This window comes from Dermochelys coriacea, chromosome 7 (genome assembly GCF_009764565.3).
Source record: "Dermochelys coriacea isolate rDerCor1 chromosome 7, rDerCor1.pri.v4, whole genome shotgun sequence".
NCBI classification, from domain to species: Eukaryota; Metazoa; Chordata; order Testudines; family Dermochelyidae; genus Dermochelys; species Dermochelys coriacea.
In genome coordinates, this window is record NC_050074.1 from 60,304,110 (window position 1) to 60,375,427 (window position 71,318).

A 71,318-nucleotide genomic window follows, 5' to 3' on the forward strand; every position below is an offset into this window, starting at 1 on the left:
AGTAGTCATACTGCAGTCTTCTGCCAAGCACCCAGGAGGTGACGATGGCTAGTGGTCGTACTGCACTGTCTGCTGCCAGCATGATGTATAAAGATAGATGAAGTGGCTCAAAACAAGAAATAGACCAGATTTGTTTTGTATTCATTTTCTCCTCCCTCCCTCCCTCTGTGAAATCAATGGTCTGCTAAACCCAGTTTTGAGTTCTATCCTTGAGGTTTTGAGTTCTATCCTTGAGGCGGCCATTCAGTTTCTCGCAAAGCCACTCCCTTTGTTGATTTTAATTCCCTGTAAGCCAACCCTGTAAGCCATGTTGTCAGTCGCCCCTCCCTCCATCAGAGCAACAGCAGACAATCGTTCCTCACCTTTTTTCTGTGCAGACACCATACCAAGGCAAGCATGGAGCCCGCTCAGATCACTTTGGCAATTAGGAGCACATTAAACACCACACGCATTATCCAGCAGCATATGCAGCACCAGAACCTGGCAAAGCGAAACTGGGCGAGTAGGCGACGTCAGCGCGGTGACGAGAGTGATGAGAACATGGACACAGACTTCTCTCAAAGCACAGGCCCTGCCAATGTGGGCATCATGGTGCTAATGGGGCAGGTTCATTCTGGGCTCAGGAAACAAGCACAGACTGGTGGGACCGCATAGTGTTGCAGGTCTGGGACGATTCCCAGTGGCTGCGAAACTTTCGCCTGGGTAAGGGCACTTTCATGGAACTTTGTGACTTGCTTTCCCCTGCCCTGAGGTGCAAGAATGCCAAGATGAGAGCAGCCCTCACAGTTGAGAAGCGAGTGGCAATAGCCCTGTGGAAGCTTGCAATGCCAGACAGCTACCAGTCAGTCGGGAATCAATTTGGAGTGGGCAAATCTACTGTGGGGGCTGCTGTGATGCAAGTAGCCAACACAATCAAAGATCTGCTGATATCAAAGGTAGTGACCCTGGGAAATGTGCAGGTCATAGTGGATGGCTTTGCTGCAATGGGATTCCCTAACTGCGGTGGGGCCATAGACGGAACCCATATCCCTATCTTGGCACCGGAGCACCAAGCCAGCGAGTACATAAACCGCAAGGTTTTGAATAGTGCTGCAAGCACTGGTGGATCACAAGGGACGTTTCACCAACATCAATGTGGGATGGCCGGGAAAGGTACATGACGCTCGCATCTTCAGGAACTCTGGTCTGCTTCAAAAACTGCAGGAAGGGACTGTCTTCCCAGACCAGAAAATAACCATTGGGGATGTTGAAATGCCTATAGTTATCCTTGGGGATCCAGCCTATCCCTTAATAGCCATGGCTCATGAAGCCATACATAGGCAGCCTGGAGAGTAGTCAGGAACTGTTCAACTACAGGCTGAGCAAGTGCAGAATGGTGCTAGAATGTGCATTTGGACGTTTAAAAGCACGCTGGCGCAGTTTACTGACTCAGACCTCAGCGAAACCAATATTCCCACTGTTATTACTGCTTGCTGTGTGCTACACAATATCTGTGAGAGTAAGTGGGAGACGTTTATGGCAGGGTGGGAGGTTGAGGCAAATCGCCAGGCTGCTGCTTATGCACAGCCATACACCAGGGCGGTTAGAAGAGCACAGGAGGGTGCGGTGCGCATCAGAGAAGCTTTGAAAACCAGTTTCATGACTGGCCAGGCTATGGTGTGAAAGTTCTGTTTGTTTCTCCTTGATGAAACCCCCCGCCCCTTGATTCACTCTACTTCCCTGTCAGCTAACCACCCTCCCCACCTTCCTTCGATCACTGCTTGCAGAGGCAATAAAGTCATTGTTGCTTCACATTCATGCATTCTTTATTAATTCATAAATAGGGGGATAATTACCAAGGTAGCCCAGGAGGGGTGGTGGAGGAGGGAAGGACAAGGCCACACAGCACTTGAAAAGTTTAAAACTTATTGAATGCCAGCCTTATATTACTTGGGCAATCCTCTGGGGTGGAGTGGCTGGGTGGCCGGAGGCCCCTCCATCACGTTCTTGGGCGTCTGGGTGAGGAGGCTATGGAACTTGGGGAGGAGGGTGGTTGATTACACAGGGGCTGTAGCGGCGGTCAGTTCTCCTGCTGCCTTTCCTGCAGCTCAACCATATGCCAGAGCATATTAGTTTGATTCTCCAGCAGCCTCAGTATTGAATCCTGCCTCCTCTCATCACACTGCCACCACCTTTCAGCTTCAGCCCTCTCTTCAGCCCACCACCTCTCCTCCCGGTCATTTTGTGCTTTCCTGCACTTTGACATTGTCTGCCTCCATGCATTTGTCTGTGTTCTGTCAGTGTGGGAGGACAGTATGAGCTCAGAGAACATTTCATCGTGAGTGCATTTTTTTCACCTTCTAATCTTTGCTAGCCTCTGGGAAGGAGAAGATCCTGTGATCCTTGAAACACATGCAGCTGGTGGAGAAAAAAAAGGGACAGTGATATTTGAAAAGACACATTTTATAGAACAATGGGTACACTCTTTCACAGTAAACCTTGCCGTTAACATTACATACACAGCACATGTGCTTTCGTTACAAGATCGCATTTTGCCTCCCCCCACTGCGTGGCTAACAGCGGGGAACATTTCTGTTCAGCCATAGGCAAACAGCCCAGCAGGAACGGGCACCTCTGAATGTCCCCTTAAGAAAAGCACCCTATTTCAATCAGGTGACCATGAATGATATCACTCTCCTGAGGATAATACAGAGAGATAAAGAACGGATGTTGTTTGAACGCCAGCAAACATACACTGCAATGCTTTGTTCTACAATGATTCCCGAGTACGTGCTACTGGCCTGGAGTGGTAAAGTGTCCTACCATGGTGGATGGAATAAGGCTGCCCTCCCCAGAAACCTTTTGCAAAGGCTTTGGGAGTATATCCAGGAGAGCCACGAATGCCAGGGCAAATTAATCATTAAACATGCTGGCTTTTAAACCTTGTATAGAATTTTAAAAGGTACACTCACCAGAGGTCCCTTCTCCGCCTGGTGGGTCCGGGAGGCAGCCTTGGGTGGGTTCGGGGGGTACTGGCTCCAGGTCCAGGGTGAGAAACAGTTCCTGGCTGTTGGGAAAACCGGTTTCTCCACTTGTTTGCTGTGAGCTATCACAACCTCGTCATCATCGTCTTCTTCGTCCCCAAAACCTGCTTCCATGTTGCCTCCATCTCTATTGAAGGAGTCAAACAACATGGCTGAGGTAGTGGTGGCTGAACCCCTAAAATGGCATGCAGCTCATCACAGAAGCGGCATGTTTGGGGCTCTGACCCGGAGCGGCCATTTGCCTCTCCGGTTTTCTGGTAGGCTTGCCGCAGCTCCTTAAGTTTCATGCAGCACTGCTTCGGGTCCCTGTTATGGCCTCTGTCCTTCATGCCCTGGGAGATTTTCACAAATGTTTTGGCATTTCAAAAATTGGAACATAGTTCTGATAGCACGGATTCCTCTCCCCATACAGCGATCAGATCCCGTACCTCCCATTCGGTCCATGCTGGAGCTCTTTTGCAATTCTGGGACTCCATCATGGTCACCTCTGCTGATGAGCTCTGCATGGTCACCTCTGCTGATGAGCTCTGCATGGTCACCTGCAGCTTGCCACACTGGCCAAACAGGAAACTGAAATTCAAAAGTTCACGGGCCTTTTCCTGTCTACCTGATCAGTGCATCTGAGTTGAGAGTGCTGTCCAGAGCGGTCACAATGGAGCACTCTGGGATACCTCCCGGAGGCCAATACCATCTAATTGCATCCACAGTACCCCAAATTCGACCCAGCAAAACCGATTTCAGCGCTAATCCCCTTGTCGGGGGTGGAGTAAGGAAATCGATTTTAAGAGCCCTTTAAGTCGAAAAAAAGGGCTTCGTCATGTGGACGGGTGCAGGGTTACATCGATTTAACGCTGCTAAATTCGACCTCAACGCTAGTGTAGATCAGGGCTAAGTGAGATTCTTCCCACTAGGCCACATAAACAGGATTTTAGCTCCACTCTCACTCCATTCCAATCTCTTCCTTTTGTACCAGAAGAAAAAGGAAGTTTATATTTTTTCTAATATAAAATCTGTATGTGGAGACCAATAAAGGAAAGATACAGCAGCTTGATTATAATAATTAACACGCCTAAAGCAGGCTCTAAAGATACAATGAGTTCTACCTTTCAATTGACTCTGCAAGGACAACTTTCTACCTGACTCCCATAATATTCATGGGGAATTTAAAGCACATTTTCAAAAGCAATGTTATAATGATTTTGTAACCTGGACTAATCATTTAGTAGCGATGAGATCTCTGTATATTTCACCTGCAATCCTGGTGAGAATTTTCACTCGTAAAATTGCAACTAGACAAAACAGGGAGAAATTAATAGTCAAATCCTGCAAAAGCATGTTCTACCTGTAGTAAAAAAGTGTGATAGGAACCTCCCTACACTGAGATTTCCAATGGGATGAAAGCAAACCATCAGAAACATGAACTCCCTATTCCACCGAACTATTATTGAGAGTTAATAATGTTACAAAAAAGTGACAATGTTATTAAAGGCCAAGTGTATATTCGAAATATGAGGGATATTTACTTGTTGTGTATCCAGTGAACAGTGCTCTGCTGATTGTGCCAGACAGACCTGTCTTCTTCTTTCGTATAGCATGTACGACTGGCATGATAATTGAATCTTGAGATTCAAACCATTCTAATGCTAGGTGCCATTCTAATGCTAGGTGGATCCCCCTTGTGAAAGCGTGAATGGAGCAGTGGTCGGCGATGTGTTGCATCATTTGTACTCATCACAGTCAAAATGTGGAGATTCTTTGATTTTTCATTTGTGGAGGAGATAGACACACCTTCTGTGCATTGTCCAAATACGGTTGAGTGCAGTCAACTGCCTACAGGGAAGGCAAAATCCAGGAACTTCTTTTGCTGGATCTTCAATTAGCTCTTTGTTGGGATGTCACAAGCGGCCCATGACTCAAGTCAGCGAGGATTGCATCCTTTCTGTTGGCCTGTTGCATTGACGCATGTATCCGTCAATGCAGAAAAACTTCCTGGATTAGAGTGGGGACAGGGGCAGTGAATTGAGGTCTTGGAGTATTGGCAAGTCTGGAGCGGCCAGGATCTTCTTGTGTTCCTGAACCACAGCAGCATATTGCCTGATGTTGGCTGGCATGATGCCAACCAAAACTGGAAGCCACAATGTTGGTGCTGATTTGAGAGAGCCACTAGCAATCTTGAGTGTGGCATTAATTTCTGTGTTAATGAGATTGCTGTGGAAGCTGTTGCTCCAAAGTTGTGCACAATACTCCACTATTTGCAAGACCAGGCCTTGTCCAGACATTTGAAGTGTATGTGTATCACACCCCCAGGATGTGCCAGCAAGCTTCTGGATGATGTTAACTTTTGTCTTTATCTTCGTTTTGGTGTTGTCAAGGTGTTGGCGATAACTCAGCATCCAATCCAAGGTAAATCGCATGACCACAATCCATTGTGCCTTGGAAAGAGGCAAACCACCAAGTCCAATTTCAGGGGCACTTTGGCCTCATGTATATTCAAGGAGAAGGCAGAGACAAATGTTTTCCAAGTGTTGGGTTTCAGTTGCCAAGCTTTGAAATTCATCTCAAGTGTCCAGAAGTCGTTGTTCATGACCTTTTCTGTGGCCTTCAGAGAGGACGCTTGCATTGTTAGTGCAATGCCATCTGCATAGATGAATTTACAAGATGATGAGACCGGAATGTCACTAGTATAGAGTTTGAACAATGCAAAAGCTAAAATGGATCCCTGTGGGATGCCGCTGTTTAATCTCCATGATTTACTGGCAGATTCACCAAGGTGTACGGTGAATCTTCTGTCATCCTATCATCCATGTAAGTGATTTTAATAGTCATCATATCCTCTGGGACTATAACAAGAACAACCGTGCTGGAGAACAGCTGGATCCTGGGCTTTCACCAAAGACCAGCACCTCCTCTACGTTGCCAAAGATCGTGGCATGTTCAGGTCAGCATGATGAAGGAACTGCTATATTCCTAACCTTTGTTTTGTGTGCGTGACATCAGCGGCCACCCAATACCATCCACAATGTCAGTTCTCGATGACTTTCCCAACAGCCAACATGACTCAGTCATGATTTGCATAGGCCTACAAGTTCCACTCATTCGATCCCTCCCCAAACCATGCTGGAAACTACACTCTGCTGACTGATCCTGTTACATGGTGATCATAGAGGGCTTGATAACCCAGATTTTACCATATCCGGCACATGATCACGCTTTGCAGGCCTATTAGTATTGGCCATCAAATTGAGCATTGCAAGGTGCTTCAGAAAAGCATTCACTCCTTGCAGGACAGAAGAGAGCAAAGCACTCTTCCAGCAATATCAAGCTGACGGGAGCCCTGAGACTGCAATGGCCTTGCTTGAGTCTCTGAACTCAGCAAGAAGGAAAAGGTGGTGCAAAACCATGATGGCACTTGACCTATCAAAGTCTGGAAGCTCCTCCATTTTTAAGTGGTAGGGCTCCAACAGCCTACAGATCACCTCAAGTAAATGCAGATGCCATCTCCTCACGGTTAATTGACAGTTCCCGTGTGCCAGTGGGTTAAAAACATTAGGCGGCAAGTTCACAAACAAATGTACTGCACACCAAACCAGTGCCTGTTGTCTTCACCCCTTTCTGCCCCTACACAGTAGATGAAGTAGACACTGGTCTCTCCAACACTAAGTCCAGGAATGCAGCAGGAATTGACAGAATATATCCAAATTTCCCAAAGAGTCTTGATCTAAAGGCAAGAAGATGGCTGGCGGACTTCTTCAGCAACATCCACTCTTCTGGCATAATCCCAAAAGAGTGGAAGATAGCCAAGATCATAGACATTTTGAAGCCTGGAAAAGGGGTCACTGACCCAAAAAGCTACTGGTTCATCTCCCTCTTTAGCAGTTGCTATAAACTGTTGGAGTAGCTCTTACTTCAAAGGTTACAGGTGACATTGGAGCAACTGGTCCCTAAAGAGCAGGCTGGATTTAGAACCGTTGCAACTACTACAACCAGTTGCTGGCCTTAACCAGCTATAGAGAATCCAGCTACCAGCAAAAATTGACCTTTCTTCTGGTCTCCGGCTGAAGTTATTGTTAGCTTTCCCATGCCAATCAACATACCCCATAAAAACCAATCAGGAGCCTCATTAGCATTCGGGGAGTTTGCTAAGATTGATGCCACCGTCATGTCATGGTGAGTCTTTCTGAGACTTGGCTCCAGATGCAAAGAAGAGTTCTCAGTTCTGTGCCATATATTGTCTGAGCAGCCAAAGAGCTAATTGATAAAGGGCCTACTGCTGCAGGCAGCTGAGTGCCCTCATCTCCTGTGAATGTCAGCGGGGATTATGATCTCTTAGCACTTTGTAGGATCAAGCACCAAGCTCCAGCCCTGCTGCTTCACACCGAATATTTTATAAATCTCGGAATGTGCAAAGTGCTGTATTAATTAGCAGGCTTTATGACAGCAAAGTGTACGGGAGGAATGTGGTGCCAAGTGCCCCCCCGCACGATTTCTGAGTGGCTTGCTGGAGGAGTAGGAGTCAGGCTCCCTTCTCCCGCTGTGCCTGTCTCCAGCACGCTCAGCCCTGTCCATGGCCGCTGGGCCTGGGTGGAGAGCAAGGGGTGGGACCAATCGCTTTTCACACTGGGTGCTTTGAGTTCCTGCTCTGTGGAGCACAGTGGCTGCCTGAGAGAGAACCTGGCTGGGATGGTGGCCCACCCCACAGCCTCTGCTCCCTGCCAGGGCCTGGCTGCCTGGGACAGGGGCCGAGCAAGCAGGAAACATGCCGGGGGAGTGGGGGCTCCTGTTTCCTCGGCCCCTGTCCCCAGCAGCCAGACCTGGGTGGGGAGCAGAGGGGGCAGGCAGTCGCCACGCTGCACAGAGTCAGCAACCCGGAGTAGCCATCTTCAGCCAGCTTGAAAAGCAGCTCCCTCCTGCTCCCTGCCCAGGCCCAGCCACCAGGGAGAGCAGCTAAACATGCCAGGAAGGATGTGCAGCAGGAGAAGGACAGGGCACCGCTACCCCAACAGGTAACTGGTGGGCAGGGAGAGTATGCTGGACTTGGACTGGGTGCAGGGTGGGGGAGCCACTGGGCAGAGGAGACATATGGGGTGGCCACATGGCCTCCTCTTTAGATTGTACCACCTCGCCTCACCCAGTATCAAGAGGCACAAGTCATCTGTGTAACCAGCAAAGCACATGCATAACTGTAAGCCTGTGTGCAGTCCCACTGAAGTCAATGGGGCTGCTCAAATGCTCTAAGTTATCTAGGGACAGGGGCCCGTAAGCGCTGTGCTGGATCAGAGTGGTAAGTAGCACTGGAGTAGCTGACAGCCTAAGGCAAAGTGGTGGGTTCAGCAAGTCATTCACTGCTGGGAAACGTTTCACCATTGCCAGTGCAAATCATGAAAATAAAGCCACAAATATTAAGTGATTTTTTTTTATGTTGCAGTGAAGTTGAAATCTGAATGTGCATTGCCATGAATACAAAGTTCTGTTCACAACACTGGTCATTTCCCAGCAGTTAGTGGCCAGGGTAAAAATCCCATATCTAACTCCTGTAGAGTATAAACTAGAAAGAACGTTTAAAATCCAATGTCCTTTTCCACAATGGGTGCTGCTGGTTTCTTTTCTTTTCTTTTCTCAGTGGGCAATGAAAACAACCTAGTTTCACTTTTGTCCGTTTCAGATTCTCATACAGCCCTTTGGGTTGCAAATATCACAGCAGAGTGTTTATTTGTTATAAATATTCTCCTGAAAAGATTTCAATACAAGCATCTTCTTCCAAAGCCAAAAGCTTGGGCCAAATTTGACCTGAAAATGTCCTAGTATGGCTAACTCCCATGATTTTATTGCGAGTCTTGCAATATTTGGTGTTTTTCTCAGATCCCAAGCACCTGGAGTCAGGGGAATATATTAGAATCTCAACTTTCATTTGAAAAAAAAAAAAAGTAAATTTCCAGGCCTCTTGGTTACAGAGAAAAGCTGGAGAATGTAACTGACCCCTCAAAGGCTCAGAAAACAGATGGCAAGTAAAAGAATTCAACATGGATTATTTTTAAAACTCATGATTTGTACGCCACGATCCTGGTTTGGGGGCTTGATTCATTGACTGCTTAGGGTTGGCAATACCGGTTTCCCTTTAAAAATGCCCACAGTAGCCAGCAGCAAACAGGGTTTCATTCTCCAAGTTCCTTCAAGGTTTACAATGCACACTAGATGCCGGCTTTGAAGCTTAATACATTTCTGTCCACTGTGCATAAGAGCTGGATTCAGTAAATCTGTCTGTAATGTGAAACGCCTGCAACACTTCAGACCAGGGGGAAAATGGCTGGCTCCACACGCAGCCAGATGATAAAGCAAACGCTGAAAAATGTGCTCGGCTCCCTCGGCCGTGTAGCCTTCTAACGCTACTCAGCTGTGATTCATATGCCTCTGGATATTCAGGCCTGGGTTCTAGCACGCAGCTCAGGGCTTTTCCTTCATGACTGTCCTTGGTGGTCTCTCTGCCCCTCTGGGGTAAGGATGAGAAGGGGTTATTCCCTTGTCTGTCAAACGTATTACAATGCAGTTATTAAGGCGCTGCAGTAGCCCCTGTAAGTTTAAAGTTTTAATCAGCTTCCCAGCAGAAGCCCAGTATTGACACACACAACTCCTTCAAAGTGAAGCCTTTCTGCCTGTGTGGTCTCCACAGAAGAATCATATGGTGGGGGAAAGCTGGTGGTTCATCGGACAAGGTGTTCGGAGTGCTCTTGTGTTTCAAAGAGCCTTCTCCATGTCTTTGGGAAGTCATAGCGCAGGAAGGACTTGGCCTAGAAATTTATTCACTTGCCTTGTCTTTTATTCACTTGCCATCCTTGAGAACTACTGGGCAAAGACCCACCAAGGTCTGGAAGGTTGATTTTGCAGTAATTTGCTATGGGTTTTGAAACTCAGAAAAGTCTGTGAGCGCCTAGTGGACTTAATAGAGCCCTGTGGAGCACAGAGAGCCACTGGCCCAGGAGCTCAGCTGTCCAGATTGAAAAGATTTAGTCTAGGCGTTTCCAAATTACCTAAGGGAGTTAGGCACCCCAATCTCATCCAGGCTGGGTGCCTAATTCCCCAGTCCCCTTTGAAAATGCCAGACCTAAAACATCCACCAAAGTAACTTTGCAAAGCATTAGTGGGTGTTGCTGGAGAGCAGTAACAAGCAGATGGGAGAGGCCCAGGGCTGGCTCCTGGGAGGGGTGCAGTTCTGGAGGCCTCACTGTGTGGATGGGCAGGGTCGGAAAGCAAGAAGAGTCTAAGTTTAAAAAGAAAGTCTGAAAGTCAAGCTTGTCCCAGGCGAGATGGACAGAGTGCTGGCAGGAAGAGGAACTTGTCAAGATGGGGACCTCCCCCTCGAGGGCGAGCATCTCCCTATCAGTCAGGAAGCTGGTGCCCAGCCGCACGGTAATGTGAACTCAATGCCAGCCCAGACGCAGCAAATGCCTTCTCCACATTGAGCCAGTCGGGGGCCTCCGTCCAGTCCTCTCCGATGACATTCTAACCACTATGACCCAGGCTTCAGCCATTTCCTGTGGCATGACAACAACTCGCGGGAGCTTGATCATCACCAAGAGTCATTTCGGCAACTTATTTTCATCAATTATCCAAAGAACCGTTCGCAGATCACTCGGCCAGCTCTGCACATGGCCAGACAATATTTGTCACCTCAATGACTGGCAACTCTCTGCGTGTGCCGGCCAATAATTCCTTGATGTGTACCTCGTCCCACGGTTCAGCCAGCTCTGATTCAGCTTGTGCAACTCCAGCAAGAGTTCCGCGAGCACGAGCTGCAGCAGCTAACTTTCCAGGGAGGCATATCTCTGGCATTCTCCCACCAAGCCCAGCACAGGACTGTCCCAATCCATTCCCGAGCAGTTCTGAGTGGGGAAAGGCAGAGCATCAGTTACAGCTTCTCCTCCAGCGGAGGGACATTCACACACAGCACGTACTGTTGCTGTTTCACCAGCTTCCCAGCCTGGTTCTCAGCACACCTCCACTCCTGGGACCCTCAGCTGATCCTTTCCTCAAGCAGGCATCTTCTGCCCCCATCCACTGTCCTTCATCCACACCCCATCCTGTTTTCCTCCTGCAAACTAACTCCTAGGCCGACAGAAGTTCTTTCTCAACTCACGGGTGGATTAGTGCTTACCAACAATCTCAGTCTGAGCTACTTCTACCTACCTCCCAAGGATCATCAGATATTGTCCTCACCAAATATTTTCATAGCTGAATTTTGACACAATGGATGGATAATCAGAAATCTCAGCTTGCTTTTAATTACAGATGGGACCAGTAGCACCCCATTATTAAGAATGCCTGATACTTCCCATCATAAGAGCTGTTTTCATTTGCTTATAACTTGGATGAAGTTTAACCATTTGGGCTGAAATTGCCATGCCAGGTGTCTGGGAAATGTAGTAAAATTTCAGCCAAAACAGTTCAGTCATTTCCAAGAACAAAGCTGGGGAAAATTCATTGTTAGCCCATGTTTAACTCTGGCGAACTTGTCTTCAAAAAGCTCTAATGCCCCCATACTTTGGGGTGGGGACTTGAAATTTGGCAGCGATACTAGAGTGGGGGAATGACGGATTGGGATAGGAACTCTAGAGGGGAGAGACTAGGGCAGCTGGGCAAAGAGACTGGGATTGGGATGAGAAGCCTAAGGAGTAGAGACGGGAACTGGTAAGGTGCAGTGAATGAGGTTGGGATGAGGAACAAGCGATGGAGAAGAGACAGGACGGACAGGGCAGAAGAGGTTAAGTTCACAGGGAAAGGACAGAAGAGTCTGTGCCAACTAGAGCACACACCCCTCCGGAGCCTGGAATGGAACCCTGGATTCCTGAGTCCCATCATTCCTCTACTGACAGCAAGTATCTGTTAGACTGTGGGCCCACACAGGAAGAAGAAGGGTTAAAGTAGCCTTGGGGAGGCTGTGCAGAACCCAGCCAATTAGAATGGAGCTTACTGAGCCAGCCAATAGGGAGAAGGCTTAGTGGAGCAGCCAATGAGGGCCAGGCAGGCCCATATAAGAAGCACTGCTGAGCAGAACAGAGGGAGCTGCTCCCTAGAGGCCAAGGGAGGAGGACTGGCTGCCCTGTAGGAGGGTTGAGAGAGACAGCACCACGGACAAAGCAGTGCTGGGCTGGGCAGGGTCAGGGGAGCAAGAGGGAGCTCCAGCCTGATGTCTTGCAGACTGAGGCCCTTGTACAAGAGCGGTGAAGGTGCTAGGGCTGCAGGGAAGTGGCCCAGGGAAACAAACGGTGGAGGAGGAGGAGGAGGGGCAGTATGTGGCTGCTGGCTATAGGGTCCCTGGGCCAGGACCTGGAGTAGTGAGTGAGCCTGGGTCCACCCCCCTTTGACACACCCTCTCCCTTGCGACTGAGGGGAGTGGCCAGTGCATGGACTGTAGTTTGCCACCGAGGCAAGCGGCTAGACTGAGGCCTCTTGGGTTCCCCAGAAGTGGGGGGAGAACTGAGTGGGGCACAGCCAGAGGGCTGTGTCCAGGAGAGGACATTGCAGTCCAGGGAGCAGTGTGGGTCCTAGAAGTGGAGGCGAGACTGGTGACAGGCAAGACACCACTAGAGAAGGGTGCTCTGATGAAATGAGAGCTAATTTCCAGAATGGACAGCAGGTGGTGCCATGGTAGTGAGTCCCACCCCATTATAGAGACCCACTGGCAAAGTGTGTGTCTGATTCCCCCCTAGTGCTGGCCCACACAAAGGATGATAGCCTACTACTGCTATCAGTTACTCTATTACTCAAGTGGCAGAGGTCTGTGTCGTGCATCTAAAGGTTCTAACCTAACTGGTTTCAAGACTGAGAGCTTGATACATTTATGGGGGGGGGGGAGGTGGCATGATGAGGTTGCCTACAATGGCATGTAGCTGATCTGCAACTGCTAGCAGCAAATTTCTCCACTGGCCAGTGATGGAACACTAGATGGGGAGGGCTCTGAGTTACTACAGAGAATTCTTTCCCAGGTGTCTGGCTGGTGGCTCTTGCCTATATGCTTAGGCTCTAACTGTTTGCCATATTTGGGGTTGGGAAAGAATTTTCCTCCAGTGGAGATTGGCAGAGACCCTGAGGGTTTTTCACCTTCCTCAGCAGCAGGGGGCACAGGCCACTTGTTGAACTAGAGTAAAGGGTAGATTCCTTGTCACTGGAAGTCTTTAAATCATGATTTGAGGACTTCAATAACTCAGCCAGAGGTTATGGGTCCATTACAGGAGTGGGTGGGTGAGGTTCTGTGGCCTGTGATGTGCAGGTCAGATTAGAAGATCATGATGGTCCCTTCTGGCCTTAAAGTTTGAGCCTAACCCTGCTGCTGACCCACATGGGTGTTACTATGATGCCACAGGATGGAATTTCTGTTTTTTCACTTTGCTTTTCTAAAAACCTGGGACATTGCACATGTATGTACACACATAAACAATGTAATAAAAACATTATTCAAGTTCCAAAGTCAAGCACCCAGAAATTCAGATATGCCAGAATGAAGGTTCTGTGCAACCCTTACCCAGCCCCCTTGTGTGTATGTCATGCTATGATCTGTAATGACCTGACAGGGTGGAAGGGGATTGGCGCCAGCAGCCAATCAGCACAGGGGAAGGAATGGCAAAGTAAGCAGGGTAGGGATCAGGGGGATGACATTGTTGGTACCCAAAGGTCCTTGCTGAGCTGCTCCAGTGAGCTGAGTCTCTGGCAGGATGGGGATGAATGAAGGGACTAAGCAGGGGTACCATCCTGGATCCAAGGATGCTGAGGGGCAGGCAGAGCTGAGGGAGCTCACCCTAACCTGTTTCTCCAGAGCGTTTGCACAAAATTCCTCCCCAGGCACTCCCCTAAAATGCTCTCCCTACCTGGGTGCTGATTGTAAAATGCACCCATCCATCAGCTCCCCCTAAAGCACTCTTGCTGCCACCCTGCATTGCTCACCCTAAACCACTACCCCAAGGAGTCATCCCGATATCGCTCCTCACCAAGGTTCTCACTCTAACCTGACTCCCCATGGTGCTCATCCCAAGCTGCTCCCCTCACTCGATTGTTCACCGTACACTGCTTCCCCAACTTGGATGCTCACCCTTGTTCCAGGATGCTCACCAGGGAGCTCATCCTAGCCCACTCATCTCAGTGGTACTTCCTCCCCCCCCAGCTCACCCTAAATCAGGATGCTCACTCTCAACCACCCCCCAGAGCTCCTCCTACTCATTCACCCCACTGTGCTACCTTGCCTCCCCGGGGTAGTCCCCCAAACCAGTACCCCACAATGCTCCCCCCAAATCTCTTCCCCCTCCTAAACTGTTCCCCCCATGGCTACATAAACGTCTCCTCCCACACTCACCTTAGCCCATCTGTCTGTCCAGACCCCATCACCCTAGTACCTGAGTGCATGCACACTCCGTCAACTGGGAGATTGGTTTAGTCTCCCATTAAACCTTTGCACTTAGACACAATGTTCCTGGGATGTAGCCACCCAGACTATGCCAGGACAGCATCTTCCCTGTCACTTTGCAGTGCTCTCCTCTCCAGTCCCTGGTCCCTCCTACCCCCACGTAGCAGATACACATGTGCTCTGTTCAGATACCGCTGACAGCAATTAACCAGCTGGCCAGATGCTGCCGATTACCCCGTTTGCAAGTGAGCCCCACAGACTCCATTCTGCACACTCTGTCTCCATCGGACACTTTCATCAAGATGGATAACCAGGGTCTGGGCTTTGAGGAATTCCTCATAGGCAGGGCAAGCTTTTCCAGAGACTCGCAGGCTAGAGCAGTGCTGATTGTTTGTGCAGCTGCCAAAGCCCCTTGTAAGCCATGGAGAGGCCCTTGTTTATGATAGTGCAAAAGGGCATCAGGTGGGAACCTGAGGATGAATCTGAGCCAAGGTCAAAGAAGGGGGACATCACAAGTAGATGGCTAACAGTGCAGTCTATTAATCTAGAAGGGTGCAGGATGGGACTCCTATTCCTTGGGACAACCAGAGCTAGACTGGGCACTGTCCAGGAGACTAGACTTCACGGGACAATTGCATTGAAGTAGCTTTTTGCACAGGTCATTGAAGTCTATTGCTTCAGCGGTGGATTGGAAAGCCCACTGTGTTCTAAAGCTAGCATTTGTTGTCTGTCTCAGGGTCCTGTGTGTATCATTTCAGAGCAGGCAGAACATGTTTTTCCTTGCATAGTGCCTCTTATTCACTGGTAATGAAGCGTTTCATCTTTCGCACACGGGACGATTGGACTCAGCTATGCCTCTCTCTCAAAACAGTGCAGAAAGAGTCTGCAGTCAGCAGCACTGGGATACCAACACACACCTTTCTGCTGAAGAAAGGCTTCCAGGGCTGGTGTCATGCCAGGGGACACAGCATACTGCAAATGAAACTCACCCTGCATATAAACTGTTATATCTCTCCCAAAACAAAGAGCAGACAGGTTCTTTTCTATTTGAATACGCAGCTCTTCCACAGCACTTTTATCAGCAGATCTCAAAGCATTTTAAAAAGGAGATCAGAATCTCTATCCCCTTTTTACAGAAAGGGAAAATGAGGCAGTGAGTGACTTGGCCAAGCTCATCAGCAAAGTAAGGAGTAGAATCTAGGTCTCTTGAGATCCAGTCTAGCGTCTTATCCATTAGGCCTCACTCAGAGAGCAACACAACAAGAAAGAACCAAAGTAAAATCTCCAATAGAGAGCACAGCGTGTGTCTCTTCTGTGACAGACCCTGCATTTAACACAAAATGGCTGTCTGTCTGGACAGAGACCTAAGCAATTTAAAGATGCAGTACAGCTGTAACAATGGAATAACAGCTCTATAGCTAAATAATCCACATAACTATTGCTTTCAAAGGGTTTCTTTAACTGGACATGATGGTGACCAGCAGCAGACTCATGGTGTTGTGGCTGCTTTGGGCTCTTCTCACTGTTGTCCAGCCAGCAATAGCCCAAGAAGTCTGAGTGGCACTTCAAACATGTTCCCTCAGCACCCTGTAGGAAGGAGTGGCTGCTCAGTTCACCCCTGGAGAGGAGACCTATCCTGTTCACAGGGGCTCACGCCACAAGAAGGCTAACTGGCTGGGCCCTGTTAGAGGTAGTGGTTGTTTGGGAGCTGGGAGCGTTAGGGGAGACTGACATCTCAGCAAAATGCCAAGGCCATTGCCAGTAACTGGAATACCGATTACTTATTGCCAAAAGCCACTACAAGGCCTCTGTAGCAACTTTAGCAGAACTAGGCATGCCGGGGCGGGGGGTGCCCACAAGAACTGAGCATGACCCTGCACCATCCTGTTGGACTTTCTTCTAAACTGCTGAAGCATGCTGTTTTGCAAAACAGGAAGTCTGTCTTTATTTGACTTCTGGTGTGTGTTTGTCAGGGCCCACAAGACTGCAGACTCCACAAAAACATATCTGCACAACTAACAGCTTAAACTTCTTGCTTAACTAATGGCTATTGGCGACTGACAAGTTATGTAACACTTACCAGCATAATAAGGGGAAAAGGTCTGAGTTGAGTGGATTCATCTTTGGACTCATCTTAAGATCTCCAGGGACAGACAGAAAACTGGCCACCAGAAACCTGTTGCTGACCATTCAAGGACCACTCCAGACTTTGTGTAACTATAGATTTAGGGTGCTCTAACCTATTACATACACGTGTATGTGCTTGAGACTAAATAAAGTAAAAGCTTTAAGTGAAAGCACCAATCATTTATCAGATGGAGGAGCTATGTCCCCTATTGATTTATTTCCTGACACAGCCTCACAAAGAGTAAAGTTACCAAGAGTTTTGGGTTCAGAAAAACCCTGGGTAACAGGAGGGTTGCACCATTTGGGGGAGCTGGGCTTGGAAACGTGGGTAGGGCTACACTTCAGATAACCATGCCCCCTTTGTGACCATGGCCAGCTCCAAACAGGTCTACACAAGCTGAGATCCAGCTGAGCAAAATGGCGTCTGTGACCCTAAAACTGGTTCTGTCCTGCCTGCTGTTGCTGTCATACACTGCTCCCTGCCCCATGCACAGTTAACTGCTCCATCCCCAGTGGAGCAAGAGCTGGGAGCCTGGATTAATTGATGTCCGGCACCATATGCAAACCTGAATGAGCATCTGAGTTCCACTAACACAACTTCCTTCTCACAGTGATGTCTCAAGCAGTTTCTCCACTCGATGCCCCGGGGGTTTGCTTCTATTTCCTGGGATTGTTTCCTGGGGTCGGGAGGGGTGGGAACCAACAACTGAAAAACCAGTCAAAACAGGCCTAGTGGAAAATGCCAGCTGTCAGTTTCCTGAGAAAACAGCTCCAGCAGTGGCACCTTCAGGGCACCAGCATCACCAGTAGAGACTAGAGGGAGTTGTGTTTTAGTGGCAGCACTGCACACCATCACTCACAAACAAACTGTTCCAATATGTTCTGCTGGTTTTATGAGACACACAATTATCCACTAGGACATAAAATGCAATTACAAGGCAATTTCAATTAGAAATCAAATTATAGCTCCATAAGGTAAAAAGGTTAGAGCTATATTTAGCAATGCAGCTGGGTGATGGCTTTGCATCCAGCTCCAAAAATCTAGGGAAATCCCTCCCTTCGCTCATGATTTTCTGCCAAACACTGATCCTAAAGCAAGTTTCAAAGAGGATCTTTGCCTGGATTTACAGCTTTACACACTTCCTTGCTATAGCAGGCTGTCTACAACTTAATTATATTATTTACAGAATTTGTTCCTCTCCAAACTTTGATTTTTTTAAAATAAACAGATTAGCCTTGGCGGTGGGATCACACCTGCCAAGTTTCAGAGGAGAGCTATAGCAAATATGGCAATTAACATTCTGTGATTTAAACAATTTAAACAAAGGTTTAAGAAGCCAATCAGGAAACTTAAGACAAGTCAGTTTATTGTCAATTGTGAGACATTATCTAAGAGCACCTCCTAGAGGATACAGAGTGAGAGAACACCTGAGAGGGAATTTGATGAAGAATAGTTAACCTGGATTTTGGAAGGGGAGGTCCTACTGGGGCACTTTGAACACAACTGCCAAATAAAGAAACGCTGGTAGAAAATTCAGCCAGCTTAATTTCCCCAGCTGTTCAAAGCACAACAGTCTTGTTTTCTATCCCCCTTCCATTTGTAGAGTGAAGTTGCTCTGTTACATTGGCACCCTCACCACTGTGCTGCACTCAGGTAGCTTCACGCCTGCACCCCTCATCAAGGCACATAGGTTCCTTCACATTATGGGGCAATCGTTCACCAGGTAACTTGAGAGTTAACTGGTTATTAGAAAAGGGCTGTAACCAAACCTATGATCTGAACCTACATGGGATCCCGAGCCAAACTTTGTGGCTCATGCCCAGTTGTGCTTGCTACCCCATTTCCAGTATAATTCAGGGCAGACTATCCCTTGCCCACCACCAGCCTCACTATAATAAACGATGAATCACAAAATGCATCTGCAGAAAATTGACTGTCACACAGAGCTACCTCCAGAGAGCAGATCCTGCGCCGCACACCCTAACTCACCCATCAACCTGCACAGCCTCATCACCAGAAGTAGAGATAAGCACCCCCAAACCACTCAGAAACCTTGGGGAAAACTATAAGACATTCCAACCACCCATCATGCCTGTCCACAAAATACCACCCAGAACAAGGGTGCTCCATTGCTACAAACAGCCCTGAACATAAAGAGTGCCAGAAAATCACTAGGAGCAACAGACACTCCGAGACAAGAGCTCTTGTGCATTGCACCTGCATCCTGCTGCAGGAATGAGCCAGTTACAAATGCAACATGCTAACTGAATGACTCCACAGCATGCAAACTGGGAAAAGCAGCCAGGAAAGCAGAACGGACGTTTGCTCTGTGCTGGACACATCCACAATGACTCAAGTGCATAATGTTATGCTCAAGGGAGCATAACATTCTATGGAAAAAAAACATTCCTAACCCAGGGTTTGGTCAGTGTATGCCAGGCAGCCTCCACCACACAGCCTGAAGTCCTGGTATCTCCTTGACACCAGACAGAAGCTGAAGACCGGAACGAACCTGACTGACTGCACTAGAAGGGAGAAAAGAAAGATACCAGCACTCCTGGAGCAGACACTTCTCATGAGTCCATCTCTCCACGCCCAGTGGGGCCAGTGAGATGTTAAATGGAAAATGTGAAATCTCCCCCACACTGACTGATATTTGAACCCAACTTGTTCTATTCCAAAGGGGGCCTCCATAAAGATATCAGATTCCCAACACTAGAAGAAAGCTACAAAAACCTGCTCTGGCCCCTGGCTAATCAACATCAGGATGTTTCTCTTTGTGCTCTGTGTACCCTGTCATTGTAACGTAATCTCTAGTTGGGATCTCCACATAGAAACTCCAGTTTGCTCCTGCACCTCGTTTTCCAGCCTTCCCCTGTAATCTCGATTCTGAATTCCAGATTGCTGCCTGGGCAGCCTCTCTGGCTTTGCTCCCCCAAGCTGGAGAACTGGATGGGGAGCCTCCAACCCTCACGGCCCTTTTACTTTTAATTTCACTCAGACTAAAAGGTTGCACCTGGAACTGAGACCTGGGGTTTGTAACTGCTCGATTTGCATGTGTTATCAGCCAAGGAGCACCTACAGCTGCTGGAAACACCAGACAGTAGCAGTTAGGACTTGGTCCTTCTCCCACTGAAGTCCACAGCAGAACTCCCACTGACTTCCATGGGAGCAGGATGAGGCCCTCATTCAGTGTGTGTGTGTGGTCCATGCCTGTTATTACACAGTACCATTATAGGAGAAAGGCTGAGCTCAATGGACTCTGGGATGCTGAGCCCCTCACAAGGGATGCCGAGCCCCTCACAAGGGATGCCATGTTCCACAGGAGCACGCTCCTTACCCAAGGTTTGATCTGCCAGCTGCTCCAGTGTCAAGAATCAGGTTAGCCTTTTGACCGCAGTGTGGCACAGGGAGCTTATGTCCAGCTGATTATCCACCATGATACACAAGTCTTTTTCTCCCAGGATAGAGTCCCCCATCCTGTAAGTATGGTCTACATTCTTTGTTCCTGGATCTCTACATTTACATTTGGCTGTATTACAATGCACATTGTTTGCTTGTGGCCAGTTTACCAAGTGATCCAGACCTCTTTGAACCAATGACTAGTCATCCTAAGTATATACCACTCTCCAATCTTTGTGACATCTGGAAACTTTGTCACCCGGTTAATGAGTCTGACAAAAAAGGGAGCCAAGCTTGTTGCTGGGTTGATGAGTGATGTGCATGGGGTGTTCGAATTTACAGGGGCATGAGGGCCAAGGCGTGAGACCTTGAGGGCAAAGGTGGGCTGTACGGTTTCATATGTTTTCATTGGCGAGGAGATTTGGCACTTTTTCAGGTGTGGGTATTTTATCATACATATGCTTTTAAAGTGTGGATTAATATCTCAATTTCAATACAAATTTCCAACCAACAACCTACTGGAATTTTTTTCCAACTAGAAAATGTTTAAACCAACTAGATCTAGTTGAAAGATGACTAAATTGACAACACTGCCTATAACTAGTTGACCACTCGGGGAGGAGGGGCCATAGGGGAGTTCAGGGAGATGCAGGGAAATCACAAAGAGTCCAGGGCGCTCATTTTGTCAAATGTGTTCAGCCTTGTGATGGGGCCAACCCCGGGTGATGGAAGGCTGACTAAGCCAATCGAAGGGGGGATGAGAGAAGGACAGCCGTGATAGAGGGGAGCACAGGCAAATCGCTAGCTGCCTCTCTCAATCTGGGGTGATGACTGTTTTGCCCTGAAAGTGGTTTGTCAAACACTCTTGGAGAAAGCAAATGCTCTAGGAAATGCTGAGGAGCCCCCTACGCCATAGGGACTTTCCCCACTGTGAGTAACACCTAGTGCTCGGCCGCAGAGAGGTTCGTCCCCTGGGCGAATTGGCACCCTCAACACTGTGCTGCACTCAGGTAGCTTCACGCCTGCACCCCTCATCAAGGCACATGGGTTCCTTCACATTATGGAGCCTGCTAGCGTGGACTTGTGAACCCAGGACAATCCACCATGGGGATTGTGTTACTTGGAGGTTGTGTGGTGTTACTGAGTACCCACTGCAAATCCATCTTCCCCTCCTCTTTCTATGGTCCTTCTATATTTTGCCTTGTAAATAAAGTGCACACTGATTGTTGGTGCATCTGTTATGGGGGCATCAGAAAAGTGCATGTATGAGGTATCAGGCTATTCATAGGGGTAAGCACCAAGTCGGGGATAACTGAAATCACACAGGTAGGTGCGGTTGGATTCCTGACTCCCTTCAACCAGCAAGTGGAGACACCACCAATTAGTGGCTAAGGACCCAGGCCCTTGAAACCCACTGCAGCCAAAGCAGAGGGATCCTGGGTAAGGGATCCTGTTGATGATTAGCTGCCCTGAGGAGTATGGTGACCCGTAAAACCCACTCACATTCTTGGAGACACTGCTGGGTGTGAAAAGAAAACAAAACCCTCCATTTTGTCCCCTCTGTTAGTCAGCATGAATAGAGGACAGGTCCTAGAGTGGTGCGAAGGGGATGAAGCAGACCCACAACAGGCTGTGGCGGTGGGAGGCTTTCACAAGAGCAACCCCACAGCACAGATTGTACAGGCTATAGCCAAGGCCTTGGGCCAGGTCACCTCCCCTGGCAGAATCTATGGGGAGAAAGTACAGAGATGATATGCCTGATGTTCCAGGTCCACCAGCTCTGACATACAGATGAGACCCAGTGAAATAACTGTGGAGGAAGAGGGAATGCGGTGGACTCTACAAATTGTAGGCGCTATGCCCATTATGCCCCCAACTCCATAGGATGAAACATCTGACTTTTCAAGCAGAAATTCTACATTTCCTATTCCCAGAGAATGGGAAAGAGGGAAGAGGATTTGAGGGCATTGTATAGTCCTGCCCCATCTTCTTACCCTCTGACAGAAGATTAATTCCAGAAGGCCTTTAGCCCGGCCATGGGACAAAGTGGTTGGCCTGGAAGCTGGAACAAGCAGCTGTCCCTGAAAAGATTCATAGTTTCTGATAACACCTACCCCTGCTCATAAGGAAGAATTTGAGGCCTGGATGAATCCAGCTGTTCAGATGGAACAGAAATGGGCATGCTCTGAAAGGGAAAAAATAAAGACTAGTGAAAAATCCGAGAGAACCGGCTGCTGAATCTATCAGGTCACCCAGGGCCAGTAACCAGCGGAAACCACAGCTGAATACCTCTCCACCTTGGAGGGGGTGTTTGGAAGCTGGAGAGGATGTTATATTAAAATTCTGGACCACCTGTCAGGAACTGAGAGAGAAGCTGTCTCAGTATCTGGAACGGACGGAATGACTCCAGCAGAGGGCCTAGTGCCCACTATAAGAAGGGAGTTTGGGGAAGTGATTTGGATCGCCACAGACTGGAGCTAGTGTTAAAGGATGCTAGACATGCCGGATTGACCCTGCTCCAGTTGCGATTAGAGGACAGAAATGGGAATCCCCCATCTTTCACTACACCGATGAGAGAGGCCAGGGAGTGGGAAATTTGGGACGCTGAAGATAACTTTTCCAGAGGGACTGAATGAGAGTGTGTACTTTGGAAACCACTCAGTATAAGCATCCCTGCTGAAAGTGACCATGGAATGATACAGATCGCTGAGTTGCAAGAGAAAGTAGCTGTCCTGACAGTGACACAGCACTCAGAGCGTCTCCCCTACAAATGACAAGAGGCGGAGTCCCTTGACTCCCAGAGAAAATGCGAGATGGACAGCTGTACTAGAGAGGCAGGCGGCAAGAAAATAATAGGGCATTGGCATGGGTACATCAGTAATACTATCCAACCTGCAAGTAACACAACCCCCAGGTGAATTTCCCTGGATTCATGAGGCTCTCTCTACATCAGTAAGACAATGTGAAACTTCAGAGGGATTAGGTCAGGGAGTACCCAGAGTTTTGTAACCACCTTCACTCCCCCCAACAAAAAGACATGAAGGCCAGTCTTTGCCTCTAGCTATGCCCTGCTTGCCTGCAGGACTGTGTGGACCAAATTCTGTGGCTGGAGTGACTATTAAGCGACTAGAGTGTACAGCTATTCTAGATAGTAGCTCTCATGTCACTAAAAGTGTCAAACCCTTTTACCAGCAACATCTGACCCATCTGCCTCTGCAGCCCCTAAGCAGGTTGGCCATATGGGGGTTAGGAGATTACCAGTGCCCACACCTGGGATACGTGCTAGTGAAATTAAAATTTCCAAAAGGATGTGGTTGAAACTGAGAAAGAGATAGACACCCTTGCTTTGATCTGTCCGTCCACCAGCTATCCACCCCGGGGCCTTGTAGGAACAAAAGCAGCCATGTATGGAGCTTTGGCTCAGCTATGCAAAGAATTTGCTGGCCCTAAGAACATGCAAAGGCTGAAGATCCATGCACTGTATCTGGAAGCATATCAAACTAAAGGAGGAACGCGAGACCAGCGTGGACATTGAGGATTTGTGTGAATGATCAAACTAAGATATGGGCCTCTGGTTACTATTCCTATTAGGACAACCCATGTAGTGAATGGAATTGCTCATGTGGATTAGAAAACCACAAAGCAGTTAACCCTGGCTGAAGCCCCAGATACAGATGCACTGCTGTGCAGATTGATGGTGAAGAGAGGTGTAGCCAAAATCTCATCTCACACAAAAATGTAAGTAAAGCTACTGGTGACTAATGAAACTGGGCACCCGATTGCTATCCCGCAGGGAACTTGTACTATGACAGGTATACTTGGCTGCAACAGTGATCTATCCTGCCCCTAGCAGGACAATTCTACCCATGTTTGACCTAGAGAAGGTGAACTTTGGAAACTCCCCGATTTGTCAAGTGTGGAAAGAGAGATTGAAATGGAAACTAGTGCAAAGAGTTCAAGTGTTTTCCACTTGTGAGTGGGATGCAGGTTGTGCCAAGGCAGTTGAACATTACATTTGGCTTAAACAGTCGTGTAGAAGCACCACCAATTAGTAGCTAATAACCAGACCCTTGAAACTCACTGCAGCCAAAGCAGAAGGAAACTGGGTCAGGGCTCCTGTTGATGAGTAGCTGACCTGAGGGGTACGGCAACCTATAAACCCCCTTATAGTGATCAGTGATGATCTTATGTTTTCTTCCAGCACACTGATAACAATGTTAAATAGCATAGGGCCAAGAACCAATCCCTGCAGGACCTCACTGGGAAATGTTCACTCAGTGATGATTCCCCATTTGCAGTCACATTTTGAGACCTATTAGTTAGTCAGGTCTTAAACCACTGAACGTGTCCCATGTTGATTTGGTGTCATGGTGCCCAATGGAGCCACCTTGTCAGCAAATGACCAACCTTCTGCTATGGTGGCTTCTAGGGCCTGGAACTCCCATGGGAGCACCTACTTCAACCCATTGCTCCTGTTGAAATTGGCTCCCTCTTTCAGAGGGGATTATAACATCAGCCCATGTGAGAGAGGGCAGGTCTTTGTCCCCCTCTAGTGACTGGTCCACATAGAGGATAAAAGCCTACTACAGCTAATGTATTACCTCACATGGTTGAGGCTCATGCATTTAAAGCTATAGATCCCAAGGTCAAACCCTATTGTCAGCCCAAAGGGGGCCAGTTATAATGACCATCCCTGTAATTTTAAATGGTGCCCTATGACTTTTTCGGAGGGCTGACTGAAGTTATTTATTATTGTCTGTTGCTGCAGCTTCTGTGTTTATTGCATCATTTGAATGGTCAGTGGCTGTGCAACACCCCAATCGCTTTGGCTAGAGCCAAGGCACTTTACAAGCACTATTATTCATACAATACCAATCAATAGCACCATGGGGGTAGATGGGGAGGAAGCAACAGAAATGCAACCAACAAAACTGGACAGGGTGCAAACAGTGGTGGGCAGTGGAGTTTTAACGTTCTGAAATCTCTGAATACTCAGAGGACTAAATGATGGATTTGGATTGAAGAGGAGAAAGTCCCTCGGTCCTTCCCCAGCTGAAGAGACGACCCAAGAAAACATAGAATTTGATTTACACCCTAGTAAATCTTCCCCAGATTAATCCACCAAGCGCTGTGATAACATGTGGATGGGTTTTACCCAGCCTTATGTAAACACATCCTTCATGCAAAGTGAATTCACTGCAGGGCAGGGAAGAGAAAAGCAATTTAGAAACACGTTCTTTACATGGAATGGAAAAACACTTTGTCTCCGGCACTGGGAAAGGCTTTTAGAAGTGCTGCCAGGACACTCACAGAACATTTGATACAATCAGTCTGCTACCAGGAGATCCATTACACACACAGAGCTGTTCAGAGGCCACTAGGTGACCCCAGAAACAATCGTGGGCCTGGCTAATGTCACCACACCCGGAGCTGCCTAAATACAATTGACTTATTGTGACAAGGGGATTTAGTCTGCTTTTCCTACTTGAAGATTAAGATGGACTTTTGCATTTAGGTGAGTCGGTGTTATCAGTCCCTAAAGAAAATTAAGCTTTGAAGATGGCTCAATTATTTTATTTCTGAGTCTTTCCTATAATGATCACATTCAGCCTAACAACTCAGCATCACATCCAGTCTTTCCTCTCCTACAGCATCAGCATTTGCGCTGCACATCTCATTTTCTGATGGTTCATCAAGAGTATTTTATCATCAAGATCGCACACGAGATTCCAAGCAAATTTTGCAATGCAGCGTGGTTGTGAAAGAGGGTGGGGGCAGAATTCAAGAGCAGAAGCTTTGCTCCCCTGCACCTCAGACCAGTATATCCAGGAAAATGCTGCTATTCTGCTTTGGTAATGATCCATCCTCGCCCAACAGTGGTGTAAATGTTATACAAGGTGCAGGACAACACATGGTTCTGCTTTGGAAATTGACACCAGGGTCCAATGTTTCCATAGAGCAATGCCAGATGATGCGCTGCACAGCCAGCTGTTGTGCACAGGGGCCTGTTCTAAAATCTGACTGTTACAACCACCCATGTGGAGGGGTAACTCCCTGCCGGCATGTACAGGTGTAACGAGCATTCCTCCTTTGGCGCCCCCTGCTGACAGCCACTCCGGCTCTGTGGTGATCTGCCTCTTCTCGCAACTCACCCACCAGTCAGGTCACATTTAGTCCCACCCCCTCCGGGGCAACTCAGGGTCTGTCTACTCTGCAGTCTAAGCCCAGGGTTAGTAGATTTCAAGCTAACAGACCCTTGGTTTGTTAACCTAGAGCTTGAGCTTCTACACTCATATGTAATACCAGGTTAGGAATCGTTGAACCCTGGCTCCCATGTGTGGACGCGGGACAGTTCGAGCAGCTCCTGTTCTGCTTTTTCATGCAAACAGGAAGATGTCATTGCAGAAGTTGAGGACGGATCCCAAACCCAATCACATTCCTCCATGTATATATTATATATAAAGTAAACAGTGAAGTGCTTGGCCAAAGGTGAGCAACAATCCCGTCTCCCACAGTCAATTGTCATGCTGTTCATGTCCAGAAATTCTGTCCATAGCGGAAACAGATCTGAGGTTCCACTGCTCAGCCCAGTTTTCCAAATCTCTACTTTCTTCTGAAATGTTGCACTCATCACTCCCCTCAAGTATGGCGGTGGTGCCCCTGTAAGCTGGCGGGGCCACCCCTCTGTGTCCATGCCTGAGGTAGGCCATGCCTCCTCACAGTTTGGTCTACTAAAGCCTTCTTCAAACAAGAAAGGGGGGGGAATTAGCGGTTCTCAAGGGGCCCATCCTTCAAGAGGGAGGTGGGCCAAACACAGTCTGGGCTCCGGTCTGTAACCAGGGAGAGCTGTAGCAGTCTATCCATCTAGCTATTAAGCAGGGCAGGATAGTCAATAATCAATGGTCTGGTCTGCAAGCAGGCAGAGCAGCCGCAATTTATTCACCGTGTTACTAGGCAGGGTGGGGCAGTTAACAGTCAAGGCTCTGACTTGCAATCAGGCAGAGCTACAGCAGTCTATGGACCCGGCCTTTAAACAAGCCGAGACAACAGTCAGGCAGAGCTGTAACCCCGGTCCAGGCTATGGGGCTCAGGCTTGGGGTAAGCAGCACACTCAGTCTATAGGGATCCAGTTTGGGGTGAGCTGAGGAGCACAGGCTTCCTGGCCTACAGAGGGGAGTACTGCCACCCCAGGGATGGGCAGTCAGGGGGGACGTGGGCCCACCCAACTCTACCACATCCCAATCCAGGGCCCTATCAGTGGTGGAGTAGTCCACCACTGGGTCAGCGGGGATCCGCCCGCAACAGGCTGACCTAGTTTCAGGCTCGCTCTCCACCAGACTACTGCCTGGTTCCCCTGCATTGCTTCCTTCTCTCCCCCTCAGGCATACCTGGATACAGGGTCATCCTCAATCTCCTCTGGGTACTCTGCCAAGGGTAGTGGTAGCAGCTCCTCTGCGCCGATAGCATCCGGGCTCCCTGGAAGTGCACACTGGTTCCTGGGGCAACAGCAGTTCTCCTTGGTGCTCATCTCCAGCAGCAGGGAAGAATCATCTCTCCCCTCTGGCAGCTTCTTTCCAACTGAGCAGCTGAGCTGGCCTTTTATAGCTCCCTTTCTTATCCCACCCCTCTGCTTCCAGCCTGCGAGGAGTGGTCCTCCTGGCTCCTCCCACCAGGCAGCCTGTGGTGTTCCCTCTGGGTCTGCATCTGAGGGAGGCCATGCCTCCTCGCTACAGCCCCATTCTGTGGACAGGTTCAGCGCATTCAACAAGTTAAAAATGTTTGCGAGGTATGCAAGCTTTGCAATCCATATCGGGTCAGAAAAGTTTGTGGTGATCTTGGGATTGTACACAGAAAGAAAACCAGCAGTTCTTTGAGAAGCTCAAAAACTCTTTCCAACACCCTGCTGCGAGATAGCCAATGCACTTCCATATGAAAAAATAATTTGTCATGTCTGGCACCCATTTCTAAACACAGCTTTGCAAAAAAGCGGGAATTCAAAGGCCAGGACTTTACAAAATGTACAACTGTCTCAGCTGCATTTAGCACATCATGTAATTTGGGTTTAATTTTCTTTGATACAAGGGCCTGGCAATGCAACAATTACCTGTGGGTTTATGACTCATATTCTTGCTACAACACCACTCCTATTGCCTGTCATAGTGTCAGCACTGTCCATACAAACAGCAACACAGTTCTCCCAATTCAGCGATTCAGCTTTCATGAAATCATCCAATAATTTGAATATTTCCTGACCTGTTGTCCATTTCCTGACCTGTTGCAACTCCTGTCAAAGAAAATCTTCCAAAATTCCCCCCAGCCAAATATAAGAAACAAAAAATAATAATTGTGCTGCATTACCAACATCACTTGTCTCATCAAGCTGAATTGCAAACTGTTCACATGTACATAGCCTTTCAGTTAGTTGGCATTTTACATCATTTGAAAGCTCTTCAATTCTCCTACTAACTCTGTCATGAGAAAGTGGTATGGCTTTAAGTTTCTCTGCCGAATCTTCACTTACCATCACTGTACATTTCTACAGCAGCTGGAAGAGTCAGTTATTTTCCAACAGTAAGGGATTTTTTATTCTTTGCAATCTGAAGCGCTGTCAAGAAAGATGCTTTCAGAGCCTTTTCCAGAACCGATGTTCTGTTTGTCATTTGAGTTTTCTGTCAATAGTATTTTTCTTTCTTTCACTGAAAATAGTCTCTCAATTTATCTTTATACTCCAGGTGCTTTGTTGTGAGGTGTCATTTCAACTTAACAGGTTTCATTGCTTCGTGTGATAGGATTTGTAAGCCTACAAAGCATTGCAGTCATCCATTACTAAATTATATAAAACCAAAATCAGTATAACTTTCAGCAAACGTTCTGTTCTTCATTGTTTCTTACTACTTGACTCTGCATTGGCCATGGCTTCAACACAACTACCACACAACAGTACTGGTAAAAGGACATTTTAAAAACGTATCCATTTTCAATGAATTTGCTCACACACCGTCAAAAGATATTCCACTTCCACCTGCCAAAGACATCTCAGTCATCAAAAAAAACTTACGTCACTTCTGATTTGCTGTCGCAAAGCTGGGAGATTTTTTACATTGATGCTTATGCAATGTGAATATTACCGTGTTGTTCATGCACCATGGAATATGTGCTGTAAACAGAAATATTGGCTTTGTTGGTTTTAATTGTTATGCAATGCTGACGTGCCGTGAAATTTTTTAAAAAATCTTCATATTTTGTGGCCACCCTTGTGCAGCCTCTAAGGACCTCCAAGGTCCACAGACCCCAGTTTGAGAACTGCTGCCCTAGACAAGCCCTGTCCTGCCCAGTGAGGGCTAGCTGTCCAGAGGCAACCAGGGCATCCTAATCACCAGGTTCCACAGGGAGATGGGAAGCCCCCGGAACTGCCATGCAGTCCATATCCCAGGGGGACATTGGAGCAGCATCATGGAGATCAGCACACAGGACACGTACTCTGCCCAAGGCTTCCACCCTCGCTGCCTCGCTGGGGGCCAGGTACTCTTTCTCCCACCCTGGGGCACTCTCTCCTTCCCCATTCCCTGCCTCGTCTGATTCACCCCAAACTTCTTCCAGCAGGCAGCTGCTCCTGAGCAATTTCCAGCTGACGGGGTTTGTGCTGAGGAAGTTTGGGGAGGCCAGCAAAGCGCATTAGAACACTAGTTGTGGCTTTGCTACCTAGGGGCAATCACACACGCAAACAAAGTTCTTCACTGATCACTTGGGTGCAGCCACCTCTGGAATGGAACTCAGCAGCAGCTGCACCACCCACAGCAAATCTGGGCAGCAGCTTAGGGCTGGGAGTGAAGGGGAGTCCCACGACCTGTGGGAGGGAGAGGCAGCTGAAACATCAAGAGTGAGAGAGAGTTTCCCTAAGCTGGAGCCTGGCCCGAACACTGAGACTAAAAACGTTCTTGCACTAAGGGCCCCAAAACCTGGCAACATCTCAGCTGGACAGATTCTGGTACTACCCAAGGGGACTGGCTCAGGGCAGATCACCCAACCTCCACTGAGTCACGTGCTCTTTCTGGAGTTTCCGCTGAGGATTCCCATCCACTCCCAGAGTTGGCATTGTTATCAATTCTGAGGCCGTTCCATGCATCAGGAGCAGTGTGCAGCAAAGACGGTAGTGGAAGCAGCAGACCTGGTCTGGAGGCTCGGGTCACCAATGGAGGGGAGGGACAAGGCGGGGCACGTGGGGAGGAGATGAGCTATACTGGATCTTGATGTGCTAGCAAAGAGGGAGTCTCAGGCTCAGAAGGTGCTGGAATGTGGTGGGGAGCTGAGACTGTCCAGTGACCGTGCAAATAGGAGCAGTGGGGAGACAAGGGCAGAGCCTCACACAGCGGGGGAGAGGCAAGGGCCCCATGCGAGACCTGATGAGATAACAGCCCCTAGCTCCAGCGCTGCTACCCACCGCCCCTCCCCGCTCTGCAGAGGGAGCCAAGATTTATGGCCTGCTGCAGGGATTTAACACAACTTGTAAACAGCAGGAACTAGCCTGATAAAGATCATCAAGGGCTGAATGGCAGCACTCCGAACCGGCTGCCAGCACGTGGCTGGCTAGAATGCCCGGCTCAGTTCCAGCACAAGCACATAGAGCAGCTCTGCAGCAAGCACATGTTTGAGACGGAGCCGAGCAATGCAGCCAAGGAGCAAGATAGCCTGCCACGCTGGGCTGGGGGTCGGGGGAATTGGCTGCTGCCCTGGGCTCTGCCAGACTCATTATGTTGTTGGCATCCTTTCATCTGTGGGAGACGGTGGGAATTGCAGCCTATGATGTAGATGGTTTGCAATGTCTCATGTGACTGAATAGTCCAATCTGAGATCTGCATGATCTTTGGCAGTTATTGCAAATGTATGTGTAAGCAGGGGGATGGTCCCACTATTGTGGGGAACTTTCCTGGCTTATACACTACCCTGGTGAAATGGGCAAGCGAAAGGATCTGAGTCCTCACTCCCACTTCCTTTACCCAGAGGTCTGCTTGATCTTCCACTCTCCTGTGTGGCAGAGTCCTCGTAACCCCAACAAGGCTGGGCCCCGGATTCCTGGGGGGGCAAAACCCCCAATCTTGTTGTGGTCACTTAGGGCAGGGGCTAGGGTGTCCCCAGTCCAAGGTACTCTCTCCACACTGGGAGCTTCCCTGACCCACTGATCATTACATACAGTTCAAAGCAAATACAATGTATTAAACAGCAGTCAATTTAAAAAAATAAGGAAAAAATGGGAAAGGTTAAAGGAAAACATCACCCCGCTCTGTGGCACAGGGACGTCACAACCAGCGTCTCTGGAATGTAAGGGAAGTTCAGTCTGTTCCTCCCAAGTCCCAGGCCCCCTCTCAGGCCCTGGCTGTGCTGCAGGGATGCTGTGGGTTGGACACTTGCTCTGGTGGTGGCTACACGCCCTCAGGCTTTAGGTGGCAGGACTCTTCTTCCCAGTGTCAGTCCCCCCTCGGGGTTACAATCCCCCTCCAAGTCTGGCCTGCCAGGCATCTTGGCTGGGCTCCCTGTGCTGGGCCTGCTGCCCAGGGTCCCCCTCACTCTCCCCAGCTGCTCACCGCACCTGGCTCCAGACTGCTCCAGCTCCAGCTCCACTCTGCCTCAGCTCCGGCTCCACTAAGCCTCAGCACGGCGGCTGCTGCTGCTGCTCTGCCTCCAGCTCCCTGGGCTGCTTCTCTTGCCCCTCTGGCCCCTCTGGCTCTGGTTGCTGCAGCTCTGCTCTCAGGACAGGTCTGCTCTGCAGGCTGCTTCTGTGACTCTGCTCCAACCACTGGCCGCTTCCTGGGCTGCTTTTCTGGCCCCTCTGGCTCTGGCCCAGCTCTGATCCCCAGCCCAGCTTGGGCCCCCACTTTCTCCTTAGCTCCACCCCACTCTGTCTGACCCAGGCAATTCCAGCTCACAGGGAGAACAGGACCCTCCCTGGCCTCCTGACTCCCTGATTAGCCTGCCCACCCTGTCAATCAGGCTGACCTGGAGCATTGGCCTCTCCTCATTGTTGCTGGGGACTGTCAGTCTCAGGGGTCTGATTCCCCATCAACCCATCCCCTTTCTTTTGGTACTGCGAGCTAGCCAACCCAAACACCCCCACTGAGTTTTAGTAAAGGGACAATAGTCCCCTTATATATGTAACTTGGTTGGGAGCTGCTTGCTTCCTACGGGCTCTTTTCTCTTCAGGCAGTAGGAGCCAGCTTCTGTCATGGACTTTGATACCCTGATGGAGACGATGGTGCCATTTGTTACAATCACTTGCCAAGATTTCCCATTGGTCAGGATCAAATCAAATTCCTTCATATCTCAGTTGCATGTGTCTTTATAGCAAAGCTTTGGACGTCCCGTTGTTCTTGTTCCCTCTGATAGTTCCCCGTATAGCATGTCCTTGGGTATGAGTCCATTTTCCAAACTACTCAGATGACCCAGCTAGCACAGTCGTCTTTGCTTGAGCAGGGCTGTCACACTTGGTGAATTTGCCCTTCGAAGAACCTCTGCGTTGGTGACTTTATCTTGGTGTTGAGTATGCAGCATAAACAACATAGGTGGAAATTGTTTAACCTTTTCTCCTGAGGAGCATAAGTTGTCTATGTTTCCCCACCAGATATGAGAGTGCTGAGGACACAAGCTTGGTACACTAGCATTCTGGTCTAATGGTAAGCTTCGAGTTGTTCCATACTCTTTTACTTAGTTTGCTAAATGTGGTGGGAGCCTTTCTAATGCAAACATTTAATTCTTCATCTGGTGTGAGGTTGGTGGTCACTGTAGAACCTAAATAGCTGAACTTTTGGACTACTTCTAGCTAGTTTGCATTTAAGATAATTGAAGGATCTTGTGGAACTCCCTGTGACCATAAAAAAATCCCTTCCCCTCTCCGTGCCTCAGTTTCCCCATCTGTGAAATCAGAAGCCACAGAGCTTACCCAGCTCTGATATCAATGCTAGGTGCAAAATGGTCATGATGGCGTCTGATGGGACGATAAATGTTCTGAGAGCAGAATCATGTAGGGGCACCCCATGCTGGGGTTATTCCATGATGCTTCAGCTAGGGGACAGTGTGTTTAGTGTCTCTGTCTGGACGCACTGTGCAGTGTGTTCTGTAACCACCAGGACAGGTTAGGCTAACGCCTTACGGTTTGGGTTTGAATTGTTCTTTAGAATCTACTCAGCCAGGAAGCCCCCCACAGCGTGGATTTCACCTGGGCACCCCTTGGCCCCTCACCTGGGAGAAGGGAGCATGTCCAGAGGAAAGGCATCGGGGCAGGGGTCTGGCCTGGATGAGGTCCCAGCGCTGCTCCCTCCTGAACCCCCTCCCTGAGCAATGGTCCCTAATAACCTGCCTCCTTCTTGCTCGAAACTTCACCTGACCTTGCGTGCACACTCTCTCTCTCAGCATAGCCTGCCCTCTTGCTCCCTGATCCTCAGCCATATCCCCCACATGGTGATGCCTGGCCCCTGTTTCCCACTTACCCCCCACCCCTTTGCCAGACATCCTCCTCAACCGCCGCTGTGTGCTCTTTGCATAACCCTCCCCTGCTGCCACAGCCCCGCTGCATCCTCGTATTCCCACACAGCCAGCATTAGACCACATCATGAGATGTGCGGCTTCCCTTGGTCCTTTACCTCACGCTGCCACCTGAGCGCTGCCCTGGTGCCAGTCGCCTACGGAGCCCCATAGGTCTGGAGGCAGTTCTAGAACTCTAAACAGGCACCCTTTCTCCCTGGGAGGAGCTGGCGTTTATGAGGCTGTGTCATGGGGTTCACTCACTGCCAGGGTGGCCCCTCCTGGTCGCTCTGGAGATTAGCTCTTTGCAGGTCCGCCACCCCCTTCTGCTGCTCATTCACACGCCCTGCCCCTCTCTCTCCCTGCACGTCAGTGTGCTCTCCCTCCATGGCTCAGCCCTCCGGCCAGGTCACTATAGCCATCCCCTTCCCACAGGGGAACTGTCCCAGGCAATCTCCTGCTCCACCGCAAGTCTGTGCCACTTCCCCGGGTGCTAGTAGGGAGACGCAGGCCCACCTGCTACTCCGTGTTCCAGCCCAAGGATCCTACAACCAGCAGCCAAGGCCTACACAGACCCAACCATGCTCCTGTTTCCCCAGGTTGCACCTATTCGCCTCTACCAAGCTTTTTCTTCCCCCTCCTATGGGAGCACCCTTCCCTCAGGGCCAGGACCCCAGGACTGCTCCTCTCCCCCTGGTTTCCTCCTCTCCCTCCCTACGGCCAGAGAGTGACTGACAGCCCCAACACTGCTGCCAACTTCCTGGCTTTATCATAGCCCCACCTGTTCCTCTTCAGCTGGCCTCAGTCCCCTCAACTGTGGCCAATCAAGTTAATTGGCCTCCTCAACCTCATTAGCTCTTTCCAGACTGGTGTGGGGTGAATACCCCATCACAGGTGGATTCTCAATACCAGTAGGGTTGCCCGGTATCCAGTTTTTGACTGTTAAAAGTCCAGTCAGCAGCACAGTGGGGGTTTGGGGCTAAGGCAGGCTTCCTATCTACCCTGGCTTTGCGTGGCTCCCCAAAGCAGCCACTAGGTCCCTGCAGCCCCTAGGCACTGGGGCAGCCAAGGACTGGGAGGCTCAGCACGCTGCCCCCACCCCAAGTACTGACTCTGCAGCTCCCATTGGCCAGGAACCATGACCAATGGGAGCTGCAGGGGGTAGTGCTTGCAGGCACAAAGGCAATGCCCGGAGTCTCCCTCGCTCCCCATGTGCTTAGAGGCTGCAGGAACCTGGGGGGATGCTTCCTTAGAGCCAAAGTAAGCGCCACTGGGACACTACACCTCAACCCCCTGCCCTAGCCTGGAGTCCCCTCCTGCACTCTAACCCCCTCATCCCCGGCCCCATCCTGAACTGGAGTGAGCGAGCGCGTGCGCCTCTCTCTCTCTCTCTCACACAAAACCCAACCCTAGTCCAGACCCCCCTCCTGCACCCCAAACCCCTCATCCTTGACTCCAGCCAGAGCTCTCACCCCCCACACTCCAATCCCCTGCCCCAGCCCAGGACCCCCTCCTGCACTCCAAACCCTTCATCCCTGGCTCCACCCCAGAGCTTGCAGCCCCAGCCCAGAGCCTATACCCCCTCCTGCACCCCAACCCTCTGCCCAGCACAGTGAAAGTGAGTGAGAGTGGGGAAGAGTGAGGAATGGGAGGCAGGACCTTGGAGAAGGGGTGGGTGATGGGTGGGGCATTGGAAAAGGGGTGGGGTGGGGGTGTTCAGTTTTGTATGATTAGAAAGTTGGTAACCCTAGACCCCAAGCGATAAACCCAGACCGGCCTTGCTGGCAGGCTGTAGGTGGGCAGTACCAACTGCCGAGTGATGGCATGAGCCCTGCAGGAAGGGAGGATTTAACTGTCCAGTACACTCACCCCAGGTCTCCTGTTGCTCTGTTAGAGATCTGTGTGCTTTCCCACCAACAGTGCTTTAGCACCAGTTCAACGCCCCGTCTTTCCTCCCTCACAGGGAGTGACTCTGAGCACACGAGGCCAGTGCAGGCACCTGCTTCCTTGTTTAGGAGGAAGAGCATTTCCCATGTTGCTAGGCCCTTCCCTAAAATTCAGTGAGAAAGGGGCTTGGACTCCCACAAAGCCAATTACAGAAAACCCTTTGTATCCATCCTGACTGATCTCCCTCCAATGCCGAGTGCCTAGGGCCATCCACCCAGTTCCCTCAGCTTAGAAGATTCTTATTTGAAGCAATCAGCACGTTTTCACTTTTTGGAAGGCCGCATTCCTTGTAGGATGCTGCGGCCCTGTTCAAAGCAGAACCCTGCTCTCAGATCTGCACAGCACGTCTTGGCTGTAACAGCCCCTGCTCCCTCTGCATTCACAGAGCGCCTTCTGGGATAGTGGGGCATTACCACTGAGACCTGCTGTGGGCTGAGAGCTTAAACCTCAACCTCCTTTGCTCAGGACAAGGGTAACATGAGTCCTTCAAACAGCGTTTGCCAAGATGCTCCCTCTCCCACCGGCGCCTGACACGCCGGCATTTCCTTTCCAATGCACTGTATTCTCACTAAGTGCACATATCAAAGAGACTGCAATAGATCAGTGCTTGCACTACACAGCTCTTAGGCCGCTCCTGGAGCCTACAGCACTCTAAGCTCTTTCCTTTTATGACTGTATTAAAGCTGCCTCCCACCCCTTTGAAGTAGCAAAGTCTGTGGCAGCAGCAGGGATAGAATCCAGATCTCCTAATGCTCAAGGCTGTAGTTTACCCCTCAGACCTGAGACCCCCCCTTTCCACTTTAAGTGACAGCATTAGAAGAGGAAAAGACAAGTCCTACTGCTCTCAAATACTGTTCTTCACACAGACCGTAATCCCAGAGAAGAATCAAAGAGAGAATTGAAATCTTGAACCACTGCACGTCACATGTAATTATTGCTCCACTGGGAAATGCCATGGGGCTTGATTCTGGCCTCCTGTCAGCTTTACAGTCAGTAACAGTGGCTTGAGGGGTGCTCGCTCTGATCTGCACTGGGATCAGCGAGAGCAGAACCAGTAGTGGGGAGATTACAAATGGTCAGCAGGTTATATGGCATAGTCAAAACACAGGCCGTGCCTTTAGCTACCCTTCCCTGCCACTGGGGAGGGGATGAGAAAGGACTTGAAAAGCCCTAACCATAGACACTGTCTTCAGCACAACAGGATATCTCATTAAAACAATCCAGCTGAATACTTCATAGGGAGATCCTAGATTTACAGAGGAATCCGATCAGTGAGGCTTTCAGTTAACATGCAGAAATATACATCTGTCCCAGAGGGCTGAGTTTCCTGGACTGCTAGCCCCACCACAAGAGGAAATTAGTTTTCTCCTTCATCAATGTCTGGCTCAGTCCTATCAGCTTTGGTTTTTCATCTACGCAGGATTTTTGCAGTGGGAATTTGCCTCCAGGATGTTTGTATTCTCTTTTTCCCCAGCTCTCAGCCCAGCAGAGCACCAAGGGCTGCCCTCCTCGTGTTCAGTGAGTCCTCTAGGTCTGATTTAGCTAATGAGGCCTAAGTCAAAGTGCAGAAGAATTCTACTCTCTCCCTAGAAGAATGCTGGCTAAGAGAGCTGTATGGTCTCCCAGACTGCGTGCTATGGAGGTTCCAGCTTTGGTTCCATAGTTAAAGTTGAGTTGAATATTGCACTTAAATCAGGGATTCAACCACTATATTACATACAAAAAACACTACATGTCCTCCCCAAACTTCCCAGTCTCACTAGTACTGCCAACCTCAAAAGAGCAATAATCATAAGTCAGACCACGCCCCCCCCATCATAAGAATGGCCCCAAAATCTCAAATAATGGTTTTTTAGCCAATCTTTTGACTTTTTATCTCCCCTCCACTCCTCGGCCAAAGTGTGTGTGGTCATTTCAGGTGGAAAAGACAAACTTCAATGCACACAGACGTAAGTGGTCTGAATGAGATCACCTCTGCCATCTGTTGATGAACTGGGAGAAAAAGCCTTTAGGAGCAGACCAAATTTGCATAGACACACTTACTTTGCCTAAATGATCAGCAGATCAGCCTGCTTGGCCAAAAGGATCAATTTCAGTTGTTTTGAGTTAAAATTCACTATAATCTTCGATGCAGGGGTAATGCAATGTTGTTATCCCTGTTGTATGAGTAAAGGGCAGCAGAACTGTATTCAATATGTCCTAATTGCCGCGGGGGAGGGATCCCCCTAATTTAACCTCACTTCCTAAGCAGGGGGTAATGATGCCAAATCCAAGCAAATGGGGGTGAGATAGGTATTCCTGCATAGTAGTGTAGACTCTGGTTAAAGAGTTCCAAAAGCTGTTTGGCCCTCTCCCTCCACAGTTGCTAACTTTCACACGGTAAATAAGCACCCGACTTTCACAATAAACAAAAAGTCAAACTAATCCCATTTCAAAACAAGTCAATCCCTAAGAACCCCAACACTCTATGTGACTAGATCCTCCCGGCATGCAGTCTGGAACTGTGGTGGGCCCACTGTTTTTCAGGTGGACCCTGACTCTTTTCCCCCTTGCCCCACCCTTGCCCCTATTTGCTGGGAGTCGATCAAAAAAAAAAAAAAAAGAAGCTACAAGCCAAAAACTAGCCAATAAGCAACTCACAAGCCAATTAAGCCAAAAACAAGCCCAATTTCTGCATTTTTTTGGTGGATTTGGCACGTCTCCCTCCCTCCAGTGTTCAAAGAGCTGAAATCACCAATAAGCTGGTTGGGGGGCTGAGCCTTAGATCTGGTGTGGGACCGTGTTCTGGTGAAAGACAATACAGAGGAGGTGGCATCAGTGGAGTTCCTCACTATCCCATGAAATAACTAAGAGCTGAAGTCCTTAAACTAGATGGAGGAACCTCCAGATACAGAACTGCAGTAACACAGAGGTGACAGCAACCGCCCAGTGCTGGCAATCAATGACAGAGGGGGTGCCATCGCTCTCCCCTGGGGTGGAAGGATGTACCCACCTGAATGTACCCCTGAGCTCTGGGACTTCACTGACTTCAAACAACAAACTGTGAGTAGGGGGCAGCAGAGGGAAAAGGGGAGTGATGTGACCCTGAGAGCACCCCAGTGCTAGCTGGCACACTGTCAAGATTGAGCTGCGTTGACACAGTTGTGAGGTTCAGGACTGGAATAGCAGGAGCTAGGACAGATGTACTGGCTGAGTAAGAATGAGGCTGGATATTTGCACTGTGACTCCCTCCACACTAGCCCTGGCTCAGGCAGCATCCTGTTCCTTTGTCATGGTTAATAATAATTGTGGTGTTTGCCAACTGATACTAATTAACAAGCTGGGGGTAACAGGGTTCTTGGGCTGGAATCAGGCTCCACAGAATTAAAAGTGATTCATTCTGTATCTTGTAGGAAACCTCAGCGTGTATGGCAAAGTTCCTCCAACTGAGGGCAAAGCAAATCCTTAGTGATTTCTATTAAAACAATCAGTGAAAGCCGAAGAGCTCCAAACCTCATAAACAGCCAGCAGTACTACAGTATTATATCTTCACGCCCTTCCTTGGTCATTTTGAAAGGGGGGGGAGGGGACGTGCCAGGCAGAGGCCATTATCAAGATTGAAGCTGGCCTTGCCAGAATCCCAGTTGGGAGACTCAAACCCTCCAAGCTCAGGGGAGATCTTGGGCCCTGCCCTGCTGCACATCATTCATCTCTTCCAACCTGCTGCTGGGAAATCACAGGACAGGCTCAGGACAGTGACCCATCTCCACAGTGAGTGGTGGGTGTGGGGGCCTCCTGGACACACCTGAAAGGGATTGCCAGAGGGTGGATGCTCAGTGCTTCTGTACCAGCAGTCCTCTTTCAGGTGTCTCAGTTTGGGCACCCCAAATTCCTGGCCATTTGAACCATCTTGCCATTGTAATACAAGCAGGCAGACAACTCCCTGTTTGCTGCTGACTCCTTCCCCTCTGGAAGCAAGGGGAGTGGAACAGGCAAAGAGGGCAGAGAGGTCAGGAACTGCGCATCAGCCCTGGGAAAGCGATCCCTGGTTCTGTCCTCATCTCAGTTAGAGCTTCAGTTGTTACCACCAGAGGGCACTGAATTGGAAAACTGAAAGGAGAACTGTCAGGTTGGAGGGAGGTTACCAGTGGAGTTCCTCAGGGATCGGTTTTGGGACCAATCTTATTTAATCTTTTTATTACTGACCTTGGCACAAAAAGTGGGAGTGTGCTAATAAAGTTTGCAGATGATACAAAGCTGGGAGGTATTGCCAATTCAGAGAAGGATCGGGATATTATACAGGAGGATCTGGATGACCTTGTAAACTGGAGTAATAGTAATAGGATGAAATTTAATAGTGAGAAGTGTAAGGTTATGCATTTAGGGATTAATAACAAGAATTTTAGTTATAAGTTGGGGACGCATCAATTAGAAGTAACGGAAGAGGAGAAGGACCTTGGAGTATTGGTTGATCATAGAATGACTATGAGCTGCCAATGTGATATGGCTGTGAAAAAAGCTAATGCGGTTTTGGGATGCATCAGGAGAGGCATTTCCAGTAGGGATAAGGAGGTTTTAGTACCATTATACAAAGCACTGGTGAGACCTCACCTAGAATACTGTGTGCAGTTCTGGTCTCCCATGTTCAAAAAGGATGAATTCAAACTGGAGCAGGTACAGAGAAGGGCTACTAGGATGATCCGAGGAATGGAAAACTTGTCTTATGAAAGGAGACTTAAGGAGCTTGGCTTGTTTAGCCTAACTAAAAGAAGGTTGAGGGGAGATATGATTGCTCTCTATAAATATATCAGAGGGATAAATACAGGAGAGGGAGAGGAATTATTTCAGCTAAGCACCAATGTGGACACAAGAACAAATGGGTATAAACTGGCCACCAGGAAGTTTAGACTTGAAATCAGACGCAGGTTTTTAACCATCAGAGGAGTGAAGTTTTGGAATAGCCTTCCAAGGGAAGCAGTGGGGGCAAAAGGTCTATCTAGTTTTAAGATTCTACTTGATAAGTTTATGGAGGAGATGGTATGATGGGATAATGGGATTTTGGTAAGTAATTGATCTTTAAATATTCAGGGTAAATAGGACTAATCCCCTGAGATGGGATATTAGATGGATGGGATCTGAGTTACTACAGAAAATTCTTTCCTGGGTATCTGGCTGGTGAATCTTGCCCATATGCTCAGGGTTTAGCTGATCACCATATTTGGGGTCAGGAAGGAATTTTCCTCCAGGGCAGATTGGAGAGGCCCTGGAGGTTTTTTGCCTTCCTCTGTAGCATGGGGCATGGGTGACCTGAGGGAGGCTTCTCTGCTCCTTGACGGAGTGGGTGGGTGAGATTCTGTGGCCTGCGCTGTGCAGGAGGTCGGACTAGATGATCAGAATGGTCCCTTCTGAGCTTAGTATCTATGAATCTATGAATTGATATACCTTTCTCAGGGAGGACTTTGCTGGAGAGGGAGGCCTGGAAACACTCTGTTAATGGGTGGCCTGCAACTCCTGGATATTTCTGCGGAGTGACCCCAGCCATGACAGGTAAGGAGCCTGTACCACTCCCCGCTCCTCCACCTCATTGTCCTTCATGGCATGCAGGAGACTGACATGATCAGTCTGGAGGTTAAACACACACATAAATCACCCAGAGCAGCCGCCAAATCTACTGAGGACACGACCTGTGTGTGTGAATTCAGTGCTGCTTCAGCTGGCAGTGCTGGAGAATGGCATTCATTTTCCGTAGGAGAGCAACACCACGGGGCAGCGCCCTGCGCTTCCTCAGCGCTGACCTGGGCATCTCTAGGGTGGAAGGGGACAGTAATTCAATCTTTAAGCTCGTTAAATCCTTGGCCTGTCTGCTAAGACCGCTAATCAGAGGGACAAATTGCTCTGGCAGTGAAGCTAGGTGGAACAGTTTCAGTGAAGCGTGTTTCTGCTGGGGAATGCAGTTTGCTGAAATTGAAATCTTTTGCAAAATCTTAATATCGATTTTAAGGCCATTTTGGATGGAAGGCTTCCCAAGCTGCCAGCTGGACTCTCTGGTCAATTCAAATAGAAAACCAGACCATTTCATTCTGTAAATGGACATTTCAACAAAATTCCATTTTGCAAAAGCTTTGGAAAGGTGTTGTTTTCAATCCACATTGGAACAAGTACACATGTCAAAGCCTAGAAAGTCTTCGCTAAGTGGAATTGTTGGTCTCCGCCCAGCTAGAACCAGATCAAGGAATAGCACCACCAGCTTATGTCACATAAGCCACCTAACTGGCATCAGCGGGTAGCAACTTTCACTCATTGCCGACCTGGGCTGAGTAGAAAGACCTGATTCTGAAAGTCACCCACCCAATGGACTCCTTCACATGGAGAGGAATGATGTGATGGGGTCATCAGTGACCTAGAAGCCTGGATCCTATTGCCAATGGATACACAAAACAATTTTCAGTCATGCCTAAAATAAAGTTTATAATTTGAATGTAGCTTGCAGTGACAGCAATTGTGAATGATTGATTGCTGCATATGTATACTGTGAGAGTTCAAAACTCTGTAAGCGATACATGGGTCTCATTCTCTCAGCAACACAGGTATAAATCAGGAGTAACTCTGCTGAAGTCAATGGGCCTGGTTCTTCTCTGCCTTGCCCCTTTTATTGTACAAGTGATACCTGCACAAAGTCAGTGGCCAGCCCTACTGAATTGATCTGCTACTGTTTTGCCTGGAAGCCTTGTGCTAGTACGTGAGGAATGGAAAGTAATTCAAAGAGGTATTGAAACCTTGGTTAGCCTGCTGTGATTTGCAAGGTCACGTTAATCATTATTTACTAGAGGGTTTCCTATGTCATTGTTCCTGTAGCCTGAGCTCATTGCACCCACCAGGGTCTCCTGCTCGGTTGATTAGCTGGCTGGCACGGAGCCTGTCTGCTGGGTTTCCAATGAAAATTTCATCCAAATCAACACATTCCCCTAACCGTATGCGTCTCTCCCCCATTGCCCCTCCTCAGCACCCAAAAGCTCCCCAGCAGGATTAGAACCTTACATAAATCTGCCAATTACCTGACGTTAGTGGAAATTAGGCTGTTCCTGCTATGGTCTTCACTCCCCTGGCCAATGCCCGTTTGGCTGCAGCACCAAACGGCATGGTTTAGATGAACATAAAAACTGTTGTGACTAGGCAAAGATAAATGATGCTGCCTGAGCCAGGGCTAGTGTGGAGGGAGTCACAGTGCAAATATCTAGCCTCATTCTTACTCAGCCAGTACATCTGTACCAGCTCCTGCTATCCCAGTCCTGAACCCCACAACTGTGTCAACACAGCTCAGACCTGACCTGCTGTTTCATTGGCTGACTCATTTCTACCAATGGGATTGCAGTATGCAAATTAACTGGAGGGAGGGAGTGGTGACTGGCTGCATTACCTTGGATGTCACAATGCTCCTTCGCTTGCAGTACCCAATGGGCGGGGTGTGGAAATCAGGCTTTTCCAGGGTGCTGGTTTTCCAATGGTTCCCAGAATCAATAGGGCTCTTCCCACCAATCCCAGCGTGTTCCCTGAAATTTGCGTAAATTATCGTGTTACAGACAGACACGCAGAGAAATGTTGCTGAGTGGACTGCCAAGCCTCACTTTGCTCAGCCAGCAAGTGTTAGAACCTGGCCCCACACCCCACCGTATGGTCACAGTCTGTTGTGAGTGGACCCAATCAGTGGGTCCCACATGCTTCCAAGCCAGCTGCATCTAGACTGAGGTTAGTCTAGCTCTGGGTCTACAGGACACACACCCTGGCTCAGACTTCTTGTCTGAGAGCCTTCCCTGGACTGTGGGGCACTGCTTCTCAGCCGTCTTAGATCCCGACTTCAGTGTCTGAGACCTCCAAACCCCCAGTTGCCTGCACACACTTCCCCAGAACTCCACCTAAGCTGTGGTCTCTCTGGGGTTCTAGTTTAACCCCTTCAGAGACAAGGTGGCAGGAAAGCAAGGAACACAGGGTTAGCAAAGGAATTTCTTAACCACAGTAACTTTACTCTTAATGTCACTCAAGTTACAGATCTTTGAAAACAACCAATAATCCTGAGACACCATCTCCCAAGTCTGAGCTCACCCCTTCTGAGAGTTGTCAACTTTTCAGGCTGGGCAGCGTCCCTCCTGCCCTCTCTCTCTCCTGCATGTTCTGCTTCCATACGGTGATGGTCAGTCCCCTGCTGCCCTCTCTTAAGTAGACACTCCATCTCTTTGTCAGATGCTCCACTGAGATGCGCCAGCCAATCCTCTACCTCAGCCATGTCTGACCCGCCTGTGGGCCATTGCATTCATTTAGATGGAATATATGGGCCCAAATAACCAAAGGTGTTAACATAACACTGTCACAGTCCTACACTAATACTACTAAACAAGGTATGGGGTTCGGTATACAGAGACCTCAGCCTGCTTAGTACCATGGCAAACACACCATGAAACATCCATTTAACTTTTTGCTAAAGATACAGAAAAGAAGGGAAAATTGTTAAAGCATGAAAGAATTAAATCAGGCTTTCGTTTTACCAACATCCCTTGTTTCCTTTCCCATTACCTGGAGCGAGTTTTTAGAAGGAACCCCCCACATCTCCTTGTTTGACAGTCTTAGATAGTATCAAAGATGGTGGTAACTGTCCTTTTGGACGAAATTAGATGAAATTAGCAGAGAAGGGCTAGAGCTGCTGTTGCTGTTCTTGCTAAAGTTCAATTCCATTTCCTAAGAAGACAAAACAAGATGAACACACACAAAGGGGAGAGAAAAGACCAACAAAGATAGAAAATGTGGCTTCTGTCTCTGGTGTTGTCTTTCACATGTAACCTCACTGCTGGAAAAACAAATAATCTTACAAGCCATGCTCAGACCTGGAAACTTGTCCCAGCAGCAGGCTGCCTATGGCAGTGCTGTTAGTTGCCTTTCTGCTCACAGCAAGAAGAAAAGGAGTACTTGTGGCACCTTAGAGACTAACAAATTTATTTGAGCATAAGCTTTTGTGAGCTACAGCTCACTTCATCGGATGCATTCAAAATATACAGTCCTGCCCGGCTCAGCCAGCTCTCATTAGACAGAAGGAAAGAGGTGAGCGATAGGAAAGAGAAGATCTGGTGGGGAAGGAAAAGGACACATGCGGAGGGGCAGACAACATCTCACAACCCTGGTGGTGGTTATAGTTCAGCCAGAGCTGAGGGAGGTGGTGATGGCATCTGGGTCCATCACTCTGGCCCGATCTGGTCAGGATCTCTCAGGATCAGGATGATGAAGGCCCAGGAGATGGAGTGGTGCAGCCATATGATGACGCTTGCATAACAGATCTATACGTCCAGAGCTAGCAGCTGCAACGCTGCCACTAAACATCTGACACCAGCCTGCAACAGGAATGGAAGAAGGACCAGCCGTATGGGGCCAGCAGAGTTCTTGGCCCTAGTGCTGAGCTACGGCTTTGTCTAGCATTGCACTTTACATACCTATTTACAGCAATTGCAAGGCAGACTGCGGCTAGCCATAGTGCACTTTGAATGAACAAACAAAGACAAATCTCTAACAGATGCAGCATGGGAGGTGACATAGGTGGTCACGTAATAAACTCCCAGGTGTCTCCTGCTCATGTGTTGAACACCTGTGACGTGCTGGCAGGGCTCAGGTGGGACTTGTACAGTTAGAGGCCTGTGTTAAAGCATTGCATTGAGAAACAATGGGCTTGAGTCTTACCTCCCTCATACCCATTTTACACCAGTCAAGCTCCATTGGTGTGAATGGGGCTGCTCCTGATTTACACCGGTACAAAGGAGAGCAAAATCAAGCCTGATGTAATTAAAGCGTTGTCAGTACTTTCATTTAAAAATAGAAACTGACTTTTTTTGGGAAACCAATTCCTTTGCCCTAGGCTAGGGGTGCTAGACAGGGGCTCGGCCCACCAATAGTTTTAAAGCAGTTTTTTTCAAATCACTGTAGTGACTTCTGAGTTTTGAGAGGCCCGGATTGTTGTGTCAATCCCACACACCTCCTCCGCTCTGGACTGGTGTATCCAGTATGTCAGCTCTTCCCAAGGGCTGGCCTTTAATTGATAGAACATTTGTCATTGCTACTGCTGCAGATCCCAGGCTGAGCTTGTAGGTGTGGCAGTTAGGAAAATGCATCTGTTCGCCTGTAACCTGAGCGGACATAGGGCCCGATTCTCCACTGGCCCACACAGTATTTAGTCACTACTTGGTGTAAATCACTACCAGAGCAGTGCAGCAGCCTCTTGCGTGTGCCCTGCACGGCTGTATATAACTGCACGAGGTGCAGGGCAGTGGGAAATCAGGCCTGAGGTTGGGAAGTCAGAGAGGGACAGTAACCCTGAATCCCACACAGTCTTCACACAGTCCCTTTTCAGAGCAGAGCTGCATTTGAAGGAGGTTTCAGATGGGTGAATATTAGAGATGAGCCTGAACCAAAGTCCCACATCTAAATACCTCCCACTTATGTGAGGGTTTACATCTGGATCTGGACTTCATCTTGAGCCCATCTCTGTAATGGCCCACACCATCATTCAGACGCCAGCAGCCAGCAAAGATCAGATCTTGATACAAACTTCGCAGCCCATCTCGAGCACTTCTCACTTCTCCTATCTCTTGGGTGATTTTTTTCCCCCTCCAATCTTTGAACAGCTTCTGAATATTCTCAAAGCTGCTTCTTCAGTTTATTAAACCTATAGTGACCTCTTACACAAAGGTGAAAGTAAGCCACTATGGTCCGGTACAGCATATCAGCAAAAGCCAGTGCGCCATACTGGACCACCTTCCCCAGGTGGTGATTTAAATCACCCAGCCCTTTAAACCACCACCAGAGCCTTTGGCCGCCGCTGCTAAGCCAGGGCTCCGGCAATGGGGCTTGGGCAGCAATCTAAAGGGCCCAAGGCTCCGCTGCGGTAGTGGCGGCTGGAGCCCCAGGCCCTTTAAATGACCCCTGAGCCCCAGGGCTCCCAGCCACCTCTGCAGCTGGTAGCTCCCACAGTGATTTAAAGGGCCCGGGGCACCCAGCCACCACTACCACGACCAGAGCCTTGGGCCTTTTAAATCACGGTGGCGGAGGGTGGGGTCCTTTAACTCTAAAGGCCCCACCCCTTCTGGTCGAGGCTCCACCCCCGATCAGGACTCCGGCGCACCGGTAAATCCTTTAAGTTACTTTCACCTCTGCTCTTACATGTACTAAATATCAGTTTTGTCAGTGTAACCCATGTGCCTAATAGGGAGATATCTCTTTAGGAGACCCGTTTGGGCGGGATAGGAGTGAGTTGTGTCTGGGTCATTGTTGATAGGCAGATTTAGCCCTCCACATCCATATATTTCTGGAATTGGGTGTGGTAGTTTGGGGTCAGCTCCAATAGGTTCCCTGTTGTGGGGTCAGACTCCAGGAGGACAACTAGTCAGGGCAGCTGCTTTGCACAAGACCATGTGCCCTTTGTGGACTGGGGGAGCTGAGCCCAGGGGGAGCAGAAAGCAGGCTGGTTTCCCTAATGCTGAAGCATCTTGCAGCAGGATTTTTTAAAATCTATACACTTAACAGAGTGGTTAGTTAATCAGTTAGCTGACTGGCTAGCAGTGATCTCAGCAGAGGAAGAGTGTGCCTGGATTCCAGCTGAAGATTCCTACAAGCAAGTGGAGGGAAGATGTTGTTTTAGACTCAGCAGACTGTATAGATTTGGTGATCAAAGACTCTAACTGAGACTTACAAGCTCCCTAAGCTTTTGGGAACTCTTTCTTCTCACTTTGTTTCTGTGGGAAAGGACCTGTTCAGATTTTAATTTGTTTTCTTTATTTATGTTTATGTATAACTGTGAAGATAATGTCTGTGGACTATACAATAGCCATGTTATGTTGTAAAAATTACATTACTGTTGTTTGTTTCTTTATCATAAGATTTTACGTAAATTCATTTCTTTTGTTCTTTTTGGGATTTGGACGTGGGGAGGTTGACCCTGACCAATCCTTCCTGAAAATCCATAGAGGCTAAATTCTGGGTCTTCAGCAGCTTTTCTAGGGGAGGCGTTGGGTTTTTTTAGGCTCTGGAGAAGGGCAATGCAGTGAACTCTAGCCCAGTGGTTTTCAAACTTCTTTTCTGGCGACCCAATTGAAGAAAATTGTTGATGCCCACAACCCAACGGAGCTGGGGATGAGGGGTTTTGGGTGGGGGGGGGCTCAGGGCTGGGGCAGAGGGGTGGGGTGTGGGGGTGAGGGCTGTGGGGTAGGGCTGGGACTGAGGGGTTCAGGGTGTGGGAGGGGGTTCTGGGCTGGGCAGAGGGTTGGGGTGCAGGAGGGGCTCAGGGCTCTGGGCTGGGGATGCAGGCTCTGGGGTGGGGCCAGAGATGAGGGGTTTGGGGTGCACTCAGGGCTGGGGCAGGGGATTGGGGCGCAGGGTTAGGGCACAGGCTTACCTCGGGTGGCTCCCAGTCAGCAGCACAGCAGGGGTGCTAAGCAGGCGTCCCGCCTGTCCTGGCACTGTGGACTGCACTGCGCCCCGGAAGTGGCCAGCAGCAGGTCCAGCTCCTAGGTGGAAGCGCACAAGCATCTCCACGTGGCTCTTGCCCCAGGCACTGCCCCCCCAGCTCAGCCAATGGGAGTGCGGAGCCAATGCTCAGGGTGAGGGCAGCACATGGAGCCCTGTGGGCCCCCCCGCCTAGGAGCCGGACCTGCTGCTGGCCGCTTCCAGGGCGCAGCGCGGTGTCAAAACGGGTAGGAACTAGCCTGCCTTAGCCGGGCAGCACCGCCGATGGGACTTCTAACAGCCCGGTCAGCGGTGCTGACCAGAGCCGCCGCAACCCAGTGCCTTCCATTTCACGCCCCAGTACTGGCTCACGATACGCGGTTTGAAAACCACTGCTCTAGCCCATCCAAAAGTTACACCAGCACAGCTAGATAAATAAAGCAGGCCCATGCAGTGAGATTCTAGAAAATCCTAAGGTCAGGATGCATTTCCCATGAAGAGGGCGGCTGTTTGCCAAAGAAACCACACCACCGGTGCACGCCTGTGTTTAAAAGGCATGACTAAGATTTTGGGTTAATTGAGCCTTCCTCAATCCCAAGATGTTCATCTGTAGCTTGCTAAGAGTGGCAGTGGATCTGAGAAGTGTTGATTACGTGCAGGAGGAGGAACATCCTCCAGAACCAAACAGCAGAGGCTGGGTAGGAAGAGGAGCAGCGGCTAGGAGGACACTTGGTGAGCGATTATTGTGATCTGGTGAAATTCAACCGGACACGCAAGTGCTGTGGCTAATGAGTCTGCAATTCTGCATGGGGCCAGAGCCAGGTGCTGGCAGCTCTGTGAATGCTGCTGCCAATCGTTTGTGTCTCCAAGTCCCTCCTGACAGTGCCACGAGAGAAAAGGAATTCAGAGAAGAAAAACTGGTCGGGGGGGGGCAACTTAGTCAGGAAGATCAGGCCTTACCGTCTCCTGCACTGCATCCGACTATGCTGGGAGGAGCCATTGCTTCACCAAGGGAACGGATCAGCGAGGAACAGGCATGTGAATTGAGAGCCTTTCCCAGAGCAGGAGCACCTCCTGCTGTGAGGAGATACCAAAGTGCCCCTCTCCTCTTGCCTTCTCCAAGTCAGCCCATGCAAGGCAGTGCCGGACGCCTGGCAGGGAAAGCCTCTGGATCTCCAGAGCCCAGGTTCCCAGCCAGAGAGGCTGCAGGGAGCAGACAGAAGCACCAGAGACTCATCTGAACTGAGCCTGAATATCAAGTGAATCTGCCTCCAGGACCCCTTGCTAATTCCTCTCCTGCAGACTTCCAAACTCTCCCCCTTGCAGTGCTTCCTAGTTCCAGCCACACAGGGATGGGGGCAGGAAGTGCCTGTTGCACACACCCTCACCTGTGACCCAAGCTCCTGCGTCACCGTGAAAGGCACAGTGCGGACAGTCTGTGGAGTAAAATGCCCCCCGAGGTACTGCGTGCATCAGGGACCACCGGAGGGACTAGGGCCTGACTGTGCTTTCATGACCCTGCCACTGTCAGGAGTAACATCACTGGAGTCAAGGAATAACACTGCTCTAACACCAGGAGGAGATCAGAGACCCTCACTGTCCATGGGCTCCTTTCCCATGGCCAGCCTCTCCTCCTATGGCTTTACACGCTCAAACACCCCCACCCTCATAAGCCACGTGATGACTTGAGTGATGGCTCTTGCTTTGTTGGTTTGCATCATGGCCTTTTGGAGGCAATGCCACGCATAATAGAGCTGCAAGATGAGCCCTGCCAAGTGGAAACATCTCCATAAATAACCCCAGCTCCATCCCTCAGAAGATCTCAAGCTTTCCCATGCATTTCCGAGGCCAAAAGCAGGTCTTTTCTGTCACTCCCTGAAAGCGTCCAGGCTATTTATCTACTTAAACCATTCTACAACCTGCCCATTGGGCTTCAGAAAGCAGCTTGGAGGCTCTTGGTTGTACACCTCCTTCGCTGGGTGAATCGATCACCATCTTCCTTGTGCCTCGGATACCTTTGGGGGCCCCTTTGTCTGTTCTCGCACAGGCTGGGATTTACCACCAGCAGCTTAGTCGCTCCTGCCAAAGAAAGGGCGAAGACTCCAATGCTCTAGATGGATGGATGGATGGATGTGGGCTTGGCCTTTTGTACACTACACACACGCCCACTCATTTCCAGCAGAAAAGGTACTTCTTCAGCCATCATTATCAAATATGCAGACAAAGGAACTGCGCGTGGCGCCTCCTTCAAGTGGAAGCTCACCTTATACACTTTCACCAAGGGAGCAAGTCCCCCCTGTACAGGATAAAGACCCATTGTAGCCCTACTGTGAGGGTTTTGATGGGATTAAAGTGGTGCCTGAGCCTAGTGCTGCCCCTTTCTGCCTGGGGAGATTTTTCCACCAAACCACCAGTCTTTAAACACGAATGTAACTGAAATTCTTCCTGGTACAGGGATGTAGCCGCACTAGACAGTACATTCATGCTGGCTAAAAGCTGAGTCAGTAACTTTCCGGATCAAGAGCAACCCACTGATCTCAGCAAGGGATTCGTAGCATCATCCAGCCAAGCACATACATGCAATGGGATGGATCCACCCAGGTGGGATAAATATAAACTTGCTGAGAGGCAGCATGGTCTAGTGGTCTAAACGCAGGGGCAGAATTCATAGTTCTGTGCCCCATTTTGCCACTGGCTTGGTGTGTTATGTTGGGCAGGTCACGTCACTGCTCCGTGCCTCGGTTCCCCCATCTAAAATGGGGATCGAGATATTTATGTGATTGGGTTGTTGAGAGGATGTACTTAATGTTGGCGCAATGCTTTGAATGGGAAACATGTCTATGATTAGGGAGTTAAATAGTCCCTATTCATTTCATCCATAAGGCAAATTTCTCCACCAAGTGAGATGTGTTCTGATTGTTCCCTTCACACCCACGTTTGGCTCCTGCAATTTGTCTCATGAGCTCTGCCCTCCCAGCAGGAATGTTCCTATTGGGGGCACTCAGAGACTCACAGGATTTGGTAAAGGGGAGCCAGAGCTGGTAATTGCTGGGCCAGCAGTTCAGACGCAGCCCAGAGTGGCAGTGGCCCTCAGTTCATGCTAGTGGATGCTGTGGGGAGATTGGTGGTCCTGGAATTGAAATTCAGGTCTGACTGGAGCTGGGCTGACAGTCCTGAGAACGGACGGACGTGGCTGATTTACCCTGTTCTGTAGCTCTTTGTGACCAGCCTGTGACTGTTCTGAACACGCTGAGTATGGAGCATGCTGCAGGATGGTATTGCCGCCACTCTCCCTGTCTTCGGAGGGGCACGATATTGCCTGCTTCTGCCAGCACGGACGGCCCAGGCTCCAATGGGACAAGCACTCCTAGTGAGAAGGGCAGATGCCCCCGGCCACACACAGACAGATCCCCTTGTTCATGTGTGGATACAGCTCTGTACATGGAGAGCAGCCTCTCCCCAACCAGCTGTGTGATCACAAGCCCATTCCCACAACCATGCACGGAAAAGAGAACAAGGAAGGACCAGAACACAGCCAGCCTGAAGGGACACCCCCAGCTCTTGCTCTGACACACAGATATGTGGCCAGCCCCAGACGTTCCAAAATCAGGAGTCAGGCTCCAAAAAGTCACAGGATTGGCTAAGGAGCAGGGTTTCTGTTTGATCTGGCTTCTGAGCCATTGGAGCCCTGGATTCCAGCTTTTCTCTGCAACCACAAGGGCTAGAAACTTCCTTTCTTTCAAACAAAAGTTGAGTTTCTTCTGCTGCAGGCTGTCAAGGTTCCTTCCCCACTCTGAACTCTAGGGTACAGATGTGCGGACCTGCATGAAAAACCCCCTAAGCTTATTCTTACCAGCTTAGGTTAAAAACTTCCCCAAGGTACAAACTTTGCCTTGGTCTTGAACAGTATGCCGCCACCACCAAGCGTTTTAAACAAAGAACAGGGCAAGAGACCACTTGGAGACGTCTTTCCCCCAAAAAATATCCCCCCCAAGCCCTACATCCCCTTTCCTGGGGAAGGCTTCATAAGAATCCTCATCAATTTGTACAGGTGAACACAGACCCAAACCCTTGGATCTTAAGAATAATGAAAAATCAATCAGGTTCTTAAATGAAGAATTTTAATTAAACAAAAGGTAAGAGAATCACCTCTGTAAAATCAAGATGGTAAATACCTTACAGGGTAATCAGATTCAAAACATAGAGAATCCCTCTAGGCAAAACCTTAAGTTACAAAAAGACACAAAAACAGGAATACACATTCCATCCAGCACAGCTTATTTTACCAACCATTAAACAAAAGGAAATCTAACGCATTTCTAGCTAGATTACTTACTAACTTAACAGGAGTTGTAAGGCTGCATTCCTGATCTGTTCTGGGCAAAAGCATCATGCACACACACAAACCCTTTGTCCCCCCTCCCCCGATTTGAAAGTATCTTGTCCCCTCATTGGTCATTGTGGTCAGGTGCCAGCGAGGTTATCTTAGCTTCTTAATGCTTTACAGGTGAAAGGGTTTTGCCTCTGGCCAGGAGGGACTTTATAGCACTGTATACAGAAAGGTGGTTACCCTTCCCTTTATATTTATGACACAGACACAGGACTTCAGGAGCTGGGGCAACAAGAAACCTGTGGTGTGTGGATGGTGCTGACTTTGGGTGCTAGCCAGGCCAGTAGGGCAGTGTCATAACCACACAGCTAAGGTTAGCCTAGAATTTCTCCTTACCTGTAAGGGGTTAAGAAGCTCAAATAACCTGGTTGGCACCTGACCAAAAGAACCAATGGGGAAAGAAGATACTTTCAAATCTTGTAGGGGGGAAGGCTTTGTTGTATTTGTTCTCTTAGGAAGCAGAGAAGCATCAGGTCAGAAAACGCCTTCTCCTATAAACTATCCTAAAATTCTCTCATATTACAAAAATTGTAAGTAAAAGCCAGGCAAGGCGTGTTAGATTATCTTTTGTTTTGCTTGTGAATTTTTCCTTTGCTGGAGGGAGGTTTATTCCTGTTTTTTGTAACTTTGAAAATAAGCCTAGAGGAAGTTCTGCTGTGGTTTTGAATCTTTAGTTACCTTGTAAAATTATTTTCCATCCTGATTTTACAGAGGTGATTTTTACTTTTTTTTTAAAAAATCCTTCTTTTAAGAACCTGACTGATTTCTCTATTGTCCTAAGACCCAGGGATTTGGGTTTGTAACCAATTGGTTAGGATATTATTCTCAAGTCTCCCTGGGAAAGGGGGTGTAAGGGCTTGGGGGGATATTTGTAGGGAATAGGAACTCCAAGTGGTCCTTTCCCTGATTCTTTGTTAAATCACTTGGTGGTGGCAGCATATCATCCAAGGGCAAAGAATTTGTGCCTTGGGGAAGTTTTAACCTAAGATGGTAGAAATAAGCTTAGGGGGTCTTTCATGTGGGTCCCCACATCTGTACCCTAGAGTTCAGAGTGGGGCGGGAACCTGACAGGCAGTGACTTCTCAAGGGCTTGTGGCAGCCTGCACTGAAGTGCTTGAGGCCAGTGTCCTAAGGCAGGAGGGAGTCTGACAGCAATGGGTGTGAGTCCCTGGAGAACACAGGACTCACCAGACTGACTCAAACCCGAGGCCCAGCTAGCCCAGAAGCAGTAGGAAGGAGTCCAGGGAAGGAGCAACAACGGCTGAGGGAAGCAGAGTGGACTCACCGCTGGTAGCGCCTCCTCTTTGCCGTCCTGGGGATTAGCTCTGCCAAACATTGCACCCTCCTCTGGCAGAGTCTAACCCATCCTGTCTCACCGTGTGGTCCCTCTCTCTCCAGGAACTGCAGCTGCCTCCTCCCTCCAGGTCACTGCATGGTGTCCCTTTCAGGGGGTTACCCAAAGTCCTTCCACATAAACAGTCTCAGGCAGTCTTCTCCAGCACTGTTCTGATGGTACCACTTCCCCTGTGGCCAGTAGGGGAACCTGGGCCCTGAGGCTCACCCACTACTTCAGGGACCCTGTACCTGCCAACTGTGGTCACAGATGCTAACTCTGGATATTCTTCTTGTCCATGTAAATATCCAGTCCCTCTTTGAATCTTGCTAAGTTCTTGGCTGCAACGACTTCCTGTGGCAGTGAATTCCACAAGTTAATGAGGCATTGCGTAAAAGTCTTTCCTTATAGGAGGAGGGCTCCTGGCTTAGCTACTTCCCCTTCTCCAGGCTTCCCACCTAAGCATCTTTTTGTCTTCCAGCGTTCCCCTGAGGCTTTTGGAGAGCCCTGTGGGTGGCAGCACGCTGGCTGTTGTACCTGCCTAAGCCCTGCCAGGCTGCTGCTTGGGCGGGGATTCGGAACACCCACCAAATCCACACGTTTTGGAGAAGAATAAATAACTAGGGACAGACTGACGGAAAGACAGACAGACAGCAGGGCAGGGCCTGCATATACTGAAAGGAAGGTGCCCCTTTAACTCGGACTGGCACACACAGTCTGATGGGCCCTCAGCTGGGATCATTCGGCCTCGCTCGGTCCAAGCCCACGGAGCTGTGCCCACTGGCCCCACTGGAGACCGGGCCCTGCTGTTCAGGGAGGCTGTTCATGACACTAGCTCCCAGCAGCCCTTCCCAGCATGGTTTGGTGGCTGTTGAATGTTTGCGGAAGAGGCTGGGTATGCAGGGGTTCTGATGGGCTCTCGTCCTGGGCATGGCCGGCTCTCCGCTGAGGCACCCGCCCCGTTCTGGGACTGTGCCAGTGAGAAGTTGCACAGTCTGTTCTGCCAGCAGGGGACTGGGGGGGAGGCTTTTCTTCCTTTGGGTTCAGCTGTCTCACTCTACATGAGTTTGCTGGGGGGTAGAGCAGCCAAGGATTCCTCCTACCCCCCCATGCGAAGGGAGGGAGCTGTGATGAGCTGTGGGGCAGAGCTTCAAAAATGTTTAGGGAGATTAGGAGCCTGTGCACCATTGTATTTTGGTAGGCTTTGCTCCTAAATCCTTTGGGTGCTTTGGAAAATCTCCGCCGTCGAGCCTCCGTTCAGAATACCTCCCCAAAGACTGCTATTGCAAGTGGGATGGGATTGAAGAGAGAGGCCACCAGCCACTTGCCTGTTTGTGTCTGGAGAGCAATTGGGTGGAGACTTGTCTGGGGATTTCCTGCCGTTCCAGGCCTATGGTGGGATTAACTAACCGTCAGAGAGGGACAGAAAATGGGAAAGGCCCAGCCCTGTCACCACATAACATTCCCATGGGCTGGGCAGGAGACACCCAGTGGATCCTCCCTGCTCCAGGCTACATACCCCACTTCATCAGCCCTGTACAATTCCTGCCCAGCCCCAGGAACAGGAACGAGTCACACTCCCTCTCCTTAGCATCCCATGGGCAGCGCCATCCCAGCCAAGCTGTGTACACTGTTGTGGCCGTAGCACATAGAGGCCCCGAGCACAGATCAGGGTCCTGTTGTGCCAGGGGCTGTACACACACAGAGCAACAGACAGCTCTGGGCCTCAAAGAGCTTCCACCCAGGAGAGAGCATCCTCCAGCCTGCTCCAGAGAAACGTGCCCTGAAGGCCTCCCCATGGAACAGGACATGGCCATGCCTCTTCACCTGGGTCCTGAGCAGGGAATGGTCCGAGAGGGTGAGTTAATACAAAGCCTTTTTACCAGGCCACCCGACTCCCACACCGTGATGCCGTGAACCGTCCTGGCGCTGAGCACCGCGCCACTTGCATCGCGGCAGATTGGTAGCTCCACGGGCAGGCGGGCAGTTGACAATCAAGGTCCTGTGTGAGCAGCACCTTGATCCCCTCCATGATAGAGGCGTCAGGCCCAGTGGAATGCCCCCCAGAGCGGGGAGCATGTGGAGGGGCAGCCGCAGGGGCTGGGCCTCACAAGCACTGAATTGCACGCCTTTCTGTTAGAAACCCGATTGATTCATCTTCCTCTCCGAGCTGGAATTCTGCCCACCCCACTAGGGTCATTGCTCTGCAGCGGCTCCTTCTCTTCAGCCAGGAAAGCTTTCTCCTGCCTTGATCCTCTCCCCGCTGAGGGCAGGCTGCACCGGGGACCAGCCATGGCTGCACAGCAATGGTGGGAGCCTGCTGCCATCTTCTGGACACGGAGCAGCCTTGCAATGATGCCCTCCCGGCAAGGCAGCATCGGTCTCGCTGGGTCAGATCTAGGTGCCCGGAAAGCAACCTCTCGCGGGGTGGAAACCCCACGCCCCGAGAGACGCAGGTCAGCTGACAGAGCCCCGGAGTCGCACTGGATCAGGGTGGTGAGTCACTTACAGTAACCCCTCCCGTCGGGTCTACGCTGACGCGCTGCAGTAGCACTGGGCCGCCACGTAGCAGAGCCCTGGTGCCCCCCCACTGGTGCCCTGGTCGGTGCCCTGGAGCAGGGGCTCACACGCCCAGCCCCAGCTCCATCATGCGCTGCTCTCCTTTGTGCTCCCCTCAGCTCCGGACTGTGCCGGGCAGCCCCCAGAGGCTGGCACCCCGCAGGAGCTGATCTTGCTGCGGGCTGGGCACGCAGGAGGGGAGCAGTGAGTGTCCAGCTCTGGGCCCCATGCTGTGGTGGCAGCATCATGGGGGGCAGCTACATTAGATTGTCATCTCACCCAAGATGGGGGCTCAGAGCACCCCACTCCCCCACCGCCGCGCTGCCATTCGTCACTGTCGCTGCGGGAGGGGCTGGGCCAATAGGTAGCTTCAGGCCAGGCTGGATGGAATAGTCCAGTTTCTTGCTGGCTGGGTGGGTGTGACAGGTCCCCCTGTGCCCAATCCACAGAGGATGCGAGTCTGTGCCAGCCCCTGCCTGCTTTTAGCTCAGGGGTCCTGCTCATTGCCTCAGGTGTCAGCTGAGAGGGTGGCCTTCACCCCTCCCCCTCCCCCTGCCCCTGCCCAGCACAGCAGCACAAGGCGTTTGTCTGAGAACAGGCCGGGCACCGCAGGTTTCCCACAGGCTGGTTTGAGGAGGCGTGATTGTGCCAGTTCTGATCTAGGAGACATCCGCAGGGCTGGCCGTGCTGCACTGTGTCCTGGGCAGAGTTGGGTCCCAGGACGTGGGAGCCTAGGAAATTCAAGCCTGGACAGGGATGCAGTGCTGCCAGCTTGTGGAATTGTACCGTGACAGTTGCTGGTTTTCATCGTATCCCTTGGAAGCATGTGAATGGGAGAGACTCGGCTGCCATTTTTTTTAAAAGGGGTGTTTCTGGCCATTGGGGGTCACCAAGAAAAGCTTGGAAAGGGGCCCCAAAATCAGACAGCAAATAAAAAGACCTCAACCTTATTATTTTTTAAATCTCATGGTTTTTGGAAGCCTGATGTCGATTTTTGAAGCTCCGGGATTGGCAATGCTGAGTCAAGGGCACAAGAGTTCAGTTGGGCATTTCCTAGGCTCCAGCTGGGAAGGGAATACTGAAAATACTGGTCAGATCTACAGATCCAGCGTAAGACAAGTGGGGATGCATCCAGACATCTGGCTCCTTAGCATAAAACCCCCAGGAGAGCTGGTCAGAAAATGGAACTGCTGCCTGGCAGTAAATTCCGACATTTCCACATTTGGTTTTGACCCACAAAGTCGAAATTTTTGTTTTTGTGGAATGGAAATTCCAAAATATTTTGGTTCAAAAACATTTAAACAACCAACTCAGGGTGCTTTGAAACTCTTCTAGTGTATTGATGGTCTCAAAATGCTTTGCTTAGGGAGCGTTGAAACAGCATACATTCATATAAAATATGAACTGTAATAAAGCAGACGATGTTCATTGAACTACAATAATGAAATACTGTCATAGAAAAGATTCAACCAACTGAAAAAGTTGAAATGAAATGAAACAAAACTCTCAACGAAATATTCCATTTCTCTTTCAAATCGGTTCAGAATTTGCCGTTGCAAAACTTTTCAGAATTGACACGTTCCTGAAAACTTTTGATTTCCACTTACCAGTGTTTTTTCCAATGGAAAACTGTTCAGGGGAGAATTTTCCTCCCAGCTTCCCAGGAGTCCTGTGGTGCTGCCACTCTCTGGTCCTGTAACTGCTTGGCTAAGATTATCTAATGGCATGTAGAGGAGTCAAGAGCACATCGCCTTCCAGTGGGATTTGGGCATCCAACTCCCTCAGGCTTCTGGGGAAATGACAGCCTGCAAAATACGTGCTCCTGTGCAAAGGCACCCAGTCCTGGTCCCCGGGATGGAGCGTTACTGTCTGCACCCCAGCCCTGCCTTTTGGCGACAAGACACATGACAGTGGGGTGCACTGATGGACAGTGAGGTGAGGTGACTCCCCTGACATGACTCGGGGGTCGGTGGCAGAGCCACGATGGAACCCAGGCATCCTGACAACCTGCCTTAATTGTAAGCCTACAGTCCCTGCACCACAATTAGCACGAGCGATTGACCCTGGCAATGGTGGAAGCCACCTTTCCGAGTCGCCCTGCAGCTGCTGCAATGATTAACCCAGGCCTCCGAAATCACCACTTCCCCAGCCAGCAAGGGGTGAGACGCAGAGACTGCCCCCTCCCCCACAGCCCCCTGTGCTCCCAGGAATGCACAGTGCCCCCTGGGCAAGGAGCCTTGTGCTTCCTCTGCCACCTCAGTGGTCCCTGTTGCCCTGTCTGTCCTGGGACAGTGGAAGGAGCCAGCTGAAGGGGAGGGTCAGTCGGGGGTCTCACACACATGCCCCCCTTGGGGATCCGCATGCCCAGCTCTGGGATGCATGACCAGGAGGATGGCTCCTGATCACCATCTGTGCCAGTCCTCACTGGCAGTATGCAGCATGTGCTGGCTGGGGCTCCCCTCTGATGTTGGGCTCACAGGCCCAGGGTGTCCTGCATCCAACAGCAGCAGCTGGTCTGCACCATCTATGTGTGCTGAGTGCATCCGCAGTGCCCGGCACTACCCTGCACCCAGTGCCCACAGAGCCTGCTTCTGCCTCTGCTGGGCAATCTCTGTGCTGTTCTGTGCCCCTTCAGACAGGCCTTTCTCTCCTGGAGTGTGTGCAGCACCGAGCGCAGCATGGCCCTGAGCTCAGCAGAAGCCTCCAGGTCCTGTGGCAATGCATGACCCCAGCTCATACAGTCTGTGTCCAATGAGCCCCATGCTTGCCTCCCATGCAGCACTTGGTGGGGAACCCACGGGCTGGCTGACAGGAGCGGGAACATGCCCAGCACGCTGCTCCTGCGGTGGCCTTTGCACTGGGCCTGATGGCAGCAGAGCTGTGAAATGCCCCTGGAATAGACGTGTTGCTCCAGACATCAAACCACAGAGCCGCCTTTTGGGTGACATCCACCCTCCCTGTGCAGACGCCAGAGGTGACAAGGTGGCCCCCAGGGCATGGTGTAAATGCTGGCGGGGGACTCTGCTCCCAAGAGAGGAACTGGGAGCTCCATATTTGTTTCTTGGTGAAGCCCGAGCCATAGGGCCATCCTCAGTGCCAGCCTGGCATGTGCGCCCTGCATGCTCCATTTCCCTGCCCCGTGGCCAGGCTGGCTCTGCAGGGCCAACACAATCCAAATAGATTTGAGTGCCTGCCCTGACCCTGCACGTGCTTCTCCACCCTGAGTGGTGCTGGTGCTCCCCTGGGTATTCCCAGCCGGGTGCTTGGTGCCCAGGGAAATCCTCGGCCAGCGGCCTGACAGCATGGATCAGGTGGGGTTTGGGTCTGCAGATGCCCTCAATCCCTGAGGAACTGCCAGCAACAGGTTGCTGTCAAGCGGAGACCAAATCCCCACATTCTCCCTCCTCCCAAGTGGTTAATCTGAGCTGCCAGAGCTGCAGTGCAGTAAGGCCTTTCTGTGGCATTTAATCAGATTGCTCTGCCCCAGCCTGGAGAAAGAGGAAAGGCCCGGTGCCCCCTGCTGCCTGTCCCACCGGCTCCAGGGCCACTCCCCTGGGCAATCATTAATCGCAGCCCTCCAAACAATGCAGGAAACAAACAAACAGCCAGGAGAAGGCCAGCACTTCCCAGCCCCTCGGGGAGCTGGAGCAGGCAGCGCCAACCGGTTCCCTGTGGTGGCAGCTTGTTCCACTGCCAGCACCTGACCCAGGCGGGGCCTTTGCCTTGGGAAGGTCAGGTGGGGCGGCAGAAGGAGCTGGCCAGGAAGGCATGTAGGCTGGGGAAGGAATTCCAGCCGGTGGCTCGAAGGCTTTCATCTCCTGGAGCCATGAAGCACCGGGCCTTTTGGACTGCACTGGAATACACCTGCCGACTGCTGGGCATCTCCACTGCAGCAGGTAAGAGGCAGCGTCGCCCTTCATGCTTGGGGGAGTCGACAGCTGGAGCAAAGTAACAGGCGGTGCATGAGCATCCGGACGCCTTGGTTCTATTCCTGGCTCTGACTGTGCCACCTTCCCTTCCTCCATCTGCCCACTGGGGATGATGAGCCTTGGGGCCTAGAAAGCGAAACATGAGATGTTGTTATTCCCCATTGCTAAGTGTCAGTGAGTGCGTCCTCTGGCAGGTGGGGCTGGTGGATGGGGCTCAGCAATGCCTGGAAGCTGGGAGCCACAGGGACTACTGCTGAGAAGGAAGGTTAGTTCCCCATGGTATGGGCTGGGGCAGCAGAGTAACCTGGATCCATGGAGGGAAGGTCCTCATGCTCAGTGGAAGAGGCTGCTCCAAACTCTGAGCAAAGCTGGGGGAAAAGTTGTCTTGTCCCAAGCGGGATGAAGAGAAGAGTCCCAGCGCTGGTGAACATGCTGCTGCAGCATTGCTCCTCTGCCTTCCTACTAAGTTGTCAGAGAGCAGATTCAGGGAGCTGTTTGCTCTTTCCTTGCAATGCAAACATCATAGACTCCCCCACCTGTTTACATGGCTCCCTCTGCCAAATGGCCAAGGCTGAAGGACCAAATTTTGGTTGGAGGAAGTTGCCTTTGGCTGTGGGTGACATACCAGGTGAGAGCTGAAAAGGGAATATTTGAGCTGGCTTCTCCACGGCTGAATGTGCAGAAAATCTCCCCCTGCAAACCCCAATGATGTAGAATAGCCATTGCAGGTAAAAACTGCTGCATTGAAGGGGAGAGTCAAGTGCAGAGGGTGGGGGCGGGAGCAACAAATTCTATTCATGGCACTGGCACCAATTTGCTGGGGCCTTGGGCAAGCCACTTAATCATTCTGTGTCTCAGTTTCCCCATCTATAAAGCAGGGACAAAGACACCTACCCCTGGGTGCTGAAGGTGATTGCTTCTGTAATTTTTGGCTGGGTGATGTAGCTGTGCAGAATCTCACTAGAGTCGGCAAGTGGGTCCTGTTGGCAGATCCTGCTTCATTCCAGATGCTAGTTTGCCAGAGTAGGGCATTGCAAACCTGTGTCTCTCAGCATTTCCCAGATGAGCAGCAGCAAGCTCTGGGAGACACCTCACACGGCCATGGGGCAACAAGGGGCAAGAGACAAAGAGGTCAGCTCAACTAAGCCGACCCCGAGCACAATCCTGGGGCTGAACACATGGACGGATGGCACACAGCTAGAGTGCTGGCTGCTGGCTCTGGAATGTACTCCCCACAGCTAACTGCGCTGGCCAGGCACCGATAGAAAGGGCAATGCTGCAGGGCAAACAGACTGGAGAGATTCTGCCCTCTGGGGCTCTTACAAACTGGCACATAGGAGCACAGAGGGGTGAGTCTGTGTATGAGACGAGCTGGATCGCAGCTATGCAGACCTCGATCACACACACACACACACACACACACACACACACACACACAGAGAGTAAGGCTCACACTCTCCCCTAAGGCTCCATTGATAATAGAGGATGCTTGCCCAGGAGACAGCCCGACCCCAGTGCCACGTGCCAACAGAGGATAAAGAGCTGAAATCATAAGTAGCTTACAATGTTGAGACGTCTTCCTGGAGTGTAATCTCTCTCTCTCTCTCGCTCATGGCAATGGTGTTTATATTGCAGTATCTTGTGCTGTCTTCCTTAGCTCCTCTGGAAATTAGCAAAAGTCAGCACCCCTGCAATGTGGGAACTGCCTTGGACTGTGCTACGGAGCCCTGTACTTTTCCATCTCTCCACTCTGGGCTCTGCACAGCATCACTTGCCTTCCCCAAAAGACCCCAGCGAGGGGTCTCCATGTTTCATATCTCCCTGTGCTGCCTGAGGCTGTCGCTGGAGGGAGGGATGGTGTTTGCTGCCCAATGAGGTACAGGTGGTTTTGCATCCATTACTTTAATGCTAAAAAGGTTGGGAAATGGAGACCACAGGGAAAAGAGTCCCCAGAGCTCAGAGCCATCCGAACAGACTTGCCAAAGGAAGAGGCTAATGGATCAGCCTCGCTCATAGATTCTGGATGGTGTTGGGGGATTCCATAGACTGGCCCTCAACAGAGTCAGTTGGAGAGGCAAAAAATATCCCCTTCCCCACCACCCCAAGGTCTGAGCGCGCTGGCTCCCCATGATTGGTGGAGCCATATTAGTCGCTGATCAGGCAGGCCCGTGATTGGTGAAACCGTGTTGTTAGTTGATCATCAGTGATCAGGCAGTCCCGAGACTGGTGCATCCATATTGTTCGTTGTTGGTTAGTGATCAGGCAGCCCCATCATTGACGGAGCAATGTGGTTTGTTGATGATCAGTGATCAGGCAGCCCCATGGTTGGTGGAGCCATGTGGTTTGTTGATGGTCAGTGATCAGGCAGTCCTGTGATTGATAAGAATGGTTGGGAAATCCGAAAGTTTCACAGATGACTCTCCTGCTGAAAATCCGTACTGGGAGAAGAATTGTTAGTTGTTCCAAATTCTCCTGTTTAAACTGTTTAATTCATAATTTTGTGCCTGTGTCTTAGGCATGGCTCAGATCACAGAGAGCAAATAGCCCAAGCAAACAGGCCACCAGGCTGATGATACTTGGTCCAAACTGTTCAGGCTACACTTGTGAATCAGCAGGAGAGGAGCAGAAATCAGGAGGCAATCCTGCACCATTCACTTGCTGGAAAAAAGATTGAATAAAGAAGATGACCAGTCCTGCTCCCGAGCATGGCCTGCTGGCTGGCTTCGAATTCCCCCACACTCAATTCTGTCTGCATTTGTAGTGATGATCATCCAGGGACCTGCACAGCCCCAGGGCAGCAAACCCCTGCACTTTGTGCCCAGATTCCCAGAGCATGTCAGTATTGGTGCGAAGGGCCAGAGAACAGCACAGAGTCAGAAGTCTTGTACCCATTCACAGAGCCAGCAGGGCAGCCCCGCTGCTCCAAGCTGGAGAGACCACTTCTAAGGAGCACGACGGGAGTTCACTCCTTGACGGTTTGGCTGGGGCAGCTGATCAGCAGACCAGCTCATGCCAGTTATGATACAGTGTCCCCAGGAACTGGCCTAGGACCCGACACATTGTACAAAGGCATCGGAATAGCCAATGGCACTCCTGACCTGCTCTGGAGTCAGGCCAGTGTCTTCAGTTCCCATGGTGATGGTCTATGGTGGGCATATTAGCTGTCCAGAGGCAGTTCTCCTGTACCCAGAGCTAGTGACTCGGAGCTGATATGAAATGGGTGCAACAGATGTGCCTGAGTCCATACGGACAGAAACCACAGATGATACCAGGCATTGCCAAAGATCCCCAAGCAAAGGGCCTATTTGCACTGCCTGCCCTGCTGGGCTCCCACCAGCAGGGGTCACTGTAAACCCACGCCTGTGAACCAGCACTTGGTGGGAGGGACACACACCCAGCTGTGTCTTGGTGGCTGTGACCATATGGATAGCTGCGCTTACTCATGCCAGATTTTGTCAATGTTGCCATGTCAGCCATCTTGATTACTCCCTTTCCCACTGAGTCGGTCCCTGGGAGTTTTGCCGTGGGGTCAGGAGTTCACCCTGTGCCTCCATGAATCCCCCCACAGGCAAGTCCCAGAGGGTGAGTTACTGACCAGTGACACCCCTGGGACAGTCAGCCCAAAGGGACGCAGGATGCTACTGGAAGCAACTCTTCCAGGCTTAACGCCTCCCGGCCAAGCAACCAAGCGTCCTGCCCCATGCAGTCACCAGACAGAGCCTCTGCATTGGCTTTTCGGGCATGGTCATCCTCCATCTCGGCGCCATGTAGACCCACACAGGTGCACTCACAAGGTAAGCTCTGGCTCCACTAGCACGTGGGCTGATAAGGGCCTGGGGAGCACCGGGAAACCCTCATGAATGCCCTGCTGTGCCAGGACCTGTGGGTTTATACAGTGAAACTCCAACCTCATCCCCTGTCCGCCCTCGTGGTGTGAGTGTGACACCCCTGAGATCTGAAGTAAAGCCCCGGTCTGGCAGAGCAGATGTGAACCCACAGGACCTTGTAAGTACTTATAGACTGCAATTAACTCACTCCTTAGCCTTCTCTTTGTTAAGCTAAATAGACTCAGATTGCTCAGTCTATCACTATAAAGCAGGTTTTCTAAGCTTTAGTCATTCTCGTGGTTCTACTCTAAACCCTCTCCAATTTATCAACATCCTTTTTGAACCATGGGCATCAGAACTGGACATGGTATTCCAGCAGTGGTGACACCAGTGCCAAATACTTGAGAATCCCCTGTTTATGGAGCTGAGGATCATATTAGCCCTTTTGGCCACAGCATCACACTGGGAGCTCATGTTCAGCTGATTATCTACCATAGCCCCCAGATCTTTTTCAGAGTCACTGCTTCCCAGGATAGAGCCCCCCAGCCTGTAAGTAAGGCCTACGTTCTTTGTTCCCATGTGTACACATTTACATTCATCTGTATTAAAACAAATATTGTTGCTTCCACCCAATTTAACAAGATACCCAGATCGTTCTGTATCGGTGACGTGTCCTCTTGATTATTTGCCACTCCCCCAATTTTGAGGTATCTGCAAACTTTGTCAGTGATGATTTTGTTTTCTTCCAAGTCATTGATAAAAATGTTAAATAGAAAAGGGCCAAGAACTGATCTCTGTGGGACCCCAATGGAAACACACCCACTCCATGATGATTCCCTGTTTATGATCACATTTTGAGACCTATCAGTTAGCCAGTTTTTAATCCATGTAATGTGTTCCGTGTTAATTTTATATTGTTCTAGTTTTTTAATCAAAATGTCATGCAGTACCAAGTTAAATGCCTTTCTGAACTCTATGTATATTACGTCAACACTATTACCTATATTACCCAAACTTGTAATTTCACCAAAAAAGATATCCAGTTAGTTTGACAGGATCTATTTTTCATAATCCTGTGTTGATTGGCATTAATTACATTACCCTCCTTTAATTCTTTATTAATTGAGTGCCATATCAGCCACTCCATTATCTTGCCTGGGATCAATGTCTCCTAGAACTTTCCCAGTGCTCCAAGACTTATTGAAAATCAACATTAACAGTCCAGCAAGTTCCTCAGCCAGCTCTTTTAAAACTCTTGGGTGCAAGTTATCTGGACTTGCTGATTTAAAATATCTAACTTCAGTAGTTTCTGTTTAACATCCTCCAGAGATACTAGTGAAATGGAAAGATAGTTATCCTCACCATGTGATAAGACAGTTTCAACTGTTTTTTCTCCAAATACAGAAGAGATATATTTATTGAATACTTCTGCTTTTTCTGAATTATTATTGAAAATTCTAGGATTTCCATCTAGCAGTGGATCGACACCATTGTCAGGATTATTTTTGTTCCTACTATATTTTTAAAACTTCTTCTTATTGTCCTTAACTGTGCTGGCCATTTATTTCTTCTTGTGTCCCTTTGCTGCCCATATCAGTTTTCTACAATTCCTAACTTCTGATTTACATTCATTATTAACAATTTCCCCTTTCTTCCATTTGGAAGTATAACAGGCTTGCCTGCACTGCTCCCCACTGCAGGAAGGAACCCAGAACTGAACACCTGTGTGTCTTAGTACCTAGACTGTTGACAGTGGTTCTCCTTTAGCGGGAGTGGAAAGGATGTGTGATTTTGGAGCAGGAGGATTTAGGTTCTAGCCATGTTTGTATCTGGAACCTAGCTGTGCTCTCAGCACAAAGCTCATTGACTCAGCTCAGACCCACTCAGTGTGTGGTTGTGTTGTGCATTATACACCTAGGGAGTTATGCCACAGGCTTGGGAGACACTTCTGTTTTCACATCACACACCAGCCTTTGTGAGGATCAGAGCCCCCTGCAGCCCCTTCCCCCCCATTCGCCATCCCAGGAACACACCCATCCTGTCCTTCCCTTCAGGGGTTAACGAGGCAAGCTGGAGCTTTCCTGGGAATGCAGCTCCCAGGCCCCAGTTGCAAGCCAAGGAAGGGTCTCAATGCGCTCAGGCCCTTAATCCACCTTAGTGCATAATCCCCTGCCTGGCTGTGTGGGCCGAGAGGCCGCACCGTGTAGCATCGAGCGACAGCTCATTCCAGGCTGCTAAGCCGCCTGCCCATCTTTGTGCTTTCTGTTGTTTAGTAAGTGGCATTATCGCCATGGCTACAGCCACTATTAACATAGCTGGCATGGTTGGCATGCTTTCTCCTGCCGCTACTGATCCTCCCCCCGCAAGGTAGCCAGGGCTGGGCTTGGTAGGGGCAGGAGGCCGAGGCCAGTGGGATTGGCCCTTCCAGTAAGGACAAGCACTGTACTGCAGGGGAGGAGGCCAAGAAGGTTGGCTAGGTGGTTAGGGCCAGGAAGGCGAGGAGGCTAAAGGGAGCTGGATAGACTGAGGTGGGATCTTCTGATGCTGTCAGTGTTGACCAGGTGATAACAAAGTCAATGGGTCTTGGCTTGACCCTCTGCCCCCACGAATGGAAAATGTTTATCCCTCTCTATCCATGTGTGCTGAGTGAGGGAGACACCCCACCAGGGGAGTGGGGGAAGAAAAGGGGCAGCAGGTCTGTGCAGGGCAGAGCCTGAGGAGATGGGCAGGGAAGGGGCTCATGGCCTCATGCTGCGAGTGTGCCCATATGCATCAGGTAGAGATGGGCCCTGGGCCAAACTGCAGGATCCACATTCCCCAGCTGGAGCCAGAGCCGGCCTCCAGACTTTGTGCTTCAGTCAAACCCAAGTGGCGGGCTCAGCTCAGGGCAGTGGGCCCGTGACACGTGGATGGTCAGACTAGTCCTGCTCTGTGGACGTTGGGCTTGGGGCCATCACTTCCCTGTCATCCAGGACGCACGTGGCTCCTAAATCAGCAACGCCAGAAGTTTAGGCAGCAGCAGAGCGGGCATCTGCATCCTGCCCATCTCGCCCTGCCCCAGGAAGGTGGGAGGCTCTGGCCGAATCTGGACAGCATCGGCAATAGGACAGTCCCCCTGCAAGAGACATTGGCCCGAAGCCGCGCAGAGGTAGCCAGGGCTGACCCAGCTGCCTGCTGCCTGGCACAGCTCTGTGACAATGTCCTAGCAGGCACCATGGGAAGGCAAACAAACTGCTCTGCCTCCCGTGCAGCCACAGCACAGGGCACTGACCAGCCAGCATCCGGGCACCTGCAAGCCAGCCCCTCCCCTGGCCTGAAGCACCGCAGTGCTCAGCTTCGCGCTCCACTCCTGGGCGGCAGAGCAGCCTCAGGGAAGGGCTTGTCCCTGGGGAGCCTGCTCCCTCTGTGAGTCCCTCAAAGGCCAGGACTGGCCAGGATCAGAGCCAGACACCGTTATTTAATGCCACTTTGGTTGAGCTGTGAAGAAGTCTGCTAACCTAGCTGTGTGGACAGGGGCCAAGCACTGTCACACCCGGAACAGGTCATTGCAAATGGCTAGTGTGCGCTATAGCAATGTCTGGAGATACCAGCCAGGGATCGGCTGCCCGGCGCTGCACACTCACCACTAAGGAAAGCACTGGTCCTGCCTCATACAGCTAATGCCCTCGGCACTGCCTCCTGCAATGATTTGCAAACGTGTGTTAGGTGGTTCTGGCTGGCTGCTCCTGCTTTAAACACAGTCAGACAGAGAGATCTCACTAATGTAGTACCCCATCACACACACACACACACACACACACACACACACATACAGATCTCGCTAATGTACTACTCCCCCAGTCCACACACACACAGAAGCATCACACACGCAGCCTCTCGCACACTGTCTCACAGATACATCGTCTCACACATTCAAATAGTCACACACATGAGAGTCACAAACATACACCCAGTCTCACACACACACAGAGTGTCACACTCACTCACACACACAGCAGACTCCTCTGGGACCTGCCATGGGATCGTGGGTTTGCATGGGGCCTTGTGGCTACAGCCCATTTCCCACAAAGCTTTCCCATGCGGGCTCAGTGCCAGGGCACTTGTGCCAACCCATCCGCAAGGGGGAGGCAGCCTGATGCCCTCTGCCATGCCCAGCCCGGCTGAGTCTCTCTGGCCCTGGTATGGCCCCTAGTATCTGCGGGCTTCCCCAAAGGCTCAGGGCTGGCTGCCAGCCTGTGCAGCTTGTCTGGCCTTCTGGCCTCCACCCACAGACAGTCCCTGGGGAGTAGCCCAGGCTGGGGCTGCTTGTGCAGGAGCAGTGGGTGTTCATGGCACTCCCCTGGCAGGGAATGGGAGGGTCCCACTGTGCCCTGCCACACCCTGCACCAGGTCTGTCCAGAGGCCAATGCGGGCCCAAGTGGCTGGGGCAGGAGACACCTTTGGTCTCTCAAACCCTGCCTCCAGGGATGGTAGCAAACCCTGCAGGGCAGGAGTGGCTGCAGCCTCCATGGGATGCTGGCAGCGCTGGCAGCTAGAAGGGGCACCTGGAGGGGTGAAGGCCGAATGCAGAGGCCAAGGTGGCTACTTAAGCCTGTCCCCTGCCTTGGCCAGGTGTTGTAGGCTGAGCGGTGTGCGGGACTGGGCTGCTGGCTAGGCCGGGCAGCTTATCCCCAGGCTGCCCAGCAGAGACAGGCCCAGCTGCAAACTCCAGCTCTTGCTCCAGAGCCACACTTGAGGCCTGGCCCTGCTGGTGCCTGGGACTCAAGGCACATGAAGGGCCTGAGGTGGGTCAACTCACTCACAAGCCTCATGGCCAGCCCACAGCAGCCGAAGTCTCCTTTGGCCCTGCCCCGCCCCCCCAGGCACACCCTCAGGATAGGGTTGCCATGTGTCCAGTTTTCAACTGGAACGCCCGGTCAAAAAGGGACCCTGGCGGCTCTGGTCAGCACTGCTGACTGGGCCATTAAAAGTCCAGTCGGCGGCACAGCAGGGCTAAGGCAGGCTCCCTGCGGCTCCTGGAAGCAGCAGCATGTCCCCCCTCCGGCTTCTACATGTAGGGGCAGCCAGGGGGCTCTGCACGCTGCCCCCGTGCCAAGCATCAGCTCTACAGCTCCCCTGACCCCCTACTGCACCCCAACCTTCTGCCCCAGCCTTGATCCCCCTCCCACCCTCCAAACCCCTTGATCCCAGCCCAGAGCACCCTCCTCCATCCCAAACCCCTCATCCCAAGCCCCACCCCAGAGCCCGCCCCCCCAACCGGAGCCCTCACACACACCCCTGTGCCCCAGCCTCCTGCCCCAGCCCAGAGCCCCCTTTTGCACCCCAAATCCCTCATCCCCATTCCACACCAAAGCCCACACCCCCAGCCAGAGCCCTCACCCACCCTCAGCCCAACCCCCAGTCCCAGCCTGGAGCTCCTCCCACACCTTGAACCTCTCACTTCTTGCCCACACCAGAGCCCGCACCCTCTGCCCAGAGCCCTCACCCCCTCACTCCCTCCCACACCCCAACCTTCTGCCTCAGCCTGGAGCCCCCTCCCATACTCTGAACCCCTCGGCTCCACCCCCCAGCCTGGAGCCCCCTCCTACACCCCAAACCCCTATCCCTGGCCCCACCCCAGAGCCCATACCCTCGGCCGGAACCCTCAATCCGTCCCGCAACCCCCTGGACCACTCGGAGCAGGGGATAGTAGCACCAGCAAGGGTGACAATCCCCCCCCCCATGCAGGTACCCGCTATGCACACAGCTTGCACACAGCTGGGGAAGGGCCGACAGTGAGACTGCGTTTCTGGGGCTGGTGGTCCTTTGCCATGATGCACGTGAGGCCGTTCCCAGTGAAGGGTGCCACGGAGACTCCAATGCTCATTGAGTACCAGAGAGTCCCAATGCCCTATGCAAAGTGGGGGGAGCAGCAGCACTACCCCATTAGGGAAACTGAGGCATGGAGTGGTTCAGTGATTAGCCTAAGGTCTGTGGCAGAGCCAATGACAGACCCCAGCCCTCTTGGCTCCAACCCTCTGCTCTAATCACTGGACACTCCGCCTTCCCTCCCCACCCCCACCCAGCCAAGGGCCACGTGAAGAACAGGCAGGGCAGTGCTGGGGTGGGCATTGCCATGACTCCAGTGCTGCCTTCTCTCTGCAGTGCTGGTTGGAGTGGGAGCGGAGACTCTGCAGCGCGGGCAGTTCCAGAGCCTGGCTGTCTACCTGCTGTGAGTATCGCTGGGGTTACGGTGGGGAGTGGCTCTGCCATCAGGCCAAGCGGCCCTCTCCTGGCTTCACCGTGTAGGAGTCTGGGACCTGTGAGACGTGGGGCAGCCCAGCGCTGCCTGCCCCCGTGGAGCTGGCCAGGGGCCGCAGCGCGCTGTGACCTCCCCTGTGCAACAGCTGAGCAGGGGGAGCTGGGGCTCTGGAGCCCAGCTGTCCGGCACTAGGTAGAGTGTCCTAGCCCCACACTGGCCCCGCCGCCCCCATGGCTTGGCCAGGCCTGGTCCTCATGGTCCCCCACTTCAGTTTCTCAGGGGCAGCAGTTTCCATCTGCGAAGTCTCCTTCTTCGTCAGCCTGCTCCTGGGCATGTGTATCAGGTGAGTACTCCATGCCCACGCCCCGTGTGTCCTGCCCACGCCCACACCCTATGTGCCTTTCCATGCCCCTATACACTCCACTCACCTCACACCCCTTGCACCCTGTCCATGCCCTCTGCTCACCCCATGCCCAAACCCCGTGTGCCTTGCCCATGCCCCCGTGCACCCTGCCCACCCCACACCTACACCCTTGTGCGCCCTGCCCATGCCCCCCAACCATATTCCCTGTGGACTCCATCCACCTCACATCCCCATCTCCGGGTGTCCTGCCCATGCCCTCTGGGTACCCCACACCCATACACCCCTTATGAGCCGTGCCCACACAGCTCTCATGCACCCTCCCATATATCCCACCCACACTTCCATGCATCCTGCCCACACCCCTCCCCCTGCTTCCCCTTGTCCCTCACCCACACCCAGCTGAGGGCACAGGGCTGACCAGGTGGGGTTGCAGACCCACCTCCAAGGGAGCCTGCCCCCTGCTGGCAGCACCAAACCCTCCTTGCTAGTTATGCTGCTGCCACCGGGGCCTGCATGTGTCACTCACACTTTCCTGGCCTCTTCCTCAGGGACTGGGCACCCATGGTTGTGTCCCGGGCCTTGGGGAATGGGTGAGAATGCTCGGAGCTCAGCCCTGTGCCCCCTGCACTCCATGGACCACTCAAGTCTTAGCCAGCCCCATGTCCAGGCCCAACCTGGTGCTCTGAGTTATGGGGCCAGTGGGCACCAGAGGGGCATTCAGACCCAACCCTGCCAGCCATGAGGCTCTGTTGCTGGTGACCGGCTCTCCCTGCCCAAGCCCTCACCTGCCCCTCTCTCCCCAGCTACCAGCC

At 50.7% G+C, this 71,318-nt stretch overlaps 1 protein-coding gene and 1 long non-coding RNA gene across 2 annotated transcripts in view; one reads left to right on the top strand and one right to left on the bottom strand.

Annotated features, from left to right (window-relative positions):
• Nucleotides 1-6,775: 6,775 nt before the first annotated feature.
• On the bottom strand, nucleotides 6,776-28,205 carry LOC122461082. Its single transcript, XR_006282802.1, has 3 exons — nucleotides 28,044-28,205; nucleotides 15,987-15,993; nucleotides 6,776-6,787 (listed from the first exon to the last, which is right to left on the bottom strand). It is a non-coding gene; the product is annotated as an uncharacterized LOC122461082 (long non-coding RNA).
• A 31,579-nt stretch (nucleotides 28,206-59,784) lies between these two features.
• TMEM72 (transmembrane protein 72) overlaps nucleotides 59,785-71,318 on the top strand; it is a 14,017-nt gene continuing 2,483 nt past the window's right edge. Inside the window, exons 1-4 of the mRNA XM_038410973.2 lie at nucleotides 59,785-60,041; nucleotides 70,046-70,112; nucleotides 70,414-70,485; nucleotides 71,310-71,318. The exon at nucleotides 71,310-71,318 is cut by the window's right edge and continues 131 nt beyond it. Coding sequence (XP_038266901.1) covers nucleotides 59,972-60,041; nucleotides 70,046-70,112; nucleotides 70,414-70,485; nucleotides 71,310-71,318 — 218 coding nt within the window. The 5' untranslated portion in view covers nucleotides 59,785-59,971. The remainder of the gene's footprint in view (nucleotides 60,042-70,045; nucleotides 70,113-70,413; nucleotides 70,486-71,309) is intronic.